The following is a 72,089-nucleotide window of genomic DNA, read 5'->3' on the forward strand; positions in this document are numbered from 1 at the left end:
CCTGGGTGAGTCAAATGCTGGTGGAGGGAAAGAGACTGGAACACTGAGGGGATGGAAGATGGCGCTGACAGTGAGAATCAGCTTTTCCTGAGCACTCTTGTAGAAGGACTGATGCTGAAGCTGGAACTCCAATACTTTGGCCACCTGATGAGAAGAACTGACTCATTTGAAGAGACTCTGATGCTGGGAAAGATTTGTCACTCGAGTGTACGTTCCTCAGTTCTTTGTCTCGTCACAACAAAGATTTGGAGCGACGGACATTAAAACCCTCGGTGCGTCACAGCTCTTGGGTCTTGGACAAACCATGTTATAGCTCTTAGGCAATCAGTGTTACAGCTCTATTTTATTTAGAAGATAGCAGGAGAATCCATCCTTGAAGTGTGAGGGCATGCCAACCCAAAGACTCGAAGAGAAGAGAGTGAAGAGAAGAGAGTGGAGGAGTGCACAGGGGAGGGGAAGGGAGGGAGAGAGGGAGAAAGAGCACACACACACGCACATGGGAGAGAAAGAGAGGGAGAAGGCACTTTGGCTCCTCCTTTTATGTTTTTTCCTCCACCTGGGCCTGCCCTATGCAAATTGGGCTTAGCCAGGAGTGCTGTTTGTTCTACCTGAAGTCTTCACTCTGGTCCTTGGACCTTCCTTTGACCTTCCTGTGTTCTATTTTCGCCGGCTTTTCCCTTCCTTGTCTTTTAGCCACCGCCATTTTGGACTCCTTTTCTCCATTCTACCTACCTAACAGATTGAAGGCAGGAGGAGAAGGGGATGACAGAGGATAAGATGGTCGGATGGCATCATCGACTCAATGGGCATGAGTTTGAGTAAACTCCAGGAGTTGGTGATGGACAGGGAGGCCTGGCATACTGCAGTCCATGGGGTCACAAAGAGTCGGACTCTACTGAGTGACTGAACTGAACTAAACTGTTGTGTTAAGACCTAGGGGTGGTCATGAGAGCCATGCATTCTCTTCTTGCTTTATTTTTTGGCCATGCATGTGGTGTATAGGCTGTTAGTTCCCTGACCAGAGATTGAAATCATGCTCCCTGCGTTCGAAGCACAGAGTCCCAACCACCAGACCACCAGGGAAGTCCCATCCCCCTGCTTTATTGAACCTTAAAGACAAATAGGGTACTAGCGATGTGTTACATTTCTTGCTAGACCCTGACTGAAATAGGGTCAAAGACACCAACTGATACCCCGACTGAGTCATTTTTCCATCTTAAAGGAGGCAAATAAGGGTAATAGTGTGTGAATGTTGTCTATTGCTCTTAAGCAAATTATACCAAGGCATATGAACCTCTTCTGGGAAACAGCTCCCAGGAGGGAGGAGAATAGTCATATCTGCGAATTCCCTGTCGTATGAGTTTGCTAGGGCTTCCAGAACAAAGTACCACAGACTGGGTGGCTTAAATAATAGAAGTAATTCTTTCATAATTCTAGAGACTAAGAAGTCCAAGATCAAGGTGTCAGAGGACTGGTTTCTTCTGAGGCCTCCTTGGCTTGTATGGCCATCTTCTCTCTGTCCCCACGTGTTCTTCCCTCTGTACGTGTCTGTATGCTAAATCTCCTCTTCTTATAAGGACACATACTGAATTAGGGCCCACCCTAATGACTTCATTTTTAACCTAATTACCTCTTTAAAGACCTTACTTCCAAATACAGTCACGTTCTGAGAAACTGGGGATTAGGACTTCAGTATATGAATTTTATGGGGACACAATGCATCCCATAGCATCTGTCCAATTTAAAAAGATGTGTGTGTGTTTATATATATGTGTGTATATGTGCAACTACATATATTTGTGTGTGTATATGTGTATAATATATATGTATAAACACATTCATTATTATACAGTTTTTTAAATTAAAAAAATGGGAGTAAATGTTATCTAGTTCCTTAATTTCTGCTCTGGGAAAAAATTTTTAAAGGAGTCAGAAAGTTCCCCAACTTGAAACAACGTTTTGTTCTCCCCAGGCTTAACCGCAGGCTACAGGCAAATGTCATTTCCATCTACCCCATCACTAAATTTATCAAGTTCTAGGGCTTGAAGACTATTCAGACATGTGAGGAAAAAAAATCCGCCTTCAAGTGGAAGGTTTTGCAGACGATATCTGACCAATACTTGGTGTTGAAATGATTGTGGGATAAAGGAAGAGTGAAGTTCTGATGAATCCCAGTCTCTTGATATCCTTTAATTTTCATATTATTTGATCAAAAGAATCACACTATGCTTTTGTAAAAAATTAACAGAAATCTCAATTACATAGAGTTGGGAAACCAGAAGGGGGAGCACTCATGCCCTGTGATGGGGCAGAGCCTAACAAACAAGAAGAGAGACTTTTGTCCTGGCAACAGCTCAGCCAATGGAAAGCCACGGACTCTGTTTACTATAGCTCTCTCAACTTTCTTTTCCTCTTTATAAAAGTTTTCCTTCCCTTGCTGTCTGGGGAATTCTCTGCCGCTCTCTGAATTTACAAATCCTAAATTGCAATTTTCTGCTGATCCCAAATAAATCCATCTTCGCTGGAGAGATAGCTGGCAGTGTATTTGTTTCAGGCCAACAGTTTGGTGGCCTGTACAAGGCCCAGATGCCGAGCAGCTCCAGGGTTGGTGAGCAAACAGGTGTGGTATCCACAGTTGAACCAATTGTTGCTCATGGCTTTTCCTGCCCAGGAGTTTGAAGGTATAGCTTTCTGCCCAGGAGTTTGAAGGTATAGCTTTCTCCCAGATTTGAGCTTATACCTTCTTTGCTTTGTTCAGTTCAGTCGCTCAGTTGTGTCTTACTCTCTGCGACCCCATGGACTGCAGCACGCCAGGTCTCCCTGTCCGTCACCAACTCCCGGAGTTTACCCAAACTCATGTCCATTGAGTCAGTGATGCCATCCAACCATCTTATCCTCTGCCATCCCTTTCTCCTCCTGCCTTCAATCTTTTCCAGCATCAGGGTGTTTTCCAATGAGTCAGTTCTTCGCATCAGGTGGCCAAAGTATTGGAGTTTTAGCTTCAACATCAGTCCTTCCAATGAACACTCAAGACTGATCTCCTTTAGGATGGACTGGTTGGATCTCCTTGCAGTCCAAAGCTCCAGGCTTTATTCGGCATCTGTTTAAAGGTTTCCCCTTTCTGGTTAAGGCCTTGTTCTGCATGTGAAGTTGGCACTTCTGCCTAACTTGAGGTCAGGCTGTTTCACTGAACCTGGCTAGGCTTCACCTATTCCCTTTGGAACAAAGGCTGCTTCAACAAAGGATACCTGAACCTGGGTATCCTTTGACTCATTACTCAGGGAACAGGGGATTTTTTTCTGAATCAGTGCAGAGTTTTTCAGCCTTTGGCATACTCCTTTGGAAGCACTGTCTTCTGGATGTTGGGTTTAAAAAGCCTTCAGTCTGGATCCTTCAGACTTTCAAGGTGTCTCAGTGGTAAAGAATCTGCTTGCCAATGCAAAAAGATGCAGGAGATGCGGTTTGATTCCTGCATGGGGAAGACCCCCTGCAGGAAGAAATGGCAACCCACTCCAATATTCTTGCCTGGAAAATTCCATGGCCAGAGGAGCCTGGCAGACTACCGTCCATAGGGTCACAAAGAGTCAGACACGACCAAGCATACACACACACACACACACACACATACACACACACAGATACACATACTGGATCCTTTAGGACCAAGCTATCTCCTTAAGACTGGCTGGGATCGGCCTGCTAGCTGTTTGAGCTATAAGATATTTGAGTTGTTTGAAATTGTTCTTTACTGTAGAGAAAAAACTCTAAGAAATGTGCTCCCAGTTATATAAGTATTTTTCAAAGTGCCCCCCATTACAGAGACTCCTGCTGATTTTATGTCTAAACATCTTCCTCATATTCATTTCTAGCTAAGTAAATAGACTTGACCAAGGCAATTTAGAATACCAGTGGTAATTGTGGGGGACTTCTGAAAGTCACAAATTTAATTTCCTTAAAATCGAACTGGACTACAAGAGGTCAAAAATTTCCAGAACTGAGTGGCATGCTAATTTCACTCATTTTGAGACTTCTCAACTGTTATCAGGAGTCTGAAATTGTCTCTATAAAAGATTAACTGACACAAACAAGTGATGGAAGAAAGATAAACAGGCTCCCAAAGCCTGAAGCTCTTTTTCCTTGGTTTCTTTGTCCCAGGCTTTGCCTCTGGCACCATATTCTTCTTTATTTTCTATAACGCCTGTGCCTCCAATATATCTTCCAATCCTTCAGACAAATTCTCCCATCAAACTTTCCTTTTTCTCGGAAACTCCCCCCACTCCCTTACCAGCATGGTTTCTCTGACTTTTATCAGCTAGTTCATATGCTCATTGGTGAAGACCAGGTCCAGTATTGAATGAAAACCACTAACTGGGGAAGTCCTGAAAAGTCTCTAGAATTACAACTGGGAGTCCAGTCCACTAACTTACTATAATATATGATCAGGCTCAGGCAATCCCTAGCAACCTCATTAAAAAATTCCTAGGGCTTTTCCAAAGTCTGTTGATGGGAACAAAATCCAGGCTTGCAAATAAAACTCTGATGAACCAGTTCATGAATATCACACTAGACTTCAGATTCTGGTCTTCCACATGATGTTGATTCCACCTGGGTAGCTTTTAACTCTATGTTTATTAATGGGCTGAACCAGGATCTTTCCCTTCTAAAAGAAGGATCAGGATAGAATGCAACTATGCCTGCTCAGATTTAGTGAATTTGCCAAACCAGCTCTCTCATTCTCTAGATGAGTCACCTCCAAGGAAGACAGCCAAAATCCTAATATTCAACTCCAACAAATGAAGGCACCTAAACGAAATGAAAACCTCCCTGGCTTCCTCTACTATTGCAAAGGACCAGGACTTTGGAAAAGAGATTGTTACAAATTTAACTGGTTTAGGTACCCTTAGCCCTCCAACCAGCCTTTCCAGCATCCTCCTGATTGTCGATGATGAAGCTCCAAGGAACTATAGGAGCTCTTCCTAATAATCCCTCTTAAATGCCTTAGAGAAACATTTTTCTGTATTGGGGGGTGAATCTTTTCCAGTCCTAAATGACACTAGAGCCATACTATTTTTGTTCTTCATATATATGTTTTATTGAAGTATATAGTTGACTTCGGAGAAGGCAATGGCAACCCACTCCAGTACTCTCGCCTGGAAAATCCCATGGACAGAGGAGCCTGCTGGGCTGCTGTCTCTGGGGTCGCACAGGGTCGGACACGACTGAAGCAGCAGCAGCATAGTTGACTTACACTAGAGCCATACTCTTTGTTGTTGTTACTCAGTCGATAATTCATGTCCGACTCTTTGCAACCCCATGGACTGTAACATGCCAGACTCTCCTGTCCTTCACTACCTCCTGGAGTTTGCTCAGAGTCATGTCCATTGATTCGGTGATGCTATCTAACCATCTTATCCTCTGTCACCCACTTCTCTTGTCCTGAATCTTTTCCAGCATCAGAGTCTTTTATAATGAGTTGGCTCTTTTCATCAGGTGACCAAAGTACTGGAGCTTCAGCATCAGTCCTTTCAATGAGTTTCTGGGGTTGATTTCCTTTAGAATATACTCTTTGTACTCAATCCAAAGCTATAGACAGACCTTTCCTTGAAGCACTGAAACAGTTCTAACGGTGGGGCACTCCAGTGAGCCTCAAGAGGTTCCTGTGTCTGAACTCATTCCCTTTTGTTTAGGCCTTTTGAGAGATATCCACACTTTCCCCCTTAGTTCCTTTCAGTCATTTCAGTCGCTCAGTCGTGTCTGACTCTTTGCGACCCCATGGACTGCAGCATGCCAGGCTTCCCTGTCCTCTGCCCTCATTAATTTATTAGAGACTTCTTGGAGAAATATATTGGAACATATTTCTCCAAAAAGGGGGGCATAATTCTAGAAAACAGACAGTCATCATCAAAGTGACCCATGAGGTGAATTAAATGATCTTTTGATCTTTTATTTGTTCCATCTCTGTCAGTAGTAGAGTAGATTCTGGAAATCTGATCATTTGTCTCTATTGAATCAGCTACCACTTTCCTTATGGGCACGATCCACAGTATGCTTCCCATCAAGATTCGAGTAGATCCCTCAAAACTTCTTCCCAGAATCAATCAATACCCTGTTTGTAAAGAAAACCTTCAAGGCATAAAGCCCATAATAGAAGGTTACAAGGCTCAGGGCCTCATTTTCCCTTGTACATTAACAGCTCCTGCATACTTCCCATATTACCGGTGAGAAAATCTAAGGACCAAGTGTTGAGATTTGTCCAGGACCTCTGAGGCCAGGGGCGGCAGGTGGGAGGAGCTACCCCACACCCTGACACCTGAGGCCAAGGGAGGCGGCCGGGAGGAGCAACCCCAAATCCAAGGAGCCGAGGCTGCGGAGGGGAGGGCCTAGAGGAGCTATCCCACGTTGAAGGTCAGGAAGGGTGGTGGTGAGGAGATACCCCTCGTCCAAGGTAAGTAGCAATGGCTGCGCTTTGCTGGAGCAGCCGTAAAGAGATACCCCATGCCCAAAGTAAGAGAAACCCAAGTAAGACGGTAGGTGTTGCAAGAGGGCATCAGAGGGCAAACACACTGAAACCATACTCACAGAAAACTAGTCAATCTAATCACACTAGGACCTCAGCCTTGTCTAACTCAATGAAACTAAGCCATGCCCATGGGGCAACCCAAGATGGGCAGGTCATGGTGGAGAGATCTGACAGAATGTGGTCCACTGGAGAAGGGAATGGCAAGCCACTTCAGTATTCTTGCCTTGAGAACCCCATGAACAGTATGAAAAGGCAAAATGATAGGATACTGAAAGAGAAACTCCCCAGGTCAGTAGGTGCCCAATATGCTACTGGAGATCAGTGGAGAAATAACTCCAGAAAGAATGAAGGGATGGAGCCAAAGCAAAAAGAATACCCAGCTGTGGATGTGACTGGTGATAGAAGCAAGGTCTGATGCTGTAAAGAGCAATACTGCATAGGAACCTGGAATGTTAGGTCCATGAATCAAGGCAAATTGAAAGTGGTCAAACAAGAGATGGCAAGAGTGAATGTCGACATCCTAGGAATCAGTGAACTGAAATGAACTGCAATGGGTGAATTTAACTCAGATGACCATTATATCTACTACTGCGGGCAGGAATCCCTCAGAAGAAATGGAGTGGCCATCATGGTCAACAAATGAGTCTGAAATGCAGTACTTGGATGCAATCTCAAAAATGACAGAATGATCTCTGTTCGTTTCCAAGGCAAACCATTCAATATCACAGTAATTCAAATCTATGCCCCAACCAGTAATGCTGAAGAAGCTGAAGTTGAACGGTTCTATGAAGACCTAAAAGACCTTTTAGAACTAACACCCAAAGAAGATGTCCTTTTCATTATAGGGGACTGGAATGCAAAAGTAGGAAGTCAAGAAACACCTGGAGTAACAGGCAAATTTGGCCTTGGAATACAGAATGAAGCAGGGCAAAGATTAATAGAGTTTTGCCAAGAAAATGCACTGATCATAGCAAACACCCTCTTCCAACAACACAAGAGAAGACTCTATACATGGACATCACCAGATGGTCAACACCAAAATCAGATTGATTATATTCTTTGCAGCCAAAGATGGAGAAACTCTATACAGTCAGCAAAAACAAGACCAGGAGCTGACTGTGGCTCAGACCATGAACTCCTTATTGCCAAATACAGACTGAAATTGAAGAAAGTAGGGAAAACCACTAGACCATTCAGGTATGACCTAAATCAAATCCCTTATGATTATACAGTGGAAGTGAGAAATAGATTTAAGGGACTAGATCTGATAGAGTGTCTGATGAACTATGGAATGAGGTTCATGACATTGTACAGGAGACAGGGATCAAGACGATCCCCGTGGAAAAGAACTGCAAAAAAGTAAAATGGCTGTCTGGGGAGGGCTTACAAATAGCTGTGAAAAGAGAAGCGAAAAGCAAAGGAGAAAAGGAAAGATATGAACATCTGAATGCAGAGTTCCAAAGAATAGCAAGAAGAGATAAGAAAGCCTTCCTCAGAGATCAGTGCAAAAAAATAGAGGAAAACAACAGAATGGGAAAGACTAGGGATCTCTTCAAGAAAATCAGAGATACCAGAGGAACATTTCATGCAAAGATGGGCTCGATAAAGGACAGAAATGGTATGGACCTAACAGAAGCAGAAGATATTAAGAAGAGATGGCAAGAATACACAGAAAAACTGTACAAAAAAGATCTTCACGACCCAGATAATCACGATGGTGTGATCACTGACCTAGAGCCAGACATCCTGGAATGTGAAGTCAAGTGGGCCTTAGAAAGCATCACTACGAACAAAGCTAGTGGAGGTGATGGAATTCCAGTTGAGCTATTCCAAATCCTGAAAGATGATGCTGTGAAAGTGCTGCACTCAATATGCCAGCAAATTTGGAAAACTCAGCAGTGGCCAGAGGACTGGAAAAGGTCAGTTTTCATTCCAATCCCAAAGAAAGGCAATGCCAAAGAATGCTCAAACTACTGCACAATTGCACTCATCTCACACGCTAGTAAAGTAATGCTCAAAATTCTCCAAGCCAGGCTTAAGCAATATGTGAACCGTGAACTTCCTGATGTTCAAGCTGGTTTTAGAAAAGGCAGAGGAACCAGAGATCAAATTGCCAACATCCATTGGATCATGGAAAAAGCAAGAGAGTTCCAGAAAAACATCTATTTCTGCTTTATTGACTATGCCAAAGCCTTTGACTGTGTGGATCACAATCAACTGTGGAAAATTCTGAAAGAGATGGGAATACCAGACCACCTGATCTGCCTCTTGAGAAATTTGTATGCAGGTCAGGAAGCAACAGTTAGAACTGGACATGGAACAACAGACTGGTTCCAAATAGGAAAAGGAGTTCATCAAGGCTGTATATTGTCACCCTGTTTATTTAACTTATATGCAGAGTACATCATGAGAAATTCTGGACTGGAAGAAATACAAGCTGGAATCAAGATTGCCGGGAGAAATATCAATAACCTCAGATATGCAGATGACACCACCCTTCTGGCAGAAAGTGAAGAGGAACTCAATAGACTCTTGATAAAAGTGAAAGTGGAGAGTGAAAAAGTTGGCTTAAAGCTCAACATTCAGAAAACGAAGATCATGGCATCTGGTCCTATCACTTCATGGGAAATAGATGGGGAAACAGTGGAAACAGTGTCAGACTTTAATTTTGGGGGCTCCAAAATCACTGCAGATGGTGATTGCAGCCATGAAATTAAAAGACGCTTACTCCTTGGAAGGAAAGTTATGACCACCCTAGATAGCATATTCAAAAGCAGAGACATTACTTTGCCAACAAAGGTCCATCTAGTCAAGGCTATGGTTTTTCCAGTAGTCATGTATGGATGTGAGAGTTGGACTGTGAAGAAGGCTGAGCGCCGAAGAATTGATGCTTTTGAACTGTGGTGTTGGAGAAGACTCTTGAGAGTCCCTTGGACTGCAAGGAGATCCAACCAGTCCATTCTGAAGGAGATCAGCCCTGGGAATTCTTTGGAAGAAATGATGCTAAAGCTGAAACTCCAGTACTTTGGCCACCTCATGTGAAGAGTTGACTCATTGGAAAAGACTGATGCTGGGAGGGATTGGGGGTAGGAGGAGAAGGGGACGACAGAGGATGAGATGGCTGGATGGTATCACGTCCATGATGGTATCATGGACGTGAGTCTGAGTGAACTCTGGGAGTTGGTGATGGACAGGGAGGCCTGGCGTGCTGCGCTTCATGGGGTCACAAAGAGTCGGACATGACTGAGCGACTGATCTGATCTGATCTGAGCATAAGCAACATTGTTATCCCTCATACCTTACTAACATCCGTTCTCACTGGAAGTAAATTTTTTTTTACTGTAATTGATTTACGCAGTGCAGTCTTCAGTATTCTATTTAAAGAAGCTAGCTAGTACCTTTTTGTCTTTACTTGGGAAGAAAAAAATTCACCTGGAAAGCAATGCCTCAGGGTTATACTGACAGTCCTTCTGAGGGCTGATCTGAGATATTCTTTCTTTTTTGTTTTTTGGCCACACCATGGGGCTTGTGGGATCTCAATTCCCTGACTAGGGATTGAATCCTTGCCTTTGGCAGTGAAAGCACAGCGTCCTAACCAGGGACTGCCAGGGAATTCCCTGGGCTGAAGGCTGATTGGGATGATATAAAGTTCCTTAGGGGTTTTACTTTGTTGCAACAAAGTAAAAGGTGGATCCTTTGCTTCTTCGCTGTCTTTCTCAAGCCTTCTCACATTAAGACAACATCCACTTGCTAAATCTTTTAGCCTTAAAGGGACTTAAGGTTGTCAAAGAAAAATTGTAGCTTGTCCAAACCCCCGTTTGATATTTAGAGCATCTGATAACAGAACAAGGCTGAACTGAGATCCAGATAAAACCTCACAGTGTCCTAAGTCCCATCAGACCTAAAACTAAGCACAGCTGTGAGGTTTTCTCAGGCTAGTTGGTTATTAATGAATTTAGATTCCAAATTTCTTTCTTATGGCCGAACCTCTATGTTTTACTCAGCAATAAAGGCTGCAGTTTTGTGGGAAGAACTGGCAACACAGTCTTCGAGGCCTTAAAGGAGAGTCTGATGAGCTCTCACCTGACTTCAGGCATCCCAATGATCAGATTCCCCTTCTCCTTTTTGTATATGAAGAGGAAGGGAATGCCTTAGGGTACTCACCAAAAACACAGGGACCACCGTCAACTCACAGGGTATTATGGCCAGCAACTGGATCCTGTGGCAGAGGGACACCTCCCTTGCCTTAGAGCTATTACAGCCACTGCCCTTTTGGTTAAGACCACTGAGAAAATTGTAGTGGGATCCTTGTTAACTATTTTTGTACTTCATACAGTTAGAAGCCTCCTGAACTCTTATCATGCTCAACATTTCTCAGCTAGTCACCTTACCTCTTTCTTATGAAGTCCTTTTGTTAACTGTTGCTCACATAACTCTTTTATGTTGTAATAGCCTTAACCTGGCTATGGTTCTGCTCTTCGTCACTGACAAGTGCTTCGAGGCTGCTTAACGCTGATAAACCTGATCCCTATAATGATCTGTAGGAAATTCCATTGGTAACACTAGTTTCTCATGGTTCGCTGATGGCTTTTATTTAAAGGTGACAATGGCAAATATTGTGCTGGGAATACCTTTTGGTCTCCTTTTGATGGGGTTGAGGCAGCATCTTTACCTAAGGCTACTTCGGCGTAACAGGCTGAATTATATGCTCTTACACAGGCTTGTTCTTAAGCCAAGGACAAAACTGCTATTATTTATACTGATAGTAGCTATGCTTTCAGAGTAGCTCATGATTTTAGAATGTCATGGGGGAAAATGTGGCTTCCTTACTTCTCTGGAAATAAAATTTTTAAATGGCTCCTATGTTTAACAATTATTAAAAGAACTGCTTTAACATATTGCTTTAGCTATTATTAAGATCCCTGGGGCATTCTAAACTTGATTTTCTAAGAGAAATTCACCTTTCTGAGATTTCTGCAAGGAGTGCTGCCCTTAAAGGGACCCACAGGAGCCTAACCCCTGTCATGGTCCAAAGGGCTATTTCTCAAGTGATAATTTAGAAAAACTGGCTACAGAGGCCCCAAAACTGGCCTCAGAAAAAGAAAAAAACAAGATTTTTCAGCAATTGTTGGTTTGGTAAAAAGAGAAACGTCTAGTTTGGACCAAATAACAGCCCAGTTCTACTGGTGACTCTAAAATTCCCACTTCTCACCACTGTACATGCATTAAACTATTGGTATCCTGACAAAATAACTTCATGAACCAATATTGGATTTCAGGCAGCTTGCTCCATCCAATGGATATAAGAATATTTCTGCATGCATAGTCTGCATGTTTTCACACCAAACTGAAGCCTTCCCTTGCAGACAGGCTACTGCCTCTTCTGTGGCTAAAGTCCTCCTGAAAAAGATTCTCCCTATCTGGGGAGCTCCTCTTAAACTTCAGAGTGATCGAGGAACACAGTTTACTTGCCAGGTGTTTTGATAAATATGTGCTGTTTGGTCACTTTTACACTTTCATTGTGCTCACCACCCTCAATCCTCTGGCTTGACAACATCATTAAGACTCACTTGGAAAAATCCGTAGAGGCCCTCCAACTACCTTGACCAAAAGCATTGCTATTGGCCCCTCTAGATCTCAGATCTGCCCATTTTGGAACTCAAAATTCGCACCCTTTGAGACGGTCACAGGACACCCAATGCACTTGGTTCCTGCTTCTTTTGACCCACAGCTGATAAAGGAGAGATATTCCAATACTGCAAAGGGCTAATTGTTTCTATTAAAAATAACCATGTTCCAGTAAAGCAATCTTTTCACGGTGTGCCCTTAGGAAAAAAAGACCTTAGACATCATACCTTGCAACTGGAGATTTTGTCTGATTTGAAAAGACGTCGCCAGAAGAACTCTCCTTCAACCTTATGGAAAGGCCTCTATCAGGTACTGCTAACCAGCTCTTGTGCCACCAAACTCCAAAGCAAAGACTCTTGGATTAACATGATACATCTAATGAAAGTGCCAAGCTCTTATTGGGCCTGCCCGTCACCTGGTGACCTGAGAGAAAAGTTTCCCCAGAACTGAAGCCGATGACCAGGCCTGTTAGAAATTTGTTAACAGAATTTTGATGATATAATGCTTCAGATGATCTCCAATGTCTAGGATCTTGGTAAAATATTAACTTTAGATGAAAGGACCTGAGAGCTCCCTACCCTTTCATGTCATTTAAATGCAACCTAAATAGGTTTGTAATCTTTGTACTTTCCCTCCAATTTGAGACACTACACTCAGGAGAGGTCCTTCCTGACACTGAATGACAAAAAGCCATGGAAGTCAGAAAATCTGACTCTTAATCAATCGTGTTTTCAGAGAAAGATCTTGATCAAAAGGGGAGAAATGTAAAAAAATAATAAACCAGAAACCTCAATTAAATAGAGTTGGGAGCCAGGAGGAGGAGCTCTCACATGTGACAACAATACAGCCCAAGAGAAAGAAGAAAGACTTTCCTTTCCTGGCAAGGACTCAGCCAATGAAAAACCATGGAAAACTTTTTGTTTTTGTGGCCCTCCCAACTTCATTTTCCTCTCTATGAAGGCTTTCTCCTTCTCTTGCTGTTTGGGGACTTGGTGTGGCTCTGGACAGTTGCAGATCCTAAATCACAATTCTCTACTGTCCTGTAAATAAATCCATCTTTGCTGGAGAACTATCTTCAGTCTATTTGTTTTAGGCCAACATCAGAATGATGAGGATATTCCTAAGGCCCTACATCAGAGACACTTGGCTAAAAGTAAGAAGTCATAACAAACAGAGAAGCATCTATGCATGCCTTGAGGCCTTGGATGGTTTAGGAAGCGGGTAGCCCAGTGTGCAAAGTCAACAGTTGAGCTTTATTTCAATTTCTGGGCAACATGAGACCAAGAGAGGTCCAAAAAACTTACTTTATTAGCCTGTTTGAACTATTTCTCTGTCCCCTTTTCCCCACCACCTCACATCTCCTGCAGGACAGTACGTCCCCAGGAATCCTCTATATGGTTCTCATGATGGAAGAATAAAAGGGTAGCCCTTCTGAGCTGGTCCTGGACACTCAGCAGAGCGCTGTTCTTTTGAGGGGAAGGGCAGGACAACCACCTTCTCCTCCATGGGCTCCTGGAAGAGGAAGGAGACATCCAGGGGTTCTCCTTGGGGATTGGTGGTTAGATCGAGCTGCACAGGGAAGGTCTCAATAGGGTCCTTTTCCTGGGAACCTTCACGCTTCTTATCCCAGTCAGGAAGGTACTGGACAGACCCTTTGGGCACAGCTTTGGTGGGTGAGTTGGTGGGAGCTGTGTTTTGCTGTTGGAGCTCTTCTGTCTTGGAAGGATTTGCAGGTCTCTGGTTTACAGTAGCGTTTTCACCTCTAGGCGTGGGAGCCTGAAAAGAGAATGCTTTCAAATAAGGGAAAGTCCTCCAAGAAAGTCCTTGATATGCTTGGTACTAGATTATTCTGGTTGGTACCTTTCTGATGGAATTCTCAAAAGAAGATTAGCTAAGTGGGCCTCTGATTAAAGGGAATTCCCTGACATCTAGTGGTTAAGACTCTGGGCTTTCACTTGCCATTGGTCAGGGTTCAACTTCTGATTGGGGAACTAAGATTCCACAAGCCGTGTGGCCCAAAAACCCAGAACAGATAAGGGCTAGGGGAAACCAAAACCTTTGGAAACTGGACTGTAAGCTTCACAAATTTTGGAGCTGAAAAATGACCCAGAGAGGTAAGATGGCTTGTTCAAAGTCCCTAATAAGCTGCCTCCCCACTCCTAGTAGTGGTGGCAGAAGCCACCTTTACTGATTGCTTATTCTGTGCCAGGTCCAGAGCAGTCCCCTTCATTCGGATCCTCTGACCTATGTCTCATGGGGATCTGAAGAAGATAAGTGTTGCAAGCCCATTCTACAGGGGAGGCATCCAGGACTCAGCGAGGTAGGAACTTGTCCATGTCCACACAGCTTGTAGGAGGCAGAACAGGATTGGAACCCAGGTGGCCTGTCTTAGCCACCTCTCATCTATACCAGGCTGCCTCATGGTAAGTGCTTAACAAATACTTGCAAAAAGGGATTCAGTGTCTCCCTGGAAACAACTTCTACCTATGGTTCAGGATAAGACTCTTTGGGACACTGAATTTAATGTCACAGAGGGCTGAGCCATTCAAGCTAAATGGGTCTTACTTATGCTGTAGGGAACATGCTGTAACTAAAAGAAAGTGTAGCAGATCTTCAATCAGCTACCTTGTGGATGTGGCCTTAGAGTATCCTGAATAAAGTGGTGATCATGGATTTTAGGAAAATAAAAGGAGAATGTAGGGTAGAGGCAATTAAATATAGATCATCTGCTCTTTTATTCACAGAAAGACAAACAACTCGACTAAAAAATACCTGTGAATTAAAGAAGGAGCAAGTTACGGAGATAATCTTGCCCTGGTTTCCTTGTGGCTCACCCAGAGAACCATGGCAAATACCAACAGGCTAAAGAAAAAGAAAATACAGTGTTATATGTGCACACATGATCATAAGTGGAATCAACTTCATTTTTGCTTAGACACACAGCCAATCAACACTTTTATGCTCCTACCATGTAATAGGTGATGGTGGTGGTCCTGGTGTAGTCACTAAGTTATGTCTGACTCTTGTGACCCCATGGATTGTAGCCTGTCAGGCTTCTTGGTCCATGGGATTTTCCAAGCAAGAATACTGAAGTCGGTTGCCATTTCTTTCTCCATGGGATCTTCCCAGACCAGGGATAGAATCCCTGTCTCCTTCATTGCAGGCAGATTCTTTACAGACTGAGCCACAAGGCTCTGAGCCAATACTTTTGGAGGAAGAAATGGCAGCCCACTTTAATACTCTCGTTGGGATAATCTATGGACAGAGGAGCCTGGCAGGCTACAATCCATGGATCACAAAGAGTCAAACACAACTGAGGACTGAGCACGAGCCAATTCTTTAGATCATCCCTACCAATTAATCACCCAAACTAGGCTAAGTTGCCTCCAATGAGATAAACTCAGGATTTCTTGAGGAACAAACTCTATTAGAAAATTCTTTGTGTTGAGCAGAAACCTATGTCTATAGGACACACACAGAAATCCGGATCTATCTCTCGGCCACACTTCTATCCTTGCATCAGCTAGAAAACTTGCTTTCATCTCTCATGCAGCAGCCCTTTATGTAGGTTTCCCCTGAGATTTTGCTTCTCAGACAAGACTACTCTCAGCTCCTTAAACTTTATTTAAAAATAAAAATGTTTATTTTCTTATTATAAATGTAATAGTTATTTAGAATAGGATAAACAAGAAGAAAATTAAAAGACCTGTAATTACATGAAAGATACCTGTTTCCTACCGTGATTGGATTTCTTTTCTTCTGACATTTTTCCCAATGAATACACATTTTTTCTTCTATAAAAATAGAATTATACTGTACATAATATTTTACAACTCTCTTTTGTCATTTAACAATATATATAATGAAAATCCTTTTTATGACACTGCATAGTTTTCGGCAATTTTCTTTATAATGGCTACCTAATATTCCTCTGTGTTATTTAACAAGTTCTCTTTTGTAAGACAGTGGATTAAATCTAAATTTTTATGTTTAAACATTTTCACATATCTTTATGGCAAATTCTTAGAAGATAAATTTTAGAGTCATAGAGCATGTACTTTTTCAAGTGTAAACAGAGGGCCATTGTACAGCAAGAGAAAACTACAACTACAGGTCCAGTAATGTGAACCAGGGATCAAATTGCCAACATCCGCTGGATCATGGGAAAAGCAAGAGAGTTCCAGAAAAAACATCTATTTCTGCTTTATTGACTATGCCAAAGCCTTTGACTGTGTCGATCACAATAAACTGTGGAAAATTCTGAAAGAGATGGGAATACCAGACCACCTGACCTGCCTCTTGAGAAACCTGTATGTAGGTGAGGAAGCAACAGTTAGAACTGAACATGGAACAACAGACTGGTTCCAAATAGGAAAAGGAGTACATCAAGGCTGTATATTGTCACCCTGTTTATTTAACTTCTATGCAGAGTACATCATGAGAAACGCTGGACTGGAGGAAGCACAAGCTGGAATCAAGATTGCCAGGAGGAATACCAATAACCTCAGATATGCAGATGACATCACCCTTATGGCAGAAAGTGAAGAAGAACTAAAGAGCCTCTTGATGAAGGTGAAAGAGAAGACTGAAAAAGTTGGCTTAAAGCTCAACATTCAGAAAACTAAGATCAAGGCGTCTGGTCCCATCACTTCATGGGAAATAGATGGGAAACAGTGGAAACAGTGTCAGACTTTAATTTTGGGGGCTCCAAAATCACTGCAGATGGTGATTGCAGCCATGAAATTAAAAGATGCTTACTCCTTGGAAGGAAAGTTAGGACCAACCTAGACAGCATATTATAAAGCAGAGATATTACTTTGCCAACAAAGGTCCGTCTAGTCAAGGTTATGGTTTTTCCACTGGTCATGTATGGATGTGAGAGTTGGACTATAAAGAAAGCTGAGCACCAAAGAATTGATGCTTTTGAACTGTGGTGTTGGAGAAGACTCTTGAGAGTCCCTTGGACTGCAAGGAGATCCAACCAATCCATTCTAAAGGAGATCAGCCCTGGGTGTTCTTTGGAAGGAATGATGCTAAAGCTGAAACTCCAATACTTTTGGGTGAACTCCGGGAGTTGGTAATGGACAGGGAGGCCTGGCATGCTGCGGTTCATGGGGTCACAAAGAGTCGGACAAAACTGACTGACTGAACTAAACTGAACTGAATGTGAAAAGACTTTAGACTCTTTTCTCTAATCCTCTCTTAATTCTTCTTGAAACTCAGAAGAGCCACAGTTAAATAAAAGATTGCAGGAGGGGTAAAAAGAACAAAAGGACAGGCCTTGACTCCTTCTTCACAGCAGGTCCTAAGCTCTAGGTCAAGCTTGAGCCTCAGAGAGGAAAATGCTTTGAATTGGATATGAGATAGAAGTTTTGATTTAGAATTGACTAAAAGGAAATTTTTAATACCTGAAAGTGAATCTTAATAATCTAAGTGAAATCATTCTTATTACTGAAACTAGTAATAAGAACTAGAAACTAGAAAACTATGTGATCTGCCCAAGATGGTACCGAAAAGTGAGACAGGGAGATTCCACAGAAGATGCTGAAGATGTTTTCCCAATTATTCCTTAATATTCAATTGACTGGTTATAAAAGTCTTAAAAAATTTTTTTTTTATTTATTTGGCTTCATAGGGTCTTGGTTGCAGCATGTGAGATCTGGTTCCCTGACCGGGAGTCAAACGGTAACCCTCTGCATCAAGAGCACAGGGTCTCAGCCACTGGACCACCAGCTACTGCTAAGTCACTTCAGTCGTGTCCGACTCTGTGTGACCCCATAGACGGCAGCCCACCTGGCTCCACCGTCCTCGGGACTCTCCAGGCAAGAACACTGGAGTGGGTTGCCATTTCCTTCTCCAATGCATGAAAGTGAAAAGTGAAAGTGAAAGTGAAGTCACTCAGTCATGTCCAACTCTTAGCGACCCCATGGACCGCAGCCCACCAGGCTCCTCTGTCCATGGGATTTTCCAGGCAAGAGTACTGGAGTGGGGTGCCATTGCCTTCTCCAGACCACATCTCAAAAGCCTTTTATAGAGACCTCTCTGAGACATAGTTCAGATTCAAAGACACAAACAGGTTGAAAGTTAAAAGATGGACAAAGTTTTACAATGCAAGGAGTAATCGAAAAGAGTTGGGAATGACTGTACAAGTATCAGACAAAATTGACTTTAAGACAAAAATTGTTACTAGAGACAAGGAAAAACATTTTATAGTGATAAAAGGCTCAATTTATTAGAAATACACAACTATAAATATATGTGCCCTTCACAACAGATCCCCAAAGTACATAAGCAAAACCTGACAGAATTCAAGGAAGCCATAGGTAATCCAACAATAATAGTTGGAAACCTCACTTTCAGTAATGAATAAAACAAGTATGCAGAACATCAACAAAGAAACAGAAGTCTTGAACAACACTATAAACAAACTAAACCTAACAGCCAACTATAGAATGTTTCACCTAACAATAGCAGAACACATTCTTCTCAAGTGTACATGGAAATTTCTCTAGGATATGCCTTAGGTTAAACGATAAAACAAGTTTCAGTAGATTTAAAAGAATTGAGATCATACAGAGTAGATTCTCCAACCACAATAGGATGAAATTAGACATGAGTAGCAGAAGGAAAGTGAAATTTTCACAAATATGAGGAAATTAAATAACTCTCCTAAGTAACCATTTGGTTAAAAAAGAATCACAAGGAAAATTAGAAAATATTTTGAGATGGATGGGAACAAAAATAACGTGAATAACTTGTGAGAATCGATTCAATCATTGCTTAGAAGGAAATTTGTAGATGCAAATGCTTATGTTAAAAGAGAATAAAGATTGTAAATCAATAACCTAAGCTTCTACTTTAAAAAGCCAGAAAAAAGAAGAGTAAACTAAGCCCAAAGCAAACAAAAAGAAGGTTATAATAAAGATAGAGAGGAAATATATAAACTGGAATCTAAAAAAGTAAAAGAAAAAAATAAATGAGACTGAAAATTGATTTTTCGGGGGGAAAAATTAATAAAATTAACAAAGTTTTAGATAGACAAAAAAAAAAAAAGACTCAAACTACTGAAATTGAAATTAAATAGGGTACAACACCTCTAATATTTCAGAAATAAAAATGAAGTACTGTAAACAATTGTACGCTGTCTAATTAGATAAGTTAGATGAAATGGATAAATTCCTAGGAAGATATGAACTACCAAAACTTGCTCAAGAAGAAATATAAAATCTGAATAGATTTATAGCAAGTAGAGAAATTGAATTATTAATCAAATAAACTTCCCACAAAGAAAAGCCCAGGCCCAGATGGCTTCACTGGTGAATTCTACCAAATATTTAAAGAAGAATAAACACCAATCTTTCACAAATTCTTCCAAAATAAAATAGAAGAGGGAAAATTTCCCAACTCATTTTATGAAGCCAATGTTACACTTATATGAAGATTAGGCAGAGACAACACGGAATAACTACAGGCCAATGTCTCTTATAAATATAAATTTAAAATCTTAAAAAACTGGCAAATTGCATTCAGAAACATATAGAGGGATTAAACATCATGATCAACTGTGACTTATTCCCAAAGCACAAGGTTGTTTTAATGTACAAAAATCATTGGTATATACAATACTAATAGATTAAAGGAGAAAAAAAAACAAACGATTATCTCACTAACACAGAAAAAATATTTGGCAAACTCTAGCACTGTTTTTCACGGAGAAGGCAATGGTACCCCACTCTAGTCCTCTTGCCTGGAAAATCCCATGGACGGAGGAGCCTGGTAGGCTGCAGTCCATGGGGTCGCTAGGAGTCGGACACGACTGAGAGACTTCACTTTTCACTTTCATGCATTGGAGAAGGAAATGGCAACCCACTCCAGTGTTCTTGCCTGGAGAATCCCAGGGACGGGGGAGTCTGGTGGGCTGCCGTCTATGGGGTCGCACAGAGTCGGACACGACTGAAGCGACTTAGCAGCAGCAGCAGCAGCACTGTTTTTCAATAAAAACATTCAACAAAACTAGGACTAGAAGGGAACTTTCTCAACTTGATAAAAAGCAGCTATAAAAAGCCTACAGTTACCATCATATTCAATAATGAAATGCTGGATGCTTTCCTCCTAAAATCAGGAATAAGATAAGGTTGTTTGCTCTTCCCACCTCTATTTAACATTGTACTGGAAGTTCTAGTCAGGAAAGTTAGGTAAGAATTAAAAGTCATTCAGATTGGAATGGAAGAAGTAAAACTATATCTCTTTGTAGAAGACATGATCTTGTATACAGAAAATCCTAAGGACTCTACTAAAAAACTGTTAGAAATAATAAACGAGTTCAGCAAGGTTACAGGATACAAAGTGAAAATATAAAAACCAACTATATTTCTATATATTTGCAATGAATAATCCAAAAAATAAAATGGAAAAGTCAAATACATTATATCATCATCAAAGAGAATAAAATACTTAGCTATACAAAAAAGTGAAAGTTTTGTACACTGAAGACTACAAAATATTGTTTAAAGAAATTATATAAGTCCTAAACAGATGGAAAGACTTCCCATATTCATGGACTGGAAAAATTAGTATTTTTAAGAGGATAGTACTTTCTACATTTGGTCTAGAGATTCAATGAAATCCCTATCAAATTTTCTGCTTTTTAAAGATAGAAACTGACAAGCTGATTCTGAAGTTGACATATTATGAAAACGCAAGGGATTCAGAATACTCAAAGCAATATTGAATAAGAAAACAAAATAGGAGGGCTTACACTTCCCAATTCAAAATTTACTACAAAACTACACTACTGGAGATAGTGTGGTACTGGTATAAGAATAGATGTGCAGATCAATGGAATAAAATAGAGGGTACAAAAGTAAGCCCTTACATTAATAGTCAATAGGTCTTTAGAATGCATGTCAATACAATTAAATGGGGGAAACAATAGTAATAGTCTTTTCAATAAACAGTGCTGGGACAACTGGATATTCACAAGCAGAAGAATGAAGTTGAACCTCCTAACTCATACCATATACAAAAATTACCTCAAAAATGGGTCGGAGACCTAAAGCTAAAACTATAAAACTCTTAGAGGATTACATAGGAGTAAATCTTAGTGATCTTAGATTAGACAATGGATTCTTAGATATGATACAGAAAGCACATTCAACAAAAGAAAAAAAAACAGGATTTCATTAAAGTTAAAAACTTTTGTACTTCAAAGAACATCATCAAGAATAGAAATGAATAGAAAAATCAGATAATGGGAGAAAATATTTGAAAGTCATATATCTGATAAAGGAATCATATTCAGAATATGTAAAGAATTCTTACAATTCAACAATAAAAAGACAAATAATCCAATATTTAAATGACAGAGGATTTGAATAGATGTGTCTCCAAAGAATACATACAAATGGCCCAAAAGCATATTAAAAGATACTCAATATCATTAGCCATTAGGAAAATTCAAATATAACCAAAATGAGAGACTACTTCATACTCAGTAAGATATCTATAATAAGAAAGACAGATAATAGTAATGCATGCATGCGTGCTAAGTCATTTTAGTCATGTCTGACTCTTTGCAACCCTATGGACTGTAGCCTGCCAGGCTCCTCTGTCCATGGGATTCTCCAGGCAAGAATACTGGAGTGGGTTGCCATGCCCTCCTCCAGGGGATCTTCCTGACCCAAGGATCAAACCCACTTCTCTTACGTCTCCTGCATTGGCAGGTGGGTTCTTTACCACTAGCACCCCCTGGGAAGCCCAGGTAATAATAGGCATTGACAAAAACATGGAGAAATTGAAACCCTCACACATTGCTGATGAGATCGTTAAACTGGTGTAGTCACTTTGGAAAAGTTTGCTGTTAGTCAAAAGGTTAAACATAGAATTCTCACGCGTGTGTGCTTAGTTGCTTAGTCACATCTGACCCTTTGCAACCCTGTGGACTGTAGCCCACCAGGCTCCTCTGTCCAAGGAGTTCTCCAGGCAAGAATACTGGAGTGGGTAGCCATTCCCTTCTCCAGGGGATCTTCCAGACCCAGGGACCAAACAGGGGTCTCCTGATTTGCAGACAGATTCTTTACCATCTGAGCCTCCAGGGAAGCCTAGAATTCTCATATGACCCAGCAATCCCACTCCGAGGTGTATACCCAAAAGAAATGAAAACATATGTATACATAATAACTTACATACAGGGAATTCCCTGGAAGTCCAGCAGTTAGGACTCAGTGCTTTCACTGCCATGAGCCTGGGTCAACTGTTGGTTGGAGAACTGAGATCCTCTGAGTGATGTAAGGGGAATGACTGTTAATGGATGTGGAATTTCTTTGAAGGTTGATGAAAATATTCTAAAATTAGATAGTAGTGATGATGGTTCAACTCTTTGAATAGACTAAAAAGCACTGAATTGTACACCTTAAAAGGGTGAATTTTATGGTATGTGAATTATATCTTAATAAAACTTTTATTATAGCTAAGTGAATAATGGGGGGAAACAGCTTGCATTTTGCCTAATTGTGCTATAATCCACTGTGCCAATTGACATTCCTACCAGGTGTGCCTTAGATGGTTTCAAGGTGGCACATTTGCCATCTTGGCTGCTTTCTTTGAAATAAGTCCTGTTTGATTTCGTCCTTCTTAGTAAAGAGTGGTCCAAGAAATGGAACATCATGACGTATTCCAAATGTAACTGGTTTTGTTCAGATAAAAGCAGGGCCACTACCAACCACTGAGGGATTTGTCTATATTTTATAGCCTTCTGTGATCATTTTTTGCCAAGGCACCACATTGCTGATGAAAACTGCATTTATGATCAAATGTTATTGCATCTGGGCCATCTTTAACTAGTCAGTTGCTCCTTAAGGTGAATGAAAGTGTCTTGTGCATTACAACACTTCACATGTCATTTTACACGTTATGAATACACACAGATGATCTGTGAGCACAAATCTTGAGTTATGAAAACACTCGGCAATGCTCACCACAGAGCCAGGGGACTCCAGTGCACAGCTGCTACCCTCCGACTTGACACATGGTGATTCTTTGATCAAATATTCCACAAAGTAGGCAGGGCCAAACACCCACTAGTATGAAACAAGAGGTGAGAAATAAAAATCAAACCTTCCCAAGTGGTGCCATGACTCAGCTTTGACAACATTAGATTTACAGAAACCACACATCCCCAGAGTCACTGTCAACAAAGGCCGCTTTTTGTCCCTGTGATCCCCACCATGACCAAACCTTGTATTATGATTTTGTTATTTAGAAAACGTAACTTTTTCCATACCTTTCTTCCCTTCTTAAGGATTTAAATGGGCTCAAAAACCTTCCCTTGGGTGAGCTTATTTTTCCCCATGTAAATTTGTTTTTAAATTAACTTTTCTCCATATGATAGATACCAACACAATCCATATACAAATGAGCATTTCCTCTAACCCATAAAACTCAACATACACTCCTGTATTTAAAACACAGAATAGAAGTTTACTTGTTAAGTGGTCTGTGGTCAACCAGATGTGGGACTGTGGTAATAAACAGTGAACCTAAGTAGAATAACCCAAGGAGACCATGAGTCCATTTCCCTTCTTGCCTTCAGGGCAATGAAATGAAATCAAATCACACAATTCTAGTGGAAATCCCACAGACAAACTCAGAAACTAGACACAATTGAATGTGCATCAAGGTTACCAAGGTAGGAAATGAGGAAAAGGCTCTTAGGTTCTAATCGAAGGGAGTGCCTTGATAACCATGGCAAGAATTATGAGACATGTTGTTGTAGCTGACATTTCAGACTCACCTGACTAGAAGTCTTGGTGATTTTGACGAGAGAATACTGCTTTGAGGGGCTCTCACTGTTGTATTTTGCAAGAGACTCAGTAGCAGTTTCCATGAACCTGGGGTTTGACAAATCATAGGGGCTGGTGCTGGGGCAGTCAGGGCATGTCATGATAATCGCGCTTTGAGAAACTGTAAATGCCAAAGAGAGCAAGTTTAAAATTAAACTTCTTAATGATGCATAATTCTGTAAATCACATGATCACAACAGAGGTGGAGATCAAAAGGAGAGAAGATAACACCTCGCACTGTCAAGGACGGAGCGGGAAAGCATTATTTAGAAATTTAGCTTTCTGCAGAGTGTTCTACAAGGAGCGTGTATTACTTTCATGATTTAAAAAGAAACAAAGCAATATTTTTTTTCACCTTACACAAATCTTTTTACCCTAGAAATTTGGTTTAAAAACACATAATATAGTACAGTTGACCCTTGAACAACATGAAGGTTGGGGTGCTGACCCTCCACATAGTCAAAAATCCCAGTTTAACTTTGTTTTGAGCCCTCTGTATCCATGGTTCTGTACCCACAGATTCAACCAACCAAGTATCATGTAGCATTATAGCATGTATTTGATGAAAAAAAAAAATCCATGTTTGAGTGGACCCTGATAGTTCAAACACATGTTGTTCAAGGGTCAACTTATATTGGTATAAAAACATTTTCCCAATTAGCTCACTATCTTCCAGCATCACTGCCTCTGTAAAGAGAATGAGTTGGGATTTCATTACTGTCATGTTCTATTTACCTTTTAGTCACCAGCACCAAAAATAATGTCTGACACATGGATGGTGCTTAGTAAGTGCCTGCTGGATGAATGAGTGAGTGAATGACATATGGAAGGCGGAAACACACCCTCTTTGGTTAAACAATGTATGTGAGCTGGAAAACAGAAGTTGATCCAATCACTGTATGACTGAATAGGTTAATCACACTAATGATACAGCTAGAATGTCTGACTGGGAGGGGCTGTGGGTGGCATAACTGGTGTAAAAGTCACACTAGGAAGCTTGTCTAGCAGTTGTTCTAACAAAGCAAACACATTGCTTTGATCAACTGTGGTTTTATTTGGATGTATTTGGGCATATTGTGGGGGAGTGACATCCATAGCTTGTCACTCCCAGGCACGAGTCATTGCCTGACCTCCCATACCTCTGGTACCTAGGACTTCCATTTCAGACTTGATCTGTTTTATTAGTTGTTGTCCTCGAATTTATTTTAGGTGAGTCTCATCTTCACAACCAGGAAGATTTAGCTCTGTTGCCTTGTCCTTCAAAGGAACCAATAGTATTGTTGTCACCTAGACCTTGTTAGAAATGCAGAATCTCAGGCTCTACCCCAGATCTACAGGAATCAGAATCTGCACTTGAATGAGATCCCTCAAGGGAGTCACATGCACTTAATAGTTTGATGAGTAGCCATCCTATTTTCCTGTGCTGTGGATGCTTACTTTTCAGGACCCAGAATGAATGTATGTATTTGTTCATTTATTCAATGATATTATAGACTCCTTACCCTTGATAGGTGGAGGAGGAAATGGTAACCCACTCCAGTATTCTTGCCTGGGAAATTCCATGGACAGAGGATCCTGGCAAGTTATAGTCCATGGAGTCGCTGAGTCTGACACGACTGAACCCGCACACACATACACACATCCACTTGATAGGAACTGGGGGAGAATTGTAGCAGAGAGGAAGAAGGGATAAAATGTTCTACAAGATGTAAGACAGAGGACCCCAAATCCAGGCAGCGCATGGTCTGTGCTCCATGAGTGGTTAGGCTAAAGTTGTATAGGGATGTAGAACAGGAAAGCACTATTTCTTGTTTGTTTCTGTTCTGTTTTCTTGAATAGAAAACATGGTGGAAGAAGCAGCCTTGGCAATGATCTTTAAAGAATTAGGAGTTCCAAGGGCAGAGGTTATCCGTGGAGGGTATCCTCAGCAGAGGGAGAAGCACTAACCAGATGCAGAGATTGGAGAATTGTGACGTGTGTTCAGAAAACAGTAAGTCATCTGGTTGAATGGAGTGCAGAATCGGTACAGTCAGTGAAATAAGGCACAGGTAGCTAGAAAGGAAGCCTGGGGATCAGTCATGGAGATTGTGCCACTTACATCAGACTGAAAATTTAGGATTTGATGTAAGACACAATGTAGAGCTTTTGCAGGTTATTTAGAAAGATTAATTGTGGGACGAGGAGCAGTGCAAGTGCTGGGTATACAAAGAACCTGGCTTTGGGATGAATAAGAAGTGAGGATGGAAGAAACCCTATACAGTACAGCATAGTAGAGTTAAATGCTCTTTTTTCATCTGTTATTAAAATGAAAAAAATGAAAGTGATCTCTTACCTGGGCGAAGAGTACAATTATAAGCAGGTAAATAGAAAATTCTTTTTTCCTTATTAATGTAAAATATTGCTTTGCATTGGCCATAAACCTAGAACCAACAAATGCACTTCATGACACAGTGGAATGAACTAAGACTTTAAAAAATACCCCTGAAATGAAACTGGACGTTTCATTTTTAAGGAACAAGAAACTCAAGGTCAATTTTCATAGTTTTTGGATGGAGTAAACTGCCAGCTGATCATTAAACAATTTAACCTTCACCTGAGACACAGCTTGACTTCTTCCCAGCCTCCTTCCTGCTTAGATGTGACTGGGTGTAAATGAGCTCTAACCACAGCCAAGTGAGCAGAAGGGATGTATAACCACTTTTAGGTCTAGCCTGTAAAGCCCCGCCACACGCTATCTGCCCTCTATGCTCTTTCTCTTTCCACTGCTTGATGCAGATGAGCATGGTGACCACTGAAGCCACGAGGTGAAGGCTACAGAGTCTAGGGGGCCACAACATGGAAGTATCCAGTCTCCAAATCACTCCTGGAGGAAAGCCCCTTCCTCATCAAGGATTTCTATTTTAAACTTTACATGAATGGGAAACCAAGTTCTATCATTTTGCAATTGGTATATCCTTTTGGTGTATGTGTTATAGCAGCTAGTGATACACACATATATTTTGTCTATTAAGCTAGTGCCTAACAAACATAATTCACAACAGGGTATATAGACTGTTTTGCTTTCCCAAACCAGATAGGTGCAGTTTGACAAGTTTGGTTAAATGACTAGAAAAAGACATCTTTGCCAAACTCTTCACTTCTAGATACTTATATCACACTTCTAGATACTTACATCACACTTATATCACTTATAAAGTTTCATATAAATTAATGAAAATAATCTCAGGATAGTTGAAAACCAAATGAAAACTGATGATGCTCTTTTCAAGCCTCTTCAATGGTCCTCTTTAAAAGGATCAGTTCTGACTCCCTTTAGGTTCTGTGATACTACGAAATCCTTCCAAAACACCTCTGAGAGCACTCATACCACAGCCCTCCCTCTCCCCAGCCTCAAATCTCATATAAGTGTTCTTGAAAACAAAATAAAGAAAATGAAAATTGAATTCCAAAGCTCCCCTGCCATTGCTTCTACAGTTTTCCTTAAACATACATCCAGAGCACTAAACCTCAGATCTTTGCCCCTCAATTTAAGCCTAGCTCAGAGCCTACAGGAAGGTTTTAGAGGCAGAAAACAGTTTGGGGGCAACATTTCAACTCTGGGGTCATGACCCCAGTGGGAGTGTCAGAAACCCCCTCTGATTAAATTATTTTTTCTATCAAATTGAAATAACCACATAGGCACCCTGCCCCAGAGATTATAAAGAGGGACATTTAAAGATGGCACATGTTGAATAATCTTCATCTTGTAGACAGAGGACACCTAGTTTCCCCCCTCAAGCTCCTGGGGAAAGTACTCACCGATTCATGAAAGATCCTCACTTCACAGTTCTTCCATGATGTCCTGCTGAGCACATGGCAGCCAGTCTCTAACACATCCAGTGTGAAATAGAACAGAGATCCCAGACCAGCCTGTGCAAGGGGGAAGAGAAATGCACAGCTCACATGAAGCAGAAACTTCTAACGACCAGCCAAGAAACTTTCTGTTTTATGGCAAAGCCAAAGGCTCTGATGTTTGTGAAGTGTTCCTATAAATGATGGGACACAAGTTTCAGAGTGGATACCATTAGCACTTGTTTCTAATACTACTAAGAGGCAGTAGCACCCTAGCAGAGGAGAGCAGCATGTACTCAGCAGGGTTTCTGACTCAGAAAGCACCAGCCAACAGGTGCCTCTGGGTTCCCTTGCCCTGGCCAGCCTCCCCAGCTGGTGCAAACACCTGCCCCGGCGGGGACCACCACTTACCTCCTGTCTGTGTTCACGGGCATCGCTCACTCGGTTGAGGCCCAGCACATAACCGTCCTTGCGGTCCCTGTTGATGTCCTGCAGGATGTCATTTGCGATATCCAGCACATAGGAGCTGTTGCAGTCAAGGGAGAGGAGAGACGAGGGCCTGGCGGCTGGCTGGGGTGGAGATGTAGCCCCGCAGCCCATGGCCAGGGTGCAGAGCACCAGGAGTAGGAGCACATTCATCCTATGGTGAGAAGGGGTGAGTGTGCGGAGCTGCAGGAATGAGGCTGTTTATAGGATCTTGAGGCCAACTTGTGCAGCTTTGTAATCGCAATCTAAACCAGTGATCCGGATATGAAGCACAGTGTCTTATTTTATCTCTGAAATTCCAAACGTAGATTTCGCTGAGTCAGTACTTTGGTTGGGATTTGCCACTATCTATAACCTTAGACCCCAGAGTAATCTCACATTCATGTGTACATATAAACAGATTAAAGTTTCCTGTTACCCAAGAAATCAATACAAACACTTGGGTCAAGGCTCCTGGGAGACCGTTATTGAATTCTGATTTGTGTTCAGGGCTCTAGCTGAGTCAGAATAGGAAGACTATCACCTCCTCTCTCATTATCCCTAACAGCTTGCCTCCAGTCAATGTCCTGGCCACACTCACCTTTATTTCAGGCTTGGAGCCCGGAATCAGTGGTAATGGTGCTCAGTGACTTCATACTCCACAACCCGGGTTCACCATTCTTGTTATATCAGAAAAAGGGCTTTAAGCCCATATCATATACATGAAGCTCTGGTGAGATCCCTAAAGCATTTTGGAATCTGGCTAGAAAGGGTTCTGTTTCATGGCCAACAGGCACATGAAAAGATATTCAACATTGCTAATTGTTAGAGAAATACAAATTAAAATCATAGTGAGATACCACCTCACACTGGTCAGAGTGGCCATCATTAAAAAGTTTATAAATAATAAATGCTGATAGGATGTGGAAAAAAGGGAACCCTCCTCCACTGTTGGTGGGAATGTAAATTGGTGCAGCCACTATGGAGAACAGTATTGAGGTTCCTTAAAATATTAAAAATAGAATTCTCATATGCCCCAGTAATCCCTCTCCTAGGCATATATCCAGAGAAAACTCTTAATTCAAAAAGATACATGCACCCAAATGTTCATAGTAGTACTATTTACTAAGACATGGAAACAATCTAAGTATCTACTGACAGATGAATGGATAAAGAAATCACATATCTATGATATATATGATATATATATGTAAGCTTTCCTAATGATTCAGATAGTAAAGAATCTGCCTGCAATGCAGGAGACCCAGGTTTCATACCTGGTTCAGGAAGATCCCCTGGAGGAGGAAATGACACCCACTCCAGTATTCTTGCCTGGAGAATCCCATGGATAGAGGAGCCTGGCAGTCTACAGTCCATGTGGTTTCAAAGAGTCAGACACAACTGAGCAACTAACACTTTTGCAAATATGTATATATGTGTTTATAATGGAATATTGTGCTCAGACACTCAGTTGTGTCTGACTCTTTGAGACCCCATGGACTGTAGGGGTCCTCTGTCCATGGGATTCTTCAGGCAAGAACACTAGAATGGGGTGTCATTTCCTCCTCCAGGGGATCTTCCCAACCCAGGGATGGAACCTGCTTCTCTTAAATCTCCTGCATTGGCAGGTGAATTCTTTACCATTAGCATCACCTAGGAAGTCCATAAAGGAATATTACTCAGCCAAGAAAAAGAATGAAATAATCCTATTTGAAGCAACATGCATGGATTTAGAGATTAGCTACTAGGTAAAGTAGGCCAGACAAATATCATATGACATTGCTTATATGTGGAATTTAAAATATGACACAAATGAACATTTTTACACAATAGAAACATACCACAGATGCAGAAAACAAACTTACAGTTACCAAAAGGGAAAAGGGGAGGGAAGGATAAATTAGGAGTTTCCAATTAGCAGATACAGATACTATATATAAAAGAGATAAACAAGGTCCTACTATATAGCACAGGGAACTATATTCAATATCTTATAATAAACCATAATGGAAAAGGATATGAAAAAGAATGTATACATATATTTAACTCAATCACTTAGCTGTATATTGGAAACTAATAAAACACTGTAAATCAACTGTATTTCAATTAAAACTAAATAATTTTTAAAAAGTGTTCTATTTAGCCTCATTTAGGTTTTTTAAAATGAAGACTTCATTTACATCAAAAAAGTGAATGGCAGGTCAATAGTTCTCAAATGATACTCCAATTCAACACATTTTTTCTTTGGAGCTGTGTGCAAGCAAACTTGTTCAGAGATTAAAATCTAATATTATTGTTAAGAGATAGATACTTTGGCCATTTGATGCAAAGAGCTGACTCATTGGAATAGACCCTGATGTTGAGAAAGCTTGAGGGCAAGGGGAGAAGGGGGTGACAGAGGATGAGATGGTTGAATGGCGTCACCCACTCAATGGACATGAGTCTGGGCAAACTCCAGGAGATAGTGGGGTCACGAAGAATCGGACACGACTGAGCAATTGAACAACAAAATCAATGATGGGCGGGTGATCTGGAATACAGGAATACACTGGTTTGGACACTTACTTTTCTCTTTTAACTTCTTTTTAGGGTTCTACTTAGAAGTTACTACCGATTGAAACTTTCTATTTGAAAAGCACATACACACATTACAGACAGTTCGTCACGAGAGAGGGGAAGCTTCTAGACTAGGCTTCACAGAAGGTATTCCATAGAAACCTAGTCCATGAGAGGCATTCCTCACCCCTCTCTCTGCCTAGCTCCCTTCCACATTTACCCACCCTCTCCCACCCCTCCTTGTCCTCAGTGTTCTGTGCTCAAATAAGTTTAGGAATTGCTGCCTCCGTAACTGCACAGTTTACAGAGTCTCAATACACATGAGCACGTTAAAGGCTCTCTGAAGCTTTGAGGTGAGGAAACCTACTTATATTGCAATTTCCTACACTAACTTAACTATAGGAGAGATTTTTGTGATACTTATTATTAATAATAAGCTTTGGAATTGCTGTACTGGTAAATATGAATAGCTAGCTATCTGTGAGGTTTTTTGATAAGAAACTGGTCAGAGGAATGAAGACTTTTTTACTGAAAGTATTCCAGCTGGATTGAAAGAAATGTCCCTCCATAAGACATTTACTATTACCTCTGTTTATTTGAAACTTCAATTTCAAAGTTTCAAAACCTAAAATATAATGATTTGCATTACTAGAAAGGACTACTGTAATTAGTTACTGTGATAAAATTTAGATTTTTATTTAAAAGTTGAATGAAGGGACTTCCCTCATGGTGCAGTGGTTAGGAATTCACCTTGCAGTGCAGGGGACCCAGGTTCCGTCCCTGGTCTGGGAGCTAAGGTTCCACATGCTGTGGAACAACTAAGACACAATAACTGAGCCTGAGCATTACTGGAGAGGCTGGGTGCCTCATCCAAAGATCCCACATGGCACAACTGGGACCCGAGGCAGCCAAATAAAATAAATAGATAATTTTTTTTTAATTAAAAAAGAAAAAAATATTGAGTGGAAAATAGTTTTTTCTTCATTGACTGCCATGCACTTGGGGGACACTGTAGATCTCCTGGTGGTAGCATACAGACTCACAGAAAAGTACCCTTAATGGTAATTTAGTGATTCTAACCATCAAATTTCTGAGATGAGAAAACTGAGGTTTAGGAGGAGAAGCCTGGGGTGCTACAGTCCATGAAGCTGCAAAGAGTCGGACACAACTTAGTGGCTGAACAACAGCCTAAACAAAACTCATAAATGGATTAGTGGCAAAACCAGTTACAGAAACCTTCTAGTTTAGAATCCTTTTCATCAGAGCAAACACTACAGTAATAGCCTAATTGTAAGTCTCTTAATTACCAACTGAATGAACTTGGAAAGTCAGTTAATCTCCATAAACCTCAGTTGTCAGATCTGTAAACGGGCTAACTACAGCACCTGCCTCACAGGAGATTCTATACATGGGGGGCTAGGCTCACACTTGGCACCCAGGGCAGCTAGTGTTACAGGTAGAATCATGGCAGTTACTTGAAACCCCGTAGCACTGAGCAAGGTCAGGGTTATGCCAAAAAGCATGTTAGCATCTCTGGAATCAAGGGTTAATAAAACTAATTAGCTTAATAAAACATAGCCCCTAATTTCTGCAAGCAAATAATCAGTTTTCAAAGCTTAATTTATAAGTTCAAATCTAATGATCCCAACTCCTTAGAGATGGGCTTTAGGCATTGTTCTCAACTAAGATCAACACTAGGAAAATGAGTATGAAAATCAGAAGTGGGTATGGACACCAGACATTCAATTATTGGGATACAACAAAGATTTACAGCCAGCAAGTGAACACACATTCACAGAGCTCAGATGATGTGCAGAAAGAGGGTGGGAAGCAAGGAGGAGACAGGACTGGAAAGGGGCCAAAAGAGGAGGAGATAGTTTGAAACCCGAGGAAATGCAGTGGATGTGAAGGGATAAAGGCCTTCACTGCAGCTAAGAAGACAGGCAAACAGATTCAAGGGGGATTAAACTCTGACTGATGGGAGAGGAAACTGACTTTGACTCAAATGTCCGGGCTCAGCCCTTCCTTAGCTGTGTGACCACAGGTGAGAGATTCCTTAACGGTGAAGACACTGTGGGGGTCGTAACAGTTAGTTTCCTTGCCCTCAAAACAACAGCACACACCTGCACATATAGACACGCCTATACATTCACACACACATACACACTTGCATCTGCTTGTAGAGAGGGAAACACATTTCGTCTTTTCCCAGGAGCCCCACCCCGGCTTCACTTCTGTTTGGTCCCCCATGTGTGTGAATGATTTTAGTATCAGCAGAGAAGTTAATTCAGCATAGGAGTGTGAAAGAAAGGTTGTGGAACTACGAACCCGGTTTAAATCTTGGTGTTGGTTTAGGGTGGTCACCTAATCCATTGCTTACCATAAAAACACACTGCAAGTCATGTTTAATTTTAAATTTCCTAGTAGGCACATTTAAAAAGTAAAAAAAGCAGGTGAAATTAATTTTAATATTTGACTTAATCCAATAGATTCAAAATATCATCGGTTTGATTTTCGATGTGAGCAGCAGTAAGTGGCAGCTTGCAGAAAGCAGCCACGAGCAGTAGCTGGAAGCAGGGTCTTCGTTTCCCAGACCAGGAGTCCTAACCACTGGACCACAGAAGTCATATGCTGGGAAAGACTGAAGCCCTAACTGCAATCTAGGGCTAAGATCCCTAGTCTTGCAAGAACAAATTCAGGCAAGGAGGCAGAAGGTAAAGAGAAAAGTAAGTTTACTAAAAAGAAAAGTACCTCCTGAAAGGTGCCTAGGCAAGCTCAGAGAGACAGCCGCACCTTTGGGAAGTTTAAATCCTTAACGAAGGGGAAGTTTTCTGGGTCTTCACTTCCCTCAGGCCAATCACCTTGCTTTGTCCCCTCCTTGGGTAATTTGTCTCAGGACCCTCCCCTGGGATCCACATGCACACCCTAGCCAAAGTTGGATCTTGAAGTGAAGGCTTCTGGGAGGAGTATGACTCATTATGGCCTGGAGTTAGCCTCTGACTTTTGACTCCAAGGCGCCTTTCTCCCTTATCAGACAGGGTTTTTTCCTTTCTTTGTCCTTGCCATGATTATTCCCTTGAGGTAAGAGACAAAGACTGGCTATTTACCCGTTTTTGTTGACTGTAAATTCCTCAACTGAAGCCCACCTATCTCTCAAGAAATGAAGAGAGGAGGCTCAGTTCAGTTCAGTTGCTCAGTCATGTCCAACTCTTTGCGACCCCACAAACTGCAGCACACCAGGCCTCCCTGTCCATCATCAACTCCTAGAGTCCACCCAAACCCATGTCCATTGAGTCGGTAATGCCATCCAACCATCTCATCCTCTGTCCTCCCCTTCTCCTCCTGCCTTCAATCTTTCCCCGCATCAGGGTCTTTTCAAATGAGTCAGCTCTTCACATCAGGTGGCCAAAGTATTGGAGTTTCAGCTTCAACATCAGTCCTTCCAATGAACACCCAGGACTAGTCTCCTTTAGGATGGACTGGTTGGATCTCCTTGCAGTCCAAGGGACTCTCAAGAGTCTTCTCCAGCACCACAGTTCAAAAGCATCAATTCTTTGGTGCTCAGCTTTCTTTATAGTCCAACTCTCACATCCATACATGACCACTGGAAAAACTATAGCCTTGACTAGACGGACCTTTGTTGGCAAAGTAATATCTCTGCTTTTTAATATGCTGTCTAGATTGGTCATAACTTTCCTTCCAAGGAGTAAGCGTCTTTTAATTTCATGGCTGCAATCACCATCTGCAGTGATTTTGGAGCCCAAAAAAATAGTCAGCCACTGTTTCCCCATCTATTTTCCATGAAGTGATAGGACCAGATGCCATGATCTTCGTTTTCTGAATGCTGAGCTTTAAACCAACTTTTTCACTCTCCTCTTTCACTTTCATCAAGAGGCTCTTTAGTTCTTCTTCACTTTCTGCCATAAGGGTGATGTCATCTGCATATCTGAGGTTATTGATATTCCTCCTGGCAATCTTGATTCCAGCTTGTGCTTCTTCCAGCCCAACGTTTCTCATGATGTACTCTGCATAGAAGCTAAATAAGCAGGGTGACAATATACAGCCTTGATGTACTCCTTTTCCTATTTGGAACCAGTCTATTGTTCCATGTCTAGTTCTAACTGTTGCTTCCTCACCTGCATACAGGTTTCTCAAGAGGCAGGTCAGGTGGTCTGGTATTCCCATCTCTTTCAGAATTTTCCACAGTTTATTGTGATCCACACAGTCAAAGGCTTTGGCATAGTCAATAAAGCAGAAATAGATGTTTTTCTGGAACTGTCTTGCTTTTTCCGATGATCCACCAGATGTTGGTAATTTGATCTCTGGTTCCTCTGCCTTTTCTAAAACCAGCTTGAACATCTGGAAGTTCACGGTTCACGTATTGCTGAAGCCTGGGCTTGGAGAATTTTGAGCATTACTTTACTAGCGTGTGAGATGAGTGCAGTTGTGCGGTAGGCTAGCGGATTGCAAATTTCCAAGCTGGAGCCCATCTATCTCCTACCTCAATTTCAATCTGTAATTAATAGGAAAACTTATGAATGACATTTTTCTATTCATTTTACACTGTTGCACACCTTATTTAAGCTGCTAACAGATGTGGCCACTGACTTGACGTCAGAGGCCTCCTGCTTCTAAGGAATATAGCAGAAACTGCCAGATCCTGAGGCCTCCATGAACACAGGTCACAGGGAAAGTAAATACAAGGTGCTTGGCACAACCCTGGTGCATATAACGTGCGGGATAATGTCTACTGTCACGGCCGTAACTGTCCTTGTGGTCCTCATCTGCTCTAACACGGTACAGTCCACATGCGACTCTGCTTGCCAACTTTTCCCAGCCCACCTGAATAGAGTCACCACTAAGAGAGTCAGGTTAGGAGAAACAGAGCTGATTATCCTTGAGCCAGGAGGGGGCGGCTCCAAGCCTCCCAGTCCACCCACCGCCTGACAATGGTGTGATTCAGGGCAGCGATATAGGATTATTGACTTTACAATAGGGGGAGGTCAGCCAGGTGAGGCATTGTTTGCTGCAGCTAGGAGAGGCTGAGTCCATGGGATTAGGTCTCTGGGGAGGTTGAATATGGTATCAAGTCTTGACCTGAGAAGGTGGGTTGTGTACTCAGGAAAAACGTGCAGCAGCCACAGGTCCAAAACTTCAGGCTGGCACTGTCCTTGTTAAAGATGATCTCCACGGCTGGTTGGCCTGTTTTTCCTTTTCCTTTCCTCCTTTTATCTTCTCTTCCTTCCAGAAATATTTTAATCCATTTACTACCAAGGCTTGGCATTACACATAATAAGCACCACTGCTAAGTTCACTGTGTGTGCCTAGCCCTGTGCTAAATATTTTGTTATCTTCTTCTCTTTTAAGGTCCTCAGCCAATCCAGGGCTATAGGTATCTCTATTATTCCCATTTTTCAAATAAGGAAAACTGAGGAACAGAGAGATTAAGCATCTTACCCAAGGTCTTACAGCAGGGTGTGCATCTAGCCTCTATGGCTTCAGAGGAGGAGGCAGAGTTCTTGTCTTCAATAAGTGGATACTAGGAAAGCAGTGGGGGAAGAACTAATCTTCTGGAGAAGTCAGGAAAGGAAGTGACATCCTGGCTGGGGCTTGAAGGATGAATAGGAGTGTGCTGATGGGCAAGTTAGGGAGGAAGCAGGGGCTTCCCAAGGAAGCAGGAGCCGGAGCAGTTAAAAAATTTTAAAATGTGGATTACGTGATTTATTTTCTTTGTCCTTCCAGCCCTTCCAGCTGCCTCCTCTATAAACGAAATGGTTTTTGTTGCTCCCAACCCACCCAGTAGCTTCAGGCCTTCCCTTGGTAATCTGTCTCCTAAAGTTCCCTGCCTCTGGAACTTCTCTCTCCTTCACTTTTATCAATCATATGTAGGCAGTGTATGAAAAAATTTAGAAGATTTAGAGTTCATCTTTCAGTATCAAAATGTTCTTGACTTACAGCATCAAAAGTGGGATCTTCTTCAAGAATCTCTACGGTGTTGTGGCCAAGAGCACAGACTCTGGGCTCAAACAAGCCTGGGTGTGATCCCAGCTGTACCACTCGTCAGCTGTATATTAATAGATTGAGGCTGCAGTTAACCTATAGAAAGGATGTGAGGTCAGGCAGGATCCCACACAAATAAACTGCCTGACACACAGCTGGGTCCACACATCACCAAAGAGATTCTAAAAGATAACAAGGGGCCCTTAAAGGAAGACAGGTAGGATTTCCAAACCACATCTCACACTAACCTTAAATGAAGGAGGTTGGAGGCAACAGTGCTGGTTTATGAGGAAATATCAAGGATGTCTCAACTTTGCAGGGCACCTAGGGTCACTCAGGCCTAGGGCCTAACTCACCCTAAGCCAGTGTGAAAACAACTGATGTATAAACCAGACCCTGAAGGTTAGTTTATAGTGGAGAGGGATGCCTCTCTGGCATCTCCTCAGCAGGCTGGACAAACACTGACAAATTCTTCCTCTCTAATCACCCTTTTATACCCTGCAAATAGTGTTCACTGTCACTTTAGAATGCCAGGCAACAATACATTTGATTGTATTGTTTTGCAATTTGATTGCATTGTATTGCAATACAATGCAAGCTTCAATAGCTTGCATTCAGTGCTGGGCAAACACCCTAGTTCCTGAATTGGAGGCCTGGTCCTGTGAAGAAGGGTAAGTTTTAATTAGGGATAGTCTATCTCTGAGGAGCTGCCAGGCACCTTGCTCAGACCTGGGTACTTCTCAAGTTATCTCATCAGCACCTTTACAAGCAGGCTGGGAGGATGCAGTCTCTGCAGATGGCTTCCTTCATCCAGAGGTGTTGGTTCTCATGGATTTCACTCCCAGTGGCTGGTTTTATCTCTAAATCCTACCCTAACCAATACTGCCTGCATTGACCAAGGAGGGGAAGGGGAATTAACACCACAGCATGCCAGCACTGCTGAGTGTGAGGTACCTACAGTCAACCCTCGTAAAGCCTTGTTGGAAGTCACCTTCACCACCACGTGATGACCATGTCACCCCACAGCACGTGTCCTTTCTAATACCCCAAGTGTAAGATCTGCCAGGTTAACAGGACCAGAACTTGGTCTTAGGACGCATTCTCACAGAGGGGCTGCAGCTCTGATGTATTTTCTTTCAGTGGAAGCTCTGCTATGATTCAGTTGCTTCTTTTCTAGATTTGGTCTGCATGTTGGGGTTTAAGGAGATCCTGATGAAGAAGTAAAAGAATATGGGTTGGAAGCTGGGGAAATCGGTGTTGGTGATCAAAGACTGCACACTTTCAGTTATAAAATGAATAAATTCTGAGGATGTAATGTACAGCATGAAGGCTACTAGTTACCAGTATTGTACTGTATACTTGAAAGTTGTTAGGAGAGTAGATCTTAAATGTTCTCATCACACACACAAAAAAGGGAAAAATAGTAAGAACATTAGGTGATAGATGTGTCAACTAACTTAAAATGAGTGTGGTAATTCATTTTGCAATATGTATATATCAAGTCATCATGTTGTATATCTTAAAATTTACACAGTATTTGGTGTTAATTATATCACAGTAAAAGCTGGAAAGAAAAAAGGATATGGGACAGCCAAAGTTGAGTGGGATGAAAAAGACGTGTGTTCAATGGGAGTTCTCACCAAATCCCACCAGATGGAGGTATATATAGTAATAATTAAAAGAGAATTCTAGACATAAATAAGAGAGAAAAAATATATTACTCAAAATTACTAGGACTATTTTTGGAGCATTCCTTTTTGTATAATTTTGATCTTTGGAATCGTGTTGATGTTTTCAGTAGTCAAAACAATAAAATTAATTCAATGAAACTGGGAGGAGGGAGCTAAAATGGAATACAAATGGAAGCAAATGACCTGTATTTCAAATGAATATCAGACACAGTGAAAGGGAAAAAAGAGAATTAATCCAAGTAACTTTTGAACTCAATTCTTTGATTGCATATTATCAGTCTAAAAAAAAGAAATGCAAACAAATCTTGAAACTCTCCTTAGCAGGTTTGTTTTTCCACAGTGGAATCAATGTAGTAATTCCTAAAACTATGCTGTGTGTTGTAATACTGAGCAAATGACAGTTCTACTGTTTGGGAAGCCAGGTTCTCACTGGGGAGGAGAATGCAAATGGGTGAAGACAAGAAAATACTGTGAGTTGGAAAGATACTAGAGGAGGCAGTATAAATTTATAATTTTACATAGACAGCATGAGTGACTGTTGAACCACATGAAATTACTATTCTTTCCAATTCTGTCTATTGTGAGGGTCTGGAAGCAAAGGTACTCAGTAGTACTGAGTACATCACATGCTCAGATCTCAATTTTTAAGTAGTGTTTCCCATGAAAAGCAAGGAAAACCCATTGAAGAAGTGACTGATTCCAAGAAAAAAGTACAAGATGGCCTCATGCCAGAAAGTAAGCACCTACTGAAAGAATGATTAGTTCACTTGAAGAGGAACCACTCGAAGGAAATCAGTTGCCAAATCTGGGACAGCCTGCGCATCAGAACAAAATGATGAGTACTGAATTATCAGATCAGATCAGATCAGTCGCTCAGTCGTGTCTGACTCTTCGAGACCCCATGAATCGCAGCATGCCAGGCCTCCCTGTCCATCACCAACTCCCAGAGTTCACTGAGACTCACGTCCATCGAGTCAGTGATGCCATCCAGCCATCTCATCCTCTGTCGTCCCCTTCTCCTCCTGCCCCCAACCCCTCCCAGCATCAGAGTCTTTTCCAATGAGTCAACTCTTCGCATGAGGTGGCCAAAGTACTGGAGTTTCAGCTTATTGAATAAACTAGTGACCCATAAGTGTACTGATACTAACTAAACAAGGAAAAAGGAAAAACATTTGCTTATAATAAAATGCCAATTACTAAATATTGTTGAAATTACAGAGCTAGAAAATCAACATTATAACCATCAATGTAAAAACTAATTAAGGCAAGAATCATTAGTATACATTAAAACTGAGTGAAAATTCTATATATGGAATAGGTTATCTATATACTGTCAAAATATCTTCCCAGAAACTGCTTATTAATTACTATTCCTTGTAAAGGGAGAAATTATAATTACATAAGCTGAGAAACCTGGAAGACACCACCCTAGCCAAATGATCAAAATTAGCATCACCAATAATGGACAAACATACCATGTGTTTCCTGAGGACCCAGCATCACTTCCATGGTGTTCCTGTGGGAAGGGAGAAAGGATAACCTAAAGCTAATCACAAGCAAAGATTAGACACATTTCTAGACACACTATGTGTGTCGAGGGAAGATTAGACACACCTGAGCAAAACTAGCCTGTACTCTTCCACAATGGCAACTCATGAAAGACAGAGAAAAGCCAAAGAACTATTTTAGACTCAGTCAGTTCAGTCGCTCAGTCATGTCCGACTCTTTGCGACCCCATGAATCGCAGCATGCCAGGCCTCCCTGTCCATCACCAACTCCCAGAGTTCACTCAGACTCACGTCCATCGAGTCAGTGATGCCATCCAGCCATCTCATCCTCTGTCATCCCCTCCTCCTCCTGCCCCCAATCCCTCCCAGCATGAGAGTCTTTTCCAATGCGTCAACTCTTTGCATGAGGTGGCCAAAGTACTGGAGTTTCAGTTTTAGCATCATTCCTTCCAAAGAAATTCCAGGGCTGATCTCCTTCAGAATGGACTGGTTGGATCTCCTTGCAGTCCAAGGGACAAAGGAGATTTAAAAAAGACTTCATAACTAAAGACAATATGTGATTCCAGTTTGATCCTGGATTGAACCTTGAGATAAGGAGGAAAGATTGCTTCAAAAAACACTATTGGGACAATTGACAAGTTTTGCAAATGGAATATAAGTTATAAAATAGTATATACATGTTAAATTTTCTGATTTGATAACTATTCTGTGATCATGTAAGAAAATGTACTTGCTCTTAGAAAATAGACCTGAAGTATTTAGGGATAAAGAGAAAAGTGATATCTGTAACTTATTCTCAAATGGTTAAGAAAAAAATAGTATTAATCTGACTCTGTGTGTGTGTGTAGAAAGAGTACATGACAAAATAGCAACAATTTGTTAACCTGGCCAAAGAGTATCTGAGAGGTCTTTGTACTACTGTAATTTTGAAGATAATATAAATAAAAAGTGAGAGATACTATAAGGTTGCTTGGAGAAGGAAATGGCAACCTACTCCAGTATTCTTGCCTGGAGAATCCCATGGACAGAGGAGCCTGGTAGGCTACTGTTCATGTGATCACAAAGAGTTGGACACGACTGAGTGACTAAGCCCATAAAGTTACTAGTTGTTTAAATACCAGACAATGATTAAGAATTAGGAAATTATTAATGGCATCCTTTGCCATAATGCCCAAATGCTATGGAATTTATTCAGTGAGCACATTGAAAGTGTCCCCCTAAATCTACATGTTGAAGACCCCATCCCAGTGTGATGGTAATTGGAGGTGAGGCCTTTAAGAGGTAACTGGGTTTGGATGACATGATGGGGTGGACCCCTCATGATGGAATTGGTGCCCTTATGATAAAAGAAGAAGAAACCAGGACTCTCTCCCTGCATCATGTAAGGATACAGCTAGAAGGTGACTGTCTATAAGCCAGGAAGAGTCCTCATCAAGAACCCAACCAGGGGAATTCCCTGGTGGTCCAGGCTCCACAGTTTTACTGCTGAGTTTGACCCACTGGCCGAGGAGCTAGGATCCCACAAGCCTCAGGGCCATAAAAGAGAAAAATGCCCATAAAAAAGCCATCCAGGTTGACATCTAGATCTTGAACTTCTATCCAAGGACTTCTAACTTTCAGAATTGTGAGAAATAATTTGTGTTGTTTAAGCCACTCAGTCTATGGTATTTTTTACAGCAGTCCAAGCTGACTAAGCTCTAAATTACAGAAAATACTAAATATAAAGTAATCTCCCAATGAGAAGATTCAATTCTTGAGGGCCAAATGCTTGTAGCTTGAGACATTCCCAATAACAGCATTATACATGGAGATTGGGCTGGCCAACCCTCACTTTCTGTAAATGGCATAACCAAATTCCAGAGAAATTAGATATTCCTCCCAAAACCTCACATCCGGCAGGGGCTGAACTCAAGACCCACCTCCACCCCCAACCCGGAGACCTTCCAGATGAGTGGGTGGTGTTTGTTGTTCTCTTTCATCATGGAATTTGTTGGGTCAATACTCAGACAGATAGACTATTATTAACTACAGGACAGAACCAATAGACACACCCACAGCTTTGACACAGCTTCTGCTAATGCAAGGGTCCCTGACCTCTGGTGGGCTTACATTAGAGGACATCGATCTTGGGAATTTTCACCTTTCCCAGTGCCGACACTGGCCTCGGGGGGGGGGGGTGCTCTTTAGTGGGGCCTCTGATGTGTGGTGTGGAGGAAAGGCTGGAGCTTATGGTTGAGTGAAACTGTCAGATAGAATCTGTCACTAGCTGTGTGATTTCAGGCACACTGTTTTCTCTGGCACTCAGTTTTCTCACCAATATAAACAGAGACAATATGTATATTTTACAGGACTAAATGAGATCACGTATGTGATGTATGGCCAGACAGTCGCAAGTCTTAATATTTGGTAACTTTTTCTTTTTTCTTTTGGTCCCAAAGCATTTATGCCTGTTAATGGAGCTTTAGATAGAGGGATGACTTACTACAAGTCACTTAAATATTTTTCTTGCTATAATATTTTCTTGCTAATAATACTTTAGAAGTAATTTTTGTGTGTTTTAGAAAAATTAAAAAAAACAGAAAATAAAAAAGATAAGAATATTTCACTACACTTTATTCTATGCATACATTAATATATTTTATATAAAATAATATAACACTGTGCTTACTGTATTGCAAGTTGCTTTTAAATCCAACAATAGATCATTCCCATCTTAATATATGGTCAAACTGTAGCTGTACAAACCTACTTGTACAATTTAATTTTCGATTACTACATAGTAATTCATTGACAATTCATTTGATTATTGAAATTAGTTCTCTTATAGATACAAAGATTGTTTTTAATTTTCTGCTGTTATAAAGAATGCTACATTTAATATTGTCATGGGTAAATCTTTGTTCACACCCTTAATTATTTTCTTAGTACAAATGGCTAGAAATGGAATTACGGGGTTAAAGGACATTCCTAATGCTACAATTTTTGCTATGATTTACCACATTGCCCTCCACAAAATTTTAAAAAGTAGTATTCACACCAGCATTGTATAAAACACTGGGAAATGATCTTCATTTGAATGTCCCAAGTTTACACTTTTGGGCTCCTCAGTGGACAGATGGAGCAGGACTATGATAGGATAAGGGATGGGGGTGGGTAAGAAGAAAGTTCCTTCATTCAAATAATGTCCTAAATTATTCTCCAGTGAATGAAGCCGTGACAGGAACTATGCTAAATGCTGGGGATTAATAATTAAATTCCATAAAAACATCATATTGCCTGCCTGAGGAGCAGATAACAATACCATGTGATAAATCTAAGCACAAAAGTTAAGCCTACGGATTAGCCCCAGTCCTGGGTAGATGGAGGGGCCAAAGGGAACAAGCAAACATTTCCTGGAGCATGTGACATCCTACACAACTCTTGAAGCAAACAAGAGGTAATTCCATGAAGAAAGGCAGAGGGATTAAGTGATCAAGACCTCCAAGTGGGAGCACACTCAGGGAAGTCTAAACACCAAAGAATTCAAACCGAAAATGTTCTAAAAAGGCTTTCTAAAGAAGTGCCTATTTTTTGATCCACTCCATCCTAACTTGAGAATAATTTGCTCCAGTGGCATGAGGTGGATAACAGACACTGTGGGGCTGCAGATGGCAGTCATTGACCACAGGGAGGGCATCTTAACTTAGGAGTGAAGGGCCATGCTCTTTAGAATGAAATCCCCATGTGATGGGGGATATCTGGCTTGCAATACATAATTGGTGACAATTCCCAGCCTCTTCTGTGTTTTTGTTGTTTTTTAAAATATTTATCTATTTGGCTGTGCCGGATCTTTGTTTCCACATGCAGGATCCTTTATTGTGGCATGCAAACTCTTAGTTGAGGCAAGCAGAATCTAGTTTCCTGACTAGGGATTGGACTCAGACTCCTTGTTTTAGAAGCACAGAGTCTTAGCCACTGGACCACCAAGGAAGTCCCTCTCTTCTATCTGTTAACGGGTAGTTTTTCAAGTGTTCACCTTTTCTTTGGAGTTAAGACGTCTAAACTTCAAAAATGCTATTAATTTTGGACAAACTGGGCCCCAAAGATTATGGGTAAATTTTCTTTTGCTGCAGTTTTATGTGACTTGAGTGTGTGTATATGTGTGTGTGTGTGTGTGTGAATTAAAAGGGGAAGGGGAAGAGGGGAGAAGGGGAAGGACAGAGGAAGGACAAGTTACCAAACCAGAGGGGTAGACAGGCAGACAGAGAGCTGAGGGCCTCCTGTGTTGTATGATTTGCATGGCATTCTCAAAGCACTTTAGTCACGGGAGGATTTTATAGACTAAGTTCTCACGAAGATCATTCCAGATAACAGTGATAAAAGACCCAGCTTCTGCAGGATACCCACCTCACTAAGGTAAGAGGCAAAAGAATGGACATGGGTTTCCAGCTCATGCTCGTGTGTTTCAGCCTGCTCTCCACCCCCACTTCACAGCAATCTTCTCTTTCAGAACACCTATCCTATGGACTTCAGGCTCCAGCACCAAACAGAGAGACAGCCTTAGAGGGACTGTTTATCCAGCCTCCACAACACAAAGGGGTATACAACTGCAAAAGCCAATTCCTTGTAATACCCCATAATGGTTCTGCTTCTCTGGTTGAACCATGACTGATGCATCACCTGTCAGAGGTGATGTTGCAGCAGAGATAGAGGTGATAGAGCAAATAGAGACAAAGGGATAACTCCGAGCTACACTAGAGTGACCCATTAAGTATGGCAATGAGGAGAGAGAAGGGGTCAAGAATGACCTCAGAAGTCTCAGGCCAGGTGTCTGGGCTGAGGAGTTGTGATATGAGGTCATCACGAGAGTGGAGCAGTTTAGGGAGGGAAGGAGATGGAGAACTGAGTTGGGACTATTAAATCTGACAGCGTGATGGATCTCTACATGGAGATTTATAATAGGTATTGAATATATGGGACTGAGGCTAAAAAAGGATAAGACCATCATCAATACCACAGGAGGTAAAACCATGGGAGTGAATAAGCTCCCTTCTGGTAGAGCAGGTTAGGTTATAAGATGAGACTCGAGGTCTCATATATATAAGAAATAAGCAGAGGAAGATGAGCTAAAAAAATAAATGTCTGAGATTGAAAGGCTGCAAAAGAGAAAGCCAGGCTCCACAGACAAGGGACTGAATTAAAAAAGGAAATAGGTGGTCAGAGGGTCATATGCCAGTAAGAGTTTGAACAAAAAAAGGGCTAACCAGATATCCACTTGATTCAGCACCAGGAGGTTTCTGGGACCTTTGTTGGCAGTGGTGTCGGTAGAGTGGTGGGGCAGGGTGGGGTGGAGAAGCCAAATTGCAGTAAAAATGTGGAGGCACTTTTGTTAAGCCCAGGTTAAAAGATGCAAAATTTTTAACTATGAAATGAGAGGGAAACAGACATAACATTTCACCAGATGACAAGATGTACCAAGTCCTGATATGAAATCCTAGTATTAAATACGCGTACTAGCATTTTCTATCTGCATTTCTGAACATGTTTAGGGCTGTCAATGAGCCCATTCCATTATTTAAAAACTTGTTTTAAGCCCATTGATGTAGTTCTTTGCTAACCTTATCCCCACCTCTATAATTGTAGCTGCAAACAACGTTAAAAAAATAACAACAAAAACTTAAAAAAAAAAAAAAGAGAGTTCAGGAAGTTGAGACCATTGTTTTTAAAAGCTTGGCTATCAATAAAAGAAAGCAACATATAATAGAGAGGAATACAGCACTTTGGAAGGACCTTTAAAACGAATGGAAGAGATTCCAGTACATTTCTTTACTGATCTACTGGGGGAGATATAGGGCCACTGGGGTGGGAAATTGTTAAAAAAATACAGCAGAAAGGCAGAAGGAAGAAATTTTATGGACTAAATAGATAAATAAATAAATATATTGAAATTATACATTGGATAAGATTGCCAAAGGGAAGTGAAAGTTTCTCAGTCATGCTTGATTCTTTGTGACCCCATGGACTGTAGTCCATGAAATTCTCCAGGCCAGAAAACTGGAGTAGGTAGCCTTTCCCTTCTTCAGGGGATCTTTCCAACCAAGGAATTGAACCTAGATCTCCCTCATTACAGGCAAATTCTTTACCAGCTGAGCCACAAGGAAAGCCCAAGAATACTGGGGTGGGTAGACTATCCCTTCTCCAGTGGATCTTCCCAACCCAGGAATCAAACAGGGGTCTCCTGCATTGCAGGTGGACTCTTTACCAACTGAGCTACCAGGGAAGCTTCCTGATATGAGCTTCCCTCATGTATGATATCAGAGAAGGCAATGGCACCCCACTCCAGTACTCTTGCCTGGAGAATCCCATGGACTGAGAAGCCTGGTAGGCTGCAGTCCATGGGGTCACTAAGAGTCGGATACAACTAAGCGACTTCACTTTCACTTTTCACTTTCATGCATTGGAGAAGGAAATGGCAACCCACTCCAGTGTTCTTGCCTGGAGAATCCCAGGGACAGGGGAGCCTGGTGGGCTTCCGTCTATGGGGTCGCACAGAAGCCGACCACGACTGAAGCCACTTAGCAGCAGCAGGAGCAGCATGTATGATATGGGCTTCCTTTATAAACCATTGAAACTTCAGAGTAACTCAACTCTGTTTTACAAAACATCTCTGTGAAGTGGAGGAGGTTGAATACAATACAGAAAAAATATTAATAGTGTTTGTATCTGAGATATAGGACTATAGGAGGCACTTATTTTTATTCTTTCAGCTTCTCAGTATTTTCCAAATTTTCTTTAGTGAAAATTTAACATTTTTTTTTAATTTAAATAATAATTTTTTGAAAGGAGATTTGATAGTAAAGGGGAGGTAAGGGATAGAAATTGGCTTGAAAGGGATGCAGGCTTAAGGGGAGAGTGGTATTTTAGGGCAGGGATTATCTGAGAATGTTTGCAGTCAGTGGGGAGGGCGAGTCTGATGTTAGGGTAGAAAGGATGCTGGGGAGGGCCATGTAATTAGGGAACATGATGGGGTAGAATAGGCTAGGGGGATAGCTGAGAGGAGAGAAAGACCCCTACCCTGAGCAAGAGAGAAGGAGGTAAGAATGGATGACTTTGGAGATAAACTGGAGGAAGGTGGAGGGAATTTTGGCCTGGAATCTTTCTTTTTTTTTGGAAACTGGGAATTCCAATCTGTTGAGGGTTGAAATATGGGAGTGTTATCAGGGGCTTGAGGAGGCAACTCTTGCACTCTTGTGGATTAACCACTGGGTGTGCTCAGTTGCTAAGTTGTGTCTGACTCTTTGCGACCCCATGGACTGTATGTAGCCCACCAGGGTCCTCTGTCCATGGAATTTTCCTGACAAGAATACTGGAATGGGTTGCCATTTCCTACTAGAGGATCTTCCCAACCCAGGGATCCAACCCACATCTCTTGAGTCTCTGCATTGACAGGAGAATTCTTTACCACTGTACCACCTGGGAATCCCACTGGGCAAAGTGGGAAATAGAGGGAAAATGAGGAGCATAAGGTTGGGAGTCCTGTGGTCCCACCTGAGGATGGAGAGCAATGCTTGTCAGCACACCAAGAACAAAGTGATGGGAAGCCCTTCAGCCAGACCCAGCAGGCTGCAAACAGGAATGGGAACGTCCAGCTGGAGCTGGGCCCTGGAAAGGCAAAGAAGGTCGAGACTTGTAGAGGGTGCTGTGTGGGTATCACTGAAATTGCTGACTGTGAGATTGGGGCTCACAGGCAAGAAAGTGAAACCAGGAGGAGTCCAGTAGACTGGACTAATAGAGACAGAGGGACTGAATCCCTCAGTGAAGCTGAAAAACCAGTTTAACTTACCCAAGGGTGTGTGAGAGGTGGAGGAAAAGGTGGCTAAAGGACCAAGCAAGGGTGTAGCGAGATTTACTGTTCAGGATGAGGACAACTGCTCCATGAGGGTGTGACTGTGGGGACAAGAGAGTCCCTGAAGTAGTGTCACTGTATCATGTCTAATCTCAACAAAGACTGTATTTGAGGCTTTCTAAGGACAAGGCCATGTCCTGTGTAGACTAAAAAACAAAAAGATAGATTAAAATGGACCAGAAAATCAAGGTATGACGATAGATAGAGAAGGGGAGTAGCAGTTTTGCAAACACTTAAATGCTGATTTAAGGAATCTAGACTTTATTCCTTGCATTAGAAGTTTCTAAATTTTTTAGACTCAAGTACCCCACTAATAATAAAATTTTTGAATATGTATATGTATGACTAATTATTATATATGTCTATTTCAATAATTGATATGCTCAATATTATCAAAGCTTAATTTCTTTCTTTGCAGGTAAAAATAAAAGTAGAACCCTTTAAGAAAATGGAAGGCAAGTCACATACTGGGAAAAATTGTTTGCAAAAGACATATCTGATGCAGGATTTTAATCCAAAATAATGAACTCTTAAAATTCAACCATAAGGAAATGAGCAACCCAATTAAAAACTGGGCAAGGAGAGAGACAAAATGGCGGAGAAGCAGGCGGATGGGGAGTACAGCTCTCTCCGTGGAAGCATCAGGAATACACCATCAGACACAGAAGACCCTGCAAAACACCAGCTGAGAGCGACTAGGAGTCCCTGACTGCCAGAAAGGAATACGTGTGCTGTGCTGTGATTAGTCGCTCAGTCATGTCTGACTCTTTGTGACGCTATGGACTGTAGCCCTCCAGGCTCCTCTGTCCATGGGGATTCTTCAGGCCAGAATACCAGAGTGGGTTGCCATGCCCTCCTCCAGGGGATCTTCCCAACCCTGGTTCCTCACACTGCAGACAGATTCTTTACCATCTGAACCACCAAGGAAGCCCAAGAGTACTGGAATGGGTAGCCATTCCCTTCTCCAGGGGATCTTCTTGACCCAGGAATCAAGCCAGGGTCTCCTGCATTGCAGTTGGATTCTTTACTAGCTGAGCTACCTGGAAAGCTCCTAAGAAATATATAGGGCCTCACAAAACTCAGTAGGACGAAGGAAGGAGGGGAGGAAGAGGAGAGGGAGCAGGACTGGACCTGGACTAGCAGGGTGGGGGACTGAAGCAGGGGTGAGATCCTCGCATCAGGGCAGCTGTCTAGGACAGTGGAGAAGCATCTGAGGCTGTTGGAGAGTGCGTTAGCTCACCTGTGACAGTCTGAATGGAACAAGAACCACATAGACAACCCTTGCTGCAGCCCTATGCATCCTGGACAGGGATGCAAGTTCTCCTGGAACATGAGGTGCCTGGGAGCTGGAGTAGAGGGATGGGAGAGCAATCCCAGGGAAAAGTCCTCTGTGGACTGTAGGGAGACAGCCCGAGAGAACTTGATGGAGATCATGGTGGGTAATGCTGGAGAGGGGGTGGAGAAAAGGGAACCCTCTTGCACTGTTGGTGGGAATGTAAATTGAGATAGCCACTATGGAAGTTGGTATGGAGATTCCTTAAAAAACTAGGAATAAAATAACACAGAAATACGGGGCATATACCCTGAGGAAACCAAAATTGAAAAAGACACATGTACCCCAAAATTCACTGCAGCACTATCTACAAAAGCTAGGACATGGAAGTAAGCTAGATGTCCATCGACAGATGAATGGATAAAGAAGTTATAGTGTATATACACAATGGAATGTTAGTACTGGAGTGGGTTGCCATTTCCTTCTCCAAATGGAATATTACTCAGCCATAAAAAGGAATGCATCTGAGTTAGTTTAAATGAGGTGGATGAATTTAGAGGATGGTACTGTCAAACCTATTTGCAGAGCAGCAGTGGGGATGCAGACACAGAGAACAGACTTATGGACAAGGATGGGGGAAGGAAGGAGAGGATGAGACGAATGGAAAGAATAACATGGAAACATATACACTACCGTAGGTAAAATAAATAGCCAATGGGAATTTGCTGCATGACTCGGGGAATTCAAACAGGGGTTCTATAACAACCTAGAGGGGTGGGCTGGGGTGGGAAATGAGAGGGAGTTTCAAGAGGGAAGGGATATATGTATACCTATGGCTGATTCATGTTAATGTATGGCAGAAACCAATACAATATTGTGGAGTAATTATCCCTCAATTAAAAATAAATAAATTTTTTAAAGAGGTAAAGAATGGGTAAAAGACCTGAACTTCACCAAAGAAGATATACACATAGCAAATAAGCATATAAAACGTGCGATGTGAAACATCATATATCATTGGAGAGAAATGCAAATTAAAACAACAATGGGATACCATTACATACCTTTTGGAATGGTCAAACTCCAAAATACCAAACCATTAAATCCTGGTGAGGTGGTAGAGCAACAAGAATGCTCATCCACTGCTGGGGGGAATGCTAAATATTAATAGTACAGCTACTATGCAAGACAGTCTGGCAGTTTCTTACAAAACTAAACATAGTCTTACCCCACAATCCAGCAGTCACATTTCTTGGTATTTGCCCGAGTGAACTGAAAATTTATGTCCACACAAAAACCTGCACACGAAAAAAACCTATACTTGGATGTTTATAGCAGTTTTATTCATAACTGTCCGAACTTGGAAGCAACCAAGATGTCCTTTGGTAAGTGAATGGATAAATAAACTATGGTACATCCAAGCAATGCAATTTTTATGCAGCTCTAAAAACAAGAGTTACCAAGCCATAAAAAACAAGGAGTAAACTTAAATGCATATTAGTAAATAAAAGAAATCTATCTGAAAATGCAGCATATTGTGTGATTCCAACTATATGACAATCCATAAAAAGGCAAAACTATGGAGACAGTAAAAAGATTAATGGTTGCCATAGAATGGATAGGGAGAGGGGGATGAATAGTTAGAGAACAGAGGATTTTTAAGGCCGTGAAAATATTAATATTCTGTATGATACTATAATAGTGTGTGTGCTGGGTGTGCTCTGTCGCTCAGCTGTGTCTGATTCTTTGCGACTCCTTGAACTGTAGCCCACCTGTCTCCTCTGTCCATGGAATTTTTCAGGCAGGAATACTGGAGGGGGTTGCCATTTCCTACTCCAGAGGATCTTCCTGACCTGGGGATCAAACCCACGTCTCTTGCATTTCCTGCATTGGCAACGGGATATTTTTTACCACTGCACCACCTGGGAAGCCCCGCTATAATGGTAGACATGTGTTATTGAATATTTGTCCAAGCCCACAGAATGAACAACTTCACTCAAAGGGCTAACGGTTAGGTAAGCCTCAGTCAGGAGGCCGTGGGTCCCCAAGCGACAGGAGGAAATAAACTGCAAGTGGCAGACATCTTTTTCCCCTTCTCTACACAAGATTAAATTCCCTGGTGGCTCAGATAGTAAAGAATCTGCCTGCAATGCGGAAGACTGGGATTCAACCCCTGGGTCAGGAAGATCCCCTGGAGAAGGGAATGCAACCCACTTCAGTATTCTTGCCTGGAGAACCCCATGGACAGAGGAGCCTGGTGGGCTACAGTCCATGGGGTCATAAAAAGTCAGACACGATTGAGTGACTACACTTTCACTTTCACACAAGATTAATGGAGGCTCCTTTTAATCCTGTGTGGCCATGCTGGAACTTGGTTCCGCCTGAACCTAACTTTTTCTCAAACCTTGAGCTGCTAATGTCTCAGCAAACCAAGGCGTTTTTCTCATGGAAGTGTTTTTCTTAGGCTATGTTAATGAAACTATGTCTTTTCTTGGAAATCTGCCTTTCTTCAAGATTCATGTCAATTGTTTTATGTCCAGAGATGACTCCTCTTGCACCATTCTATCTCAAAATGGATGTTGTGGGAGCCTGGTGCAGCTCTCTCAGTCTTGAGGTATTTCTTTTATCTATGATTATCAGCTTGCTAACAGGTGTATACTGCCTTGCTAAAAACCAGCAAGCGGGCACTTTTCTGTCCCCTTCTGATGTCTATGTCAGAAGCTTTCTCTATCCCTTTTTTACTTTAATAAAACTTTGTTATACAAAAGATCTGAGTGATCCAGCCTCGTCTCTGGCCCTGGATTGAAATCTTCTCTTCCAGAGGCCAAGAATACCAGATCTGGTCACAGCTCACAGGCATAACCTTTCACCACAAATGAACTCTAATATGTGAACTCTAATATGGACTTTGGAGGATAATAATGCGTTAATGTAGGTTCATCGATATAGCTACCACCCTTTCCTTGCAACTAACTTTTAAACCAGGCACCCCCATCATCTCTGGACCAAGCAAATCACACAACACCTTGCCTAACTTGCCAGTTCTTTCCGTAGGTCAAATAAGCAGAATGAAAAATAAGGAATTAACAGATGACCAGATCTCTTCCCTAGCTTCCTCTTCCATAATCTCTCAAATTTTGTGAACAAGATAACGCCTAAGAAAAGATGACAAGAAGCCTGTGAGCCTGCACAGTGAGGGATGGCAACAACTCTGGCCCACCATCTGAATGATTAGCTGGGTTTACTTCCCTCCATCCCTTTAAAGCTTTCATGGCTGAGCAGAATCTTTGGAGGTGGTTTTTTGGGGGGCACTGAATCCACTATCTCCCCAGGTTACCAGCACTCTGATTAAAGACAATTTTCCTTTCTATCAACATTTGTGAATTTGATTTTGGAACCGGTGAGCAGTGAGCCCTAACTCAATACATAATTTTGAGTCTTGCAAATTTTAAATAGTGAGATATTAAAATAGCAATGAAGTCTCACCCTATATACAAAATTTGAGACAACTTGAATCTCCTAAACTTTTAAAAATTAGCCAAAGATTGAGTATTTTTAAAGCAAGGACATTTTTAAAAATTCAAGTGTTAAATATTTATTGAACAACTATTACATATTGTGAACATATAAGAAGTGCTAGGGCTACATGAACTGATAATTTAGGCATGATTGACTACTTATTATTTTTAAAATGTTACACCTCAAATTGTCCAAATACATCAGATGATTTTGCACCAGTGCAATGTTCAATGGGATATTGATCTGACTGTACACTTAGAGAGACAGACAAAGCAATGGATTTGGGAGTTGGGGAGCTATTTATTCAATGTTGGGTCATTTATTTCCATAGGGAAAATTCTTTTTGCAACAACATTTTTAGAGAGATCTTTGTTCAGTTTTCACAGAGTTACTCTGAAGCAGTATGAATTTAAGAAACCCTATAAGCCTCTTGAAGGAAGTATACTTTGCAAAGACTAAAGAAGTTTACTACTAACAAAAGGCATTTTAATGAACTTATTTATAAAATCACCCTTATCCAAATATATTGCATAGTGTCCTATTTAAGAACAGACTTAATTTTTAGTACTTTATCAGGTCAAATATCTTCCTCCATCTTTAAAAAGAGATTAGCAATGATTAGTGCAAGAAATGAACATTAAATGACATTTTTATAAGCACCTTTTGACCTTAATTTCAACAGGCAACTGACTCATAGTTGATTACAGTTTCAAGATTTCAAGTATATAGTAAATTAAAATATAATCTTATGTTACTTGTGTTGAATCTAAAATATGACACAAATAAACTTATCTACAAACCAGAAACAGACTCACAAACATAGAGAACAGACTTGTAGTTGCCAAGGAAGAGTGAATTGAGATTAGCAGATGCAAACTATTATATATAGAATTGATAGCAACACACTCCAGTATTCTTGCCTGGGAAATCCCATTGACAGAGGAGCCTGGCGGACCACAGTTCATGGGGTCACAAAAAGTAGGGCACAACTGAACTGAACAACAACAACAAACACACAATCAGGCCGATTGTGATTTGGGGAAATACCTCTTGATGGAAATGTGGCATAAAATGGAGAGTGTAGTGACTTAGCAATATGGAATGTAGAGTTTTGTAAGAAATTAAAACTTGTGTATAGAGTCATATTTGCAAATATTCAAACAATAAAGTCTTTGGCTAAAAGAAAAAAAGCTAAAGGATGTGACAGCTGGACCATAAAGCAGACTGAGTGCCAAAGAATTGATGTTTTTGAACTGTGGTGTTGGAGAAGACTCTTGAGAGTCCCTTGGACTGCAAGGAGATCCAACCAGTCAATCCTAAAGGAAATCAATCTTGAATATTCATTGGAAGGACTGATGCTGAAGGTGAAGTTCCAGTACTTTGTCCACCTGATGTGAAGAACTGACTCGTTGAAAAAGACCCTGGTGCTGGGAAAGATTGAAGGCAGGAGGAGAAGGGGATGACAGAGGATGAGACGGTTGGATGGCATCACCAAATGGACATGAGTTTGAACAAGCTCCAGGAGTTGGTAATGGAGAGGGAAGCCTAGCATGCTGCAGTCCATGAGGTCGCAAAGAGTCGGACACCAAAGGAAAAAAGAATTGATAAATACCAAGGTCCTTCTGTGTGTGTGTATATATATACACATATATATAGTACAGGGAATGATATTCAATATCCTGTCATAAGCCGTAATGGAAAAGAATATGGAAAAGAATGTTTACATATGTATAACTGAATCACTTTGCCATATAGCAGAAATTAACACAGCATTGCAAATCAACTATACTTCAATAAAATACATTTTAAAAATAAAATATAAATCTTATATTTGACCCTAGCTTTAATATTCACAGTTAGAATTCCCAAAACAGATGTTAGTTTGGAGGGCTGTCTAACCCAGTCACTTTATTATTGTTTTTACAACCAATTCCTATAAGCTTCCAAAAGAGATAACAGTTATACTGTAAGTCTAGTTTCCTGCTGCCATAGCTAATGACTCTAGGATGCAAAACCCTTGAGTCAGGTTGCAATTACAGACAAGAGAAAACCACTACAAATAAAGAGTAGACAGAACTTTTCAAAAACTCCAATGAAATCTGACAATGATCTGATTTTAAAAAGAACATTGAGAAAATACTAGCTTTTCATGTCACACATACACACACCCATCTGTCTTTAGCTTGAAGCAGAAAAGCAAAATGTTAATTACAAGCTACTATTGGTGCTATGCAGTAGATATAAACCAGAAAGCAGCGGACAATTATAGAGACATCTACTGTAATTGTCATTTGGAGATTAATGCATAGTAAAAACTGTTACATAAGCAGCTTTCACCACACCAAGTACTTGAACTTCTGAACAACTCCTTAAGGTCCACAAAATTATTAACTTTAAAATAATTCTATGACCTCTGAAAACAAGTATGACAAACAAACATAAATTTAGGAAGCAAATACCTTTCATGTAAAGGCCTATGTTTTTTCTAGCCTTTTGAAACATTTTCATTATTCTGTGATTCAAATTTTGTCTCAACCATTCTGTAACACACTGAAAATTTTGTCTCATCCACTCTGAAACACTCTGATGAGTAGGCAGTTAAAAAGTGCTAGAAGAGCAAAAGAATTCTTCTAAGGTTCTGAAATTCTTCAAATTTCAGAAGTCTTAATAAAACTACGTTGCTGCTGGGGAGATGGCACTCATCGCACTGAAAAGACTTGTTTGAGGCAGAGATGCCACAAACCTTCAATTTGTAGAAAACACAGTATTTGTGAAGGGCAATACAGCAAAGCACAACAAAACAATGTGTGCCTATAAGCCTGGACACGTCTGCCACAGTCAGCTCCTCAGGGACAAGCCAGAGAGCTTCTTCCTTCAACCATCTCAAAGCTAGCATTGTACAGGCTCTGGGTTCAGGTTGGCTGTTGTATCCAAAAGGACTAGTACACGTTTTTAGGAGCACAAAGCGAGTCTTTTTCTCTTTCACAGTTATGCCACTGGCACCTCAGTAGGAGATTTCCTATGTTCCTCAAATCTGTTTCTCTGGTGGTTGTGTTGTAGTGAAGAGGGAAAAAGAGGAATGAGATTTTCTCTTTCCCTTTCCTGAGAACAAAGAAGATAAAGATAACAGTGAGCAGGCCTGAACATTCCTAGTTTTTTTACTTTGTGCTGTGTTTCATTGCTCAGTCATGTCTGACTCTTTGAGACTCCGTGGACTATAGCCCTCCAGGCTCCTCTGTCCATGGGGATTCTTCAGGCAAGAATACTGGAGTGGGTTGCTATGCCCTCCTCCAGAGGATCTTCTCAACCCAGGGATCGAACCCAGGTCTCCCACATTGCAGGCAGATTCTTTACCATCTGAGCCACCAGGGAAGCCCAAGAATACTGGAGTGGGTAGCCTATCTGTTCTCCAGGGGAACTTCCCAACCCAGGGATCAAACCAGCGTCTCGTGCATTGCAGGTGGATTCTTTACCATCTGCATTACTCAGGAAGCCTTTTATTTTTTTAACTTTAACTGCTCCTAACTCTTGCATGTCTGTAATTAAGTTTGCTTCTGCCCCCTAACTCTGCAGGAGCTAAAATTCACATTTTCTCCTTTGACTCTATGCTAAATACATCCCCTGTCTGGTGTTTACCCTTAAAACACCCTTCTGGTTGTAGATACGTATCAGAAAAGGCCACAGAGCCACTGAACCACCACCCGTCTCAATTCCTGGGTTACTGACGGCACTTTATCACTGTCTTTGAAACAATGCGAGAGGAAGAAATCAGTCTCGTCACTGACTCCCGACTGTGAGCCTTGCCTTATATAAGCCCCTAGGCTCCTCATGGAGGGGGAGCACAATTCTTCAGGCATGAGCCTACTGGGATCCTCTCTCCGCCACTTGAGAATAAAAGCCACCTTTCTATTTCCTCCAAACTCTGTCTCTGTGTATTTTTCGTTCGGCTTCAGTGGGCAGAGAAGGCTAGATTTTGGCTGGCCACAGTTGTTGGGCTGTATCCTAGAGGTCTGCAAGTCCTGTGCTTGCCCAGCTTCGAGACTGAAGAAAGCCCAGAGTTAGTGACAGAGACATCAATGGTGTAATGGATGGGGGAACTTACTACACATCTGGAGCAAGGTCTTGGAGTGACACCCCACAGTGTGCAGTGGATGGTGGGCAGAATGTGCCAGCAGGCTTCACTCTGGGTGGGGGGAATAGGAAGGCTATCAGTTATGGGGGAACTGGCTTCAGCTTGGCTCATCAGTTACCGGGGAAACCAGCAGAGTAGCTGAGCCCTCTAAAACCCCCTTAGCCCCTAGGGGAGTAAGTACCTACCTGCAGCAGAGGTTTTCACTTTGTTAAACTATTAAGGAGAAGCCACTCTGAGCTAAAGATTAGAATGGTACCTCAGGTGGGATGAGGAGGAGAGTGTATAGGTATTTTCTAAATAGACCCTATGATTTAAGAGCATGATTTAGGGAGAGTCAGGTAAGTAAGGTGTAGGTGAAGCAGGAACTGGTCAAGCAGGGGATGTACAGAGAGCTTTTTAGCAAGTACTTTGTAAACCTTGTTTACAACATTGCCATATGATTGTTACATGGAAGAGAAATACCCATCACCCTTTGTCAATATCATTGGAACCACTTTTTTTATTTTCTTGTGCAGCAAATTTCCATGAGTGGTTTTGATGAATACTATTCTATTATTCTTGGGCTTCCCTGATGGCTCAGCAGTAAAGAATCTGTCTGCCAATGCAGGAAATGCAGGTTCAGTCTCTGGGTGGTCAGGAAGATGCCCTGGGTAGTGGTAGGAGAAGGCAATGGCAACCCACTCCAGTATTCTTGCCTGGGAAATCCCATGGACAGAGGAGCCTTGTGAGCTACAGTCCATGGCATCACAAAAGAGTCAGGGACACAACTTAGTGACTCAAAAACAACAGCATTCTCTAATTCTAATATTCACTGTTAATATCACTGTTGTAAGTACTTCTATTATCCTGACTCCCACCAAATATTGTTGATTGGTGTGGTGATACAATATTGAAAAATATACCTGAAATTCAGTAACTTTGGAAGATGAAGCAGATATGATTTTAAAAAACCATTAAGAAGGCAAGTAAATGAGACCCACACAATGCTATTAACTTAGGAGAGCACACTCTGCAAAATATTAAAGATGATGTTGAGAAAATATAGGGCTGCATTAGATGCAAAAATGTGCTGGAAGCACAGTAGATTTAACAGCTCCATAACTCATTCTCTCTAATTTATGTTTATTCTTAAGAAGAAATTTTTCTAGAATATGTACATTTCAAATATTACTAAGTCTTTATGTATGCATTCTTTTCTTATATCAAATAAATCAGACAGGAAACTGTTCTAGGTAAATTCAAGTGAGGAAATCTTAGAGACATTTGGCATGCAATGTTAGAATTTGAAAAAAAAAAAATGCCCAAGCTAGAGTTATAAAGTTGGAAGTTATCTGTATAAGATCGAGAGTTTCAATCATAAGAACGAACAGACTTCCCAAGCTTAGAGTACACATTTAGGAGAAGGTCAAGGACATAATCTTCAGAAGCCACCAAATTCAGAGTACAGGAAGAGGAAGCAGCTAGGGAGGACCCTGACTGAGTACCTAGAATGTGTCATGAAGGTTCCAAGCATATACTTCTAGCATGGAATTTAATCCTCCCTACAGTCCTGGCAGGCTGTTGCATACACCTGGTTGTATAATGGAGGCCAGAATAAATCAAAAGGTGAGTTGTCTTAGCCCAGACAGCACAAGTCTGTCAGATCAAGGCATGGGTTGGGCTGACAGAAAAATCAACGGCACAGTTATAAGACAGAGAGGAGAGAAACTGGGGTAACTCAGATGAAATGAACCAGCGCCCTCTGCCTCAGTAAAAGACACCAGCCTCTACCCAGTTTGCAAAGCCACAAATCAGGAGTTATCCTTCACCTCTCTTTTTCTTACATTAAATCCATTGGTAGGTCCTCTCTTTTTCTTACATTAAATCCATTGGTAGGTCCTAGGGGTTCTACCTGAAGTTACGTTCCTATTTTTAAACCACATCTTCTGCTCACAACCTTAGACTAAGGTACACATCTCTCCCCTAGAAAGCTCCAGTCACTTCCTATCCCATGGCTACTCTTTCCCAGATACAACCCATTTTTCCTATAGCAAATAACAATGTAACATGAATGCTATTGGCTTTGGGGGGCATTAATTAATCATTGCTCATTGTTAGGACTTCATTGTTGGGAATGTCCTGTCCATTTCAAAATGTTTAGCATCCCTAGTCTCTGTCCAGTACCATCCCAAGTAAGTGTCTCCAGTTACTTCCAAATGTCCCCAGGTCCAGGGCATGGGAGGGAATAATACCTCTTCACCCTGCCTTTCCTCATCCCAGGTCTAGAACCATGATGCCTGGTTGATCTCTTAAGGTAAATCAGATTATGCCACTTTCCTGCTTAAAACCTTTAGTGGTTTCCCATTGCACTAATTTTTCTCAATGCACTCCTAATTCCTTCTGGGGGACTTCAAGGCTGTTCACGACCTGCCCTCACCTACTTCTTCATTCTCATCTTCTAAAGCCGTCCTCTTTCTCCTCTTAGCTGCTTCAGTCCAGCTTCCTTTCTCACTCTTAGCTACATCAACATATTTTCTGCCTTTAGGCCTTCATGCCTGCTCTTCCCCCGGGAAGCTTCTCCATTTTCTCCTCTAGACTAGCCCTTCTCTTTCTCTGCAGGGTTAGACACTAATACTTATGAAGGTGTGAGGCTGCCAGTGGCTATCCTGGCTAGGACTGAAGACCAGCACTGATGCCAGAAAGAGAGAAGGAAGGAGGGAGGGAGGGGAGGAGAAAAGGAGAGGGGGAGAGGGAAAGAGAGAAGAGAAATGATTCCTGGATTCTATGGTGCCCTAGGTAAGACTCACCCATTTCAATTCCCAGCACATGAGGGAGTGACATTTTTCTTTTTACTTAAGCTGCTTTGGATTGGGTATCTACCACCCGCCAAGGAAAACACTCTAATACTCTGTGTTCCCTCACAGCCACACCTGAGTATAGCAAGGGTAGAAAGCGAATGAGTCTCTTTTAACACTGCGTGAAAGGTGAAATTTTCAGAATTCCCTTGCAAACTCCCTCACAGAAGGACTAGTCTCTTTGGCAGAGTTGCCCAAACCATTTCCAGTTCTTCACTAAATATTGCCTCTGCCCCATTATATCCTTTCTCTCTTTCTTCTTCCATCTCTTCCTATCTTTTGCCCTAAGGACACTCAAAGCTCTTCTCTCCTGGAAAAGAAAATTTCCCTCTACCCTCTAATCTATCCTGAAGTGGGAGAACAGATGAGTTCCAGGTTAGACATTTTTGCAACCAGCCTCCAGATAGAAATAACAAGTTCAGTTCAGTTCAGTCGCTCAGTCATGTCTGACTCTTTGCGGCTCCATGGACTGCAGCATGACAGGCCTCCCTGTCCATCACCAACTCCCGGAGCTTGCTCAAACTCATGCCCATTGAGTCGGTGATGCCATCCAACCAACTCATCCTCTGTTGTCCCCTTCTCCTCCCACCTTCAATCTTTCCCAGCATCAGGGTCTTTCCAAATGAGTCAGTTCTTTGCATCAGGTGGCCAAAGTATTGGAGTTTCAGCTTCAGCATCAGTCCTTTCAACGAATATTCAGGACTGATTTCCTTTGGGATGGACTGGTTGGATCTCCTTGCAGTCCAAGGGACTCTCAAGAGTCTTCTCAAACCCACAGTTCAAAAGCATCAATTCTTTGGTGCTCAGCTTTCTTTATAGTTCAACTTTCACATCCATACATGAACTGCTGGAAAAACCATAGCTTTGACTAGAAGGACCTTTGTTGGCAAAGTAATGTCCCTGTTTTTTAATATGCTATCTAGGTTGGTCATAACTTTTCTTCCAAGGAGTAAGTGTCTTTTAATTTCATGGCTGCAATCACCATCTGCAGTGATTTTGGAGCCCCAAAAAGATAAAGTCTGACACTGTTTCCACTGTTTCCCCATCTATTTGCCATGAAGTGATGGGACCAGATGCCATGATCTTCGTTTTCTGAATGTTGAACTTTAAGCCAGCTTTTTCACTCTCCTCTTTCACTTTCATCAAGAGGCTCTTTAGTTCGTCTTCGCTTTCTGCCATAAGAGTGGTGTCATTTGCATATCTGGGGTTATTGATATTTCTCCCAGCAATCTTGATTCCAGCTTGTGCTTCTTCCAGCCCAGCGTTTCTCATGATGTACTCTGCATGTAAGTTAAATAAACAGGGTGACAATATACAGCCTTGACGTACTCCTTTTCCTATTTGGAACCAGTCTGTTGTTTCATGTCCAGTTCTAACTGTTGCTTCCTGACCTGCACACAGATTTCTCAAAAGGCAGGTCAGGCGGTCTGGTATCCCCACCTCTTTAAGAATTTTCCACAGTTTGTGGTGATCCACACAGTCAAAGGCTTTGGCAAAGTCAATAAAGCCAAAATAGATGTTTTTCTAGAACTCTCTCGCTTTTTTGATGATGGACGCTGGAAATTTGATCTCTGGTTCCTCTGACTTTTCTAAAACAGCTTGAACATCTGGAAGTTCACGGTTCATGTACTGTTGAAGCCTGGCTTGGAGAATTTTTAGCATTACTTTACTAGCATGTGAGACGAGTGCAATTGTGCGGTAGTTTGAGCGTACTTTGGCATTGCCTTTCTTTGGGATTGAAATGAAAACTGATCTTTTCCAATCCTGTGGCCACTGCTGAGTTTTCCAAATTTGATGGCATATTGAGTGCAGCACTTTCACAGCATCATCTTTCAGGATTTGAAATAGCTCAACTGAATTCCATCACCTCCACTAGCTTTGTTCGTAGTGATGTTCCTAAGTCTCACTTGACTTCGAATTCCAGGATGTCCAGAAATAACAAGAGGAACAGGGTAAATAGCCGGACTTTGTCTCCTATGGGCACTTTAAGATAATAGTCCAGCAATGGCAGGGGCAGAGAGGGACTAAGCCCTGCTTGGGTAAAAGATCAGGAGCTCACATATTTCCCATCCTTGGAATCAGAAGGACCTCAATTGAACATGCACAGAAAGGCTCCTTGGGGGTCAAAAAGGGAGAGGATGCCAGATTGTATGTTTTGCTAACTTCCCAGGGACTCTCGTGCTGAATTCCATCTTGGCTAAAGGATGCACGTGCACATAGGGGAGGACCCTGAGATAAATCGGCTGTAGGGTCAGAGCAAGACAACTGGCCAGAGGAAAACAAAGACCAGGAGTCTGCCCCCTGGTAAATGATTTAAAAGTTCCCAAGGTGCAACTCTCTCTGAACTCACCTGTGAGTCTCTCTGCGTGTGTTTTGCTTTTCTAGTACATGCCTTACTTTCCTTTCTACCTTCTGTCTCCTTGGCAATTTTTTTTTTTCTAGGCAGACAAGAACTGGGGCCCAGAGTCTTAGCCCCAGTCCCTCCTGGTCTAGTGCTTAGGACTTTGTGCTCTCACTGCTGAAACCAAGTTTTCATCCCTGGTCAGGGAATGAAGGTCTCGCTGCAAGATGCTGCTCTCCACTGTGTCTGTGCAAAATCAGTCCTTAAAGATTACATCCTCTGCTCCCACCCTTCACCATCAAACTGCTTGAAAGATATTACAATCTTCCACCAGACATCTTCAACCCTGCCACCAGGCTTTCATACTCACCCTTCTTGAAACTGTATCTGCCAGTGGTCACCACCACCTCCAAGTCAGTCAACTAACCCATGGCCTTTTCTTGGTCCTCATGTTTATTGCTCTTTCTACAGCATTTAGCTCAGCTGGTCATGCCTGCCTCATCTTCCCTGGCTTATGAGGCACCTAATAGTTTTCCTACCTTCCTGGCCATTCTTTCTGGTTACTGGAATGTTGGCAAAACCTCTAGGCAAGACTGATAAGGTGAGTGTCAATGGCTTGATTCAGTCTTCCTGGGTCAAGTGAAACCACTCAATTGGTTATTAGTTCCAATCCTTTAAAATTTCATAAGAAAGGGCCCATCACTTAGGCTGCTCAGAACAACCTAATGCTAGTGGATAAACATTGAAATTGTCTAGGCACCACTCTATGATGGGAACTATTTATTTCTTTATGCTCTCTGAGCACTTGGATAGTATCTACAAATGTCCACTGGATTTACCACTGGAGGTATCCCTCTTCTATTCATACTATAAACCAGAGCTTAAACTTGAGGTCTTAAAATGGATTGGCTAGAATCCATTTTAGTATATAACTCTGGGAGTTGGTGATGGACAAGGAGGCCTGGTGTGCTGCAATTCATGGGGTCACAAAGAGTCGGACACGACTGAGCGACTGAACTGAACTGAACTGGTGGCTCAGAGGGTAAAGCGTCTCCCTGCAATGTGGGAGACCTGGGTTTGATCCCTGGGTCGGAGAAGGAAATGGCAATCCACTCCAGTATTCTTGCCTGGAGAATCCCATGGACAGAGGAGCCTAGTAGGCTATAGTCCACGGGGTCGCAAAGAATCAGACACGACTGAGCAACTTCACTTTGTTTCTTTCTTACTATATACACATATAGTACAATCAACAGGTATAATTAAAGTGAGGCTCCTGTGTTAATTACTAATGTTCCCTTACCTGGGAATTGGGGAAAACCTATTTTTGGGGGCTCCAAAATCACTGCAGATAGTGACTGCAGCCATGAAATTAAAAGATGCTTACTCCTTGGAAGAAAAGTTATGACCAACCTAGATAGCATATTCAAAAGCAGAGACATTACTTTGCCAACTAAGGTCTGTCTAGTCAAGGCTATGGTTTTTCCAGTGGTCATGTATGGATGTGAGAATTGGACTGTGAAGAAGGCTGAGCACCGAAGAATTGATGCTTTTGAACTGCGGTGTTGGAGAAGACTCTTGGGAGTCCCTTGGACTACAAGGAGATCCAACCAGTCCATTCTGAAGGAGATCAGCCCTGGGATTTCTTTGGAAGGAATGATGCTAAAGCTGAAACTCCAGTACTTTGGCCACCTCATGCGAAGAGTTGACTCATTGGAAAAGACTCTGATGCTGGGAGGGATTGGGGGCTGGAGGAGAAGGGGACGACAGAGGATGAGATGGCTGGATGGTATCACTGACTCGATGGACGTGAGTCTCAGTGAACTCTGGGAGTTGGTGATGGACAGAGACCTGGCATGCTGCGCTTCATGCGGTCACAAACAGTCGAACACGACTGAGCAACTGAACTGAACTGAACTGAATGGTTGGTTTGTCTGTAGAAAGTTTAAGCACTTGGTCCTAATTTATTAATATTTTCTGACCATTATGAAATGAAAGAGTTATTTTCTTATAAGGAAATTATCAGATCATATAGGTAGTGAGCAGATCCTGGTCTCACTTTTTCCTATGTATATAGGAGGTTTTCTATTTTATTCCTATTTTCAATTTGATTTTGATTAGGGACACTTATACGGTTGCTGGAAAGACCACACACGTGAGATTGGACAAAGTAGGCAACAATCATGATGACATTTCAGCTTAGAACCTTCTTTATTAGAGCATTTTTAATGACAAGTAGATATAAACTTGGCAAGAGCACCTTTCAAAGTCACAGTTCCAATTACTTTTGTGAGGTCAAGAGAAGGTAGAGAACACAGTGGTGGTGGCTTACATCAAAGCCATGACAATCAAGCTGCTGACTTTATGTTCCATCAAACATCACTAGCACCTCCTCTGCTCCTGTCCTTGGAAGGATGAGAAGTTGGGACTCAAGACCTGACATTAATCTAGACCATAGGCAGCACTTGCTTCCAGAGCAGACAAAGCCCCTACCCATACCCATGACTTGGACAAAATGATAGCTGTATTCTCTGTGCCAAACCATCTCATCTCCGACCATCTTCTAGATCTTGAAGTATCTGATTCTCCCTGGGCAAAGGCGGACTGGACCTCCAGGAACGCTAGGCTGCCCCACTATGGGTGTTTTGCCCACGTGGAACGCTTCTCCCGAGGATGACTCCACTGAGGCCACCCCGGAGAAAGTGTGGCGCAAGTCGTAGTGTGCTCGGTGCAGCGGCAGGGGAACTGCTACCACGCTTGGCCCCACCACCACGGAGGCCACGGGCGGGCCAGCTGCAGAAGGCGTAGGCCCAGCTGCGTCCGGCACAGCGCTTGGGGCCTCAGCCTCGGCGCCGTCGGGCTGGGGCTGCGGAATCACAGGCTGGAGGAAAGAGGACCGTTTCTTTGGGTTAGCTGCCTTTCTCCTCCTTCCAGGGGAAATCCCCACCCAATTCTCTCACAGAAATAATTTTTATTTGTAAGGAATCTGGAAAAGAAGAACTACCTAGGTACAAAGGATAGTCATCAGGGTTCCAGGGGAGGGGTAACTGGCTTGTGCCATTCCCTTTCTCACAAGCTGTTTTGGGGTTGGTAGACTTATTCTCACGTTTCACGAGCAAAAGAACCCCACCTGATGGCTAACTTTCACCAGCAGCGTCACCCTCTTTTTCATCTACACCTGCAGTTACAGGGGTCTAGCAGGCACATCTACCCACCTAGTCTCTGCAACTCAGAAACCACTCCCACACACCCCCTCACTCCCTGGGTCGGCAACTAGAAACATGACCTTGCCAACTGCACCTGGGGGTGGTTCTGCCCCATACGTACCAGTTCCTGGAAGGGGAGGGAGTAAACCGTTCATTTGCTGATGGTTTCACATTCCTGGCACTATCTATGTTGTGGGGCTCAGAAGAACAGGCAGCTAATGCCCTAATTACTACTGCATGGCAGAAATCCAAAGGGGTCACTGGATTCTGAGAAGCAGGGCGAGTACATCTGTGGGGCCCTTACCTGCGTTTGGAACAACGTGCAAGTCACTCTGACGTCCTCCCCACCAAGAGCTTTCTGAATGACTGACCCCTTACAGAAGCCATATTGCTGCACAGAAAGACAGGAGGTATTTGAACAGGTTCAAAAAGTGGACTTCTCACCCAGTTTCACTTACACTCAATACATCCAGGGTAAAACGCTTTAATTCTTAATTCCTGTCTTTTTTTTTTTTTTTTAACTTTTTTCCTAAAGTTTATGCTTTCTGCTTATATTTTATATAGAATGTAGAAAATACAGAAATGTTTTGGGAGTGAGAGAGCTCACCCATAATCTCAGAAATTGTGGTGACTCAGAAGAACTTCTGTTAACATCTATGTATTTCTTTATTTTTAAATACTATTAGATATCATTTGAAAGTTGACATCATTGTGACTATACCATTTTGGAGACTGTGTTTTTCACATTCTAGAATGATAGCATTCTCTTATATCATTCATTATTCTTTGAAAACATAGTTTATCTGTCTATAATTTTCTATTTACTAACATGTCATATTTTATTCAACGATTCCCTCCTGTTGGACATTCAGGTGTTTGGGGTCATTTTGAATCTGTCATAAATCATCTTTATAGATATATTTTGTCAAACATGCTGATCTCTTTAGGCTAAATTCCTAGAAGTAGACATTACTGGCTTAAGGACTTAGGTTGCATACCTGAGGTATATCTAGAAAATCTACACTTTATACTGCCAGCAGCCTGACATGACTCATATTAGTTAGGAAATAGCCTCTCTAACTCCAGGGGCCTCCAGCAAATGAGAAGATCTGGTGATAGCTCTTAAGCAGGGGACATGACACCCCAAGGGATGACCTGGCATGACCCAGCCTCACAGGGCATGGGTATTTTGCATTATCTCTTTCCACAGCCCCAAGATATAAACTTGTTCCATGACCAGCTTTGCCTGGCCTGCTCACCTTTTCTGCCAGTAGGTTGCACTTGGTTGGATCTACGACTTCTTTAGCAATACAGTCAGTAGCAGCCACTGCAAACTCCACAGAGACAGAAACTGGAAGAGGCTGACGAAGATACATGAAAATCTTCATGAAGCAACATGACAGTATGAGAAAGGCAGGGAAGGGGAGCCCAGAGGGAAGTAGTGAGGACCATGGTACTACATAGTCCAGGGAGCACCATTCACGTAGACCGCACCGTGTGGCCAGGAAACGTGCCCCTGGTGTCTTACACAAGGCTCACATGAGGGCATTGGGTTTTAAGGGCTTGCACACAGAAGCTGGGGTTTGGGTGTTCCCTGAAGTAGGTGCAGGTATCCACTGCCCATCCTTCCAGAGCAGAGGCGAGTTTTCAGGTAGAAAGCAGGAACCCAGGGGGCTGACCTGACACTGATCTGGGTAGGAACCCTGCCTCCTGCCAGTTTCCGTATTGGGGTTGCACTTTCAGACCCAAGGTCCAGGTTATTCCAAGATGGGATGGGAAAGTAATTAATTTCTCTCCCACATATTTTAGATAGCAGGAGCAAATTAAAAAGATAACTGGACGTGCAGAAGATATTTATGCTTTTCTATCTCATTGTTCTTGGAGCATAAGGACACTTAAAATAATAAAATATTTCTTATTTGTTATAGTCTGGGGTGGCGGTTCTAGAATCACATATTCTGGTTAACAGAATTACTACCTACAGTGTATTTCCAAGTATGCCATGGCTGGCACCCAGAATACCAGTTTGTTTTTTTTTTTAACATTAGAATTATATTGTGTTCAAATGTGCTAACCTAACCACAGGACAATTAGTTGTTGTTTTTCAGTGGTTCCATGACATTTTAAGATTCTGCCATTATATACAAGTATGCCCATGTCTTTGTAAGTATCAATTACAAGAGCTGATACTTAAAAGAGCTGATGTTCAGCGGTGATAGGTGATGGTGGTGTGGAGACCCATGAATTTACGGTGTGTGCTTCTGGATAAAACGGGAACTCCCACCCTCGTGTTAACTAACCGAGGAATACAGCCTGAACACACACGCAGACTCTGACTATTTTATGTTGAAGTGGCTTAGGTCGGGGGTGCGGTGAGGGTTCTCTGGGTCCAGGACACTCAGGACCCTTTCTTTCCCTTTTCTCCCACCACCCTCCTTGACTTCCTGTGGCTGCCCCTGCTCCCTCCCTCACACTTGCTTCACCACGTTCACACCCCAAAGTGCCACCAACCTGCCCAACCTGTCAGCAGGGTCTCAGTCTTACCACAAATTGAGCCCGAGAAATTTCCACCAGCTGTAAGTAGGAGCCGTTGCTCTCGGCATTGAAGGTAGCCAGCGCGACCTCCACTGCGTGCACCACCCGGCTGTCGTTGAGTGGCGCCAGCAGGGGGCAGTCTGGGCACAACTTGCGCACGTCCTCGGCGGAATCTGCGCACAGAAGTAACCTGGTTCGGGCCTGGAATTCTCAGCGGCATTTGTCGCCGCTCTGCTTATTTGAGAGGGCTAAGACTGGCTCCAAACCGTTACAGGCTGATTCTCTGCATCTTACTTAAACCCTCGAGTGGCCCCTGGCGTGCTGGCATTTTTGCAGGAGCTCCTCTCACCAAGGGGCGATTTTCAACCTCGGAGCTGAACAATTCCTTAAAAAACAGTTTTAAAATCCCCAAACTCAGGAAATTTGGCTTCCCTTTTTCATCACCAATAAAGTGGCTAGATCTGCTTCTGTTGAAACCAATTCAGGTCCCTTCCTCACTCTCTCTACCGGGTAACCGTAATGAGAATAGTCAACTCTACCTGGACTGGAATCACATTTTGTAAACAGCACGGAAAACTGGCCATCTTGTTTCAGCACGTGGATATCGCAGTCTCCTTCCACCGCCTGGAGAAATAAACCCACAGTGAGGGCCCCAGAGGGCTGACCTTCACGTCTCAAGGTGGAAGATGGGAGGAGGGGGGAAGAGGGCGTGGTCTCTCAGGCGTGGATGTCAAAGGTGAGCCTCACAAAATCTCCTTCTCTTGGTGATATTGAAACAGGACACTGCTTTTACAGAGGTTGCGGGGGAGGCGTGGGGGGCGGGGTACAACAAAAAGGGGAATTGTAAAAATTCGGCCCTAGGGAGGGCGCCATTGACTGGCAGTTTTAGTTGGGGCACCACCCCACCCCACCCCCGCAGTTGCCCTGAGAGGGCCACTCACGTGCTGCGTCTGCTGCCTCACGCTGCAGTTCGCCAGGGGCGTGGGGTCCAGTACGTGGCAGGTGGTTTCCAGGGTATCTATTTCAATGTCATACACCTCTCCCGTGGGCCGCTGTGGAGACAGAGGATGAAGATGTGAGCCTAAGCCTGCTAAGCAGGTCCACGGGTGAGCCCCCACCGGGTGCCAACACACCCATTGTTGGAAGGGTAAGAAAGAAGTGGGCATGGGCTTGGACAGGTTGATGGAACCACAGTCATCACTCTCAAAGGTATTTGGAAGGCAAAAATGAGTGTCGGTACTTACCCTTCAAGCGGTATTTTGAAAAAGTCAGTTTGGGATTTTTCTCAGTCAAGCAGCAAAGTAAAGTGGTGTAGGATAATAATTTACTGTCTCTCCTTTATCTTCTCCATCCCTCCCTCTACTTCGTCCTTCCTTCCTTCTCAATATCTACTTTCCTTCCTTCCCCATTTTCTTTTCCTTCCTAAAGGAAAAGTTGTCATCTGTGGCTTTTTGTCTTGTAGATGCCTGGATGCAAAGTTGCTGTTCCCTACTGTCCCCTGCTGGTAGTAAGGAGGAAGCGTGATCCTTCCTTTGCTGGAGGACGCAGTGTGTCTGTCCTTCACTTGCACAGAGGAAAGGAGTAGTGGGTAAGGCAGTGACAGGGAAGCTTGGATGATTCCTCGGAGTTTTCCCTGCCAGTTCACCTGTTTCTGCATCCTTCCTTCAAAGACCAAAAAAAATCCAGAAGGTACGCATATGCCTATTTTTTCCTTTCAGCCCAACTCTGCTTGCCTCTCATTTCTGTTATGCCTGTTTCACTAGTACCTGAAACCTCAGAATCTCCTTTCCTGTTTTATATTGTGCAGATGTGCCCAAATTAACTCCCTGAAAACACTCAGAGCTAGTGAACAGGAGCCAGGCACTGGGTTCTCAAACCCTGCTGTAAGTGAAAATTGCAACATTGTTCTTTCTTTCCTTCAGATATGCAGGTTGTGTGTTATTTCCCCTGAACTGATCATTGCTTCCTCTGAACCACCACTGTACTTCACTATTGCAGAACTCCTAAACTCCATCCGGGACAATCCTGATTTCAATTATTTTGTCCCATTGTAAGATCAGAGGTCTTTGAGTCAGTCCAGATGTCCTGAGGTTTGCCTTATTTTCCTTCCTAGATTGTGAATCTTCTGTGGCACTAATTATGTCTTTCTCATCTTTGTGTTAGGTTGAATCATTAAAATGCCAATATCTGACTGCTTTTAATATACAAAGCTGGCTATTTCATATGATTCAACTTAGCATGTCCCATAGCACCTAACACTGGTTCTTGTCCTGGAAGACGTAATTAGCATTGGCTGAAAATATTATCCTTCATCAGCTATAAAATCTAATTTCAAAATAGGCAATAGATGGGTCTTTTCCCCACCTCTCCAAATCACTCAGCTGACCTCCGAGGCACATTTCCCAGTTTGATCATTGTCACCAGCTTCAGACTGCATTGCTTTCTCCTCCAGCATATGAGGAGGTGAATCCTTTCATGCCAAGATTTCTCACTGGGATGTGGGTACCTTTCTTGGGAAAGCAGCTTGTGTAGAGGAAGGAATACAGTACTGAAATAGAATCCTTGCCTGATGCTTATTATTTTATGACCTTGGGTAAAAAAAAAAAAAAATGCCCTAAATATGTCAGAGCCTTGGTTATCTCTTATGTAAGACAAGGACAGTACCCCCCTCCCCTCCCCACAGAACTGGGGACACAGCGGGGAAGGGATTACAGAGATGAACTGTATGAAAGGGCCTGGCACATAGTAGACACTTAAAAAATGTGCACTTCATTCACACTCAGTCTTTATGCAGAGAAACAGAAACAAAAAAAAAAAGAAGTGTTTTCCGGCTAGTGGTAGTTTGGCAGCCAGAATCCTTTCTCTGGTGCTAGTTTTTCTAGAAGGTCACACTTTCTACTTGTTACCTTCAAAATACCACTTGAAGCCTTATCCTCTCCTCACACTTCCTGCTCCCATCCAGCACCCTCCTGGAGACCCTGACCACAGTACAGAATGTCTCCTCTCTTCCTTCAGCCTGCCCTCTCCCTCCCTCCTTGGAGGAATCGGGGCATTTTCGGTATGCAGTTTCTTTTGTTCTGGGAGGCAGGCTCTCAGAGACACCCAGCTAAGCCTCCCACGCCAGCCTGTCCCACCTGGCAGGGCAGGTTCACTTACCCTCGGCCACACCTTCACACTGTCAATCTGGTTCAAGGTGTGCTTGTAGCCCCGAGGAAGGTGCTTGTTGATGTAGTCCACGGCAGCCAAGGCTGCTTGCTCTGTGTCTGGGTCATCACAGGCCGGTTCCTTATAACCTGCAACCGGGTCAAGCGGGATCGAGTGGCAGCCCCAGAGCTGAGCCAGGCAAAAGAGCAGAACGAAGGATTTCATGGTGGCTTCAGAGAGGCCCCGGTGTATCAGCAGGCAGGCAGCTGGAGGCGTCTGGACCAACCTAGGTGCTCTGCCTGGTGGAGTGTCGAAAGGCTTTATTTATATGTTGGAGCCTGCGGAAGGATTGCGTAAGGATATGGGATGATTTCTGTTCTGGTTCCAAAAAAAAAGCCCCCTGCAAACATCAGTCCTGGAAAAGCAAACAGGTTATGACATCGCTGGCCCCCAAGAAATCTGCCAAAGTCAATGCTGCTTGGGGGCCGGTGTGGGCAGGTTGCGGGGTGGGCTGGGGAGATGCTCCAGAGTTGGCCTGGAACATGGTAACAGCAACAAAGAGGGGAGGCAGCTGAGAGGACGAGGTGAGCACCAAGGTGAGGAGGGGCTGGCATAGTCGGCCCTGGAGCGCTGATTCTGGCAGCAGAGAGAGTGCCCTCCATTGGGAGCTGAGGGCAACATGGGGTCCATGTTGGGGAAAGTAGGGATGCTCAGCAATTTACTAAAATCTTCACATGTCAGGGACAATTGCCTTCTTCTAGAGGGAGAACAAGGCCCACAGATGTAGCAAAGGTACCAATGATTTGGAGTGAAGAGGGAGAGTTACGGGATCTTGGATAAGAGCTTGGATAAGATCCTTAGAGAAAAGAAGAAAGGAAGGGAGAGATTTCTGCCTGGAGTGCGGAATGGGGAGAGAGCCCTTCCTCCCTTTCTGTAGCAGGGCCTGGAGGGCTATGGCCCACAGGGCTTCCCCACTGCCACTTCCCCTTCTCTCCAGACTGGACTGCCAACACACTGCAAAGATGCACCCTGACCTGGGTTCCCTGGGTGGCTGGGTGTGATTGGCACCAGTGACCAAGTGTCCGCAGTGACCCCGTGCTCCCGTGGCCTGTGCTCTCAGCCAGTAGACGAGTGCAGCAGAGAGGAGCCCTGGTCCAACAGCCACTCACTTGGCAGAGCTCTGG

The 72,089-nt window shown here is 42.4% G+C and overlaps 2 protein-coding genes and 1 long non-coding RNA gene across 5 annotated transcripts in view; 1 reads left to right on the forward strand and 2 right to left on the reverse strand.

The window, feature by feature from the left end:
• Window positions 1-13,380: 13,380 nt before the first annotated feature.
• FETUB (fetuin B) lies at window positions 13,381-28,665 on the reverse strand. Its single transcript, XM_027538716.1, has 7 exons — window positions 28,231-28,665; window positions 27,787-27,897; window positions 26,321-26,408; window positions 23,940-24,109; window positions 23,125-23,226; window positions 14,921-15,010; window positions 13,381-13,924 (listed from the first exon to the last, which is right to left on the reverse strand). The coding sequence occupies exons 1-7, from the start codon at window positions 28,456-28,458 to the stop codon at window positions 13,550-13,552; spliced, it is 1,164 nt and encodes a 387-aa protein (XP_027394517.1). The 5' UTR covers window positions 28,459-28,665; the 3' UTR covers window positions 13,381-13,549.
• A 35,542-nt stretch (window positions 28,666-64,207) lies between these two features.
• Window positions 64,208-71,285, reverse strand: AHSG (alpha 2-HS glycoprotein). The gene is made up of 7 exons (XM_027538730.1): window positions 70,918-71,285; window positions 68,703-68,813; window positions 68,301-68,385; window positions 67,771-67,934; window positions 66,486-66,587; window positions 65,531-65,617; window positions 64,208-64,901 (listed from the first exon to the last, which is right to left on the reverse strand). Exons 1-7 carry the CDS (start codon window positions 71,128-71,130, stop codon window positions 64,584-64,586), a joined length of 1,080 nt encoding a protein of 359 aa, XP_027394531.1. The 5' UTR covers window positions 71,131-71,285; the 3' UTR covers window positions 64,208-64,583.
• The window catches only part of LOC113891057, an 8,383-nt gene continuing 5,655 nt past the window's right edge, over window positions 69,362-72,089 (forward strand). For all 3 annotated transcript variants that reach the window (XR_003510657.1, XR_003510658.1, XR_003510659.1), the window contains exon 1: window positions 69,362-69,450. This is a non-coding gene — a long non-coding RNA (uncharacterized LOC113891057). The remainder of the gene's footprint in view (window positions 69,451-72,089) is intronic.

The sequence above is a fragment of the Bos indicus x Bos taurus genome, chromosome 1 (genome assembly GCF_003369695.1).
Source record: "Bos indicus x Bos taurus breed Angus x Brahman F1 hybrid chromosome 1, Bos_hybrid_MaternalHap_v2.0, whole genome shotgun sequence".
Classification (NCBI taxonomy): Eukaryota; Metazoa; Chordata; class Mammalia; order Artiodactyla; family Bovidae; genus Bos; species Bos indicus x Bos taurus.

What these genes read in the sequence shown, in the direction of transcription:
- FETUB (XM_027538716.1), bottom strand. Translation starts at nt 28,458, where the DNA reads ATGAATGTGCTCCTACTCCTGGTGCTCTGCACCCTGGCCATGGGCTGC. An exon ending in TGGAGTCCCCTGGCTCTGTG is followed by an intron (nt 15,011 to 23,124) that starts GTGAGCATTGCC and finishes CTTTTTCTTTAG; the next exon opens with CCTGTTGGTATTTGCCATGG. An exon ending in GCTCCTTCTTTAATTCACAG is followed by an intron (nt 13,925 to 14,920) that starts GTATTTTTTAGT and finishes TTCTCTTTTCAG; the next exon opens with GCTCCCACGCCTAGAGGTGA.
- AHSG (XM_027538730.1), bottom strand. Translation starts at nt 71,130, where the DNA reads ATGAAATCCTTCGTTCTGCTCTTTTGCCTGGCTCAGCTCTGGGGCTGC. An exon ending in GTGTGAAGGTGTGGCCGAGG is followed by an intron (nt 68,814 to 70,917) that starts GTAAGTGAACCT and finishes CTGTCTCCACAG; the next exon opens with CGGCCCACGGGAGAGGTGTA. An exon ending in GCACGTTGTTCCAAACGCAG is followed by an intron (nt 64,902 to 65,530) that starts GTAAGGGCCCCA and finishes TCTTTCCTCCAG; the next exon opens with CCTGTGATTCCGCAGCCCCA.